This window comes from Bubalus kerabau, chromosome 5 (genome assembly GCF_029407905.1).
Source record: "Bubalus kerabau isolate K-KA32 ecotype Philippines breed swamp buffalo chromosome 5, PCC_UOA_SB_1v2, whole genome shotgun sequence".
In the NCBI taxonomy this organism is placed as follows: Eukaryota; Metazoa; Chordata; class Mammalia; order Artiodactyla; family Bovidae; genus Bubalus; species Bubalus kerabau.
In genome coordinates, this window is record NC_073628.1 from 134,459,638 (window position 1) to 134,519,095 (window position 59,458).

At 59.2% G+C, this 59,458-nt stretch overlaps 2 protein-coding genes and 1 long non-coding RNA gene across 5 annotated transcripts; 2 read left to right on the forward strand and 1 right to left on the reverse strand.

Annotated features, from left to right (window-relative positions):
- Positions 1-218: 218 nt before the first annotated feature.
- On the forward strand, positions 219-1,343 carry GPR25 (G protein-coupled receptor 25). Its single transcript, XM_055583819.1, has one exon. It carries the CDS (start codon positions 219-221, stop codon positions 1,341-1,343), a length of 1,125 nt encoding a protein of 374 aa, XP_055439794.1.
- A 6,507-nt stretch (positions 1,344-7,850) lies between these two features.
- Positions 7,851-12,865, reverse strand: LOC129654109 (uncharacterized). The gene is made up of 3 exons (XR_008715420.1): positions 12,751-12,865; positions 9,429-9,590; positions 7,851-8,519 (listed from the first exon to the last, which is right to left on the reverse strand). It is a non-coding gene; the product is annotated as an uncharacterized LOC129654109 (long non-coding RNA).
- A 5,321-nt stretch (positions 12,866-18,186) lies between these two features.
- On the forward strand, positions 18,187-37,274 carry INAVA (innate immunity activator). Of its 3 annotated transcripts, XM_055583685.1 has the most exons (10): positions 18,187-18,347; positions 24,145-24,293; positions 24,944-25,068; positions 25,369-25,485; positions 25,936-26,146; positions 30,551-30,604; positions 31,456-31,666; positions 31,828-32,001; positions 33,705-34,344; positions 35,654-37,274. In XM_055583685.1, the coding sequence occupies exons 1-10, from the start codon at positions 18,187-18,189 to the stop codon at positions 35,744-35,746; spliced, it is 1,935 nt and encodes a 644-aa protein (XP_055439660.1). In that variant the 3' UTR covers positions 35,747-37,274. The 3 variants fall into 3 exon arrangements, with proteins under 3 accessions (XP_055439660.1, XP_055439661.1, XP_055439663.1); XM_055583686.1 differs by lacking the exon at positions 18,187-18,347 and having other exon boundaries at positions 24,239-24,293; positions 33,705-34,284; XM_055583688.1 differs by lacking the exons at positions 18,187-18,347; positions 24,145-24,293; positions 24,944-25,068; positions 25,369-25,485; positions 25,936-26,146 and having other exon boundaries at positions 30,566-30,604; positions 31,458-31,666.
- Positions 37,275-59,458: the final 22,184 nt, after the last annotated feature.

Here is a 59,458-nt window from a genome sequence, read left to right on the forward strand (position 1 = left end):
AAAGACCCAGCTAGGAAGCCACGTCCCCCGCCCTCCGCCCCACCCCGAATCTCGCCCCCTTCTCGGCCCAGGCGCCTGCCCCTCCCCCGCCCCCACCCCTTCCTGCCCACCCAGTCGCCTCGGCCCGGGCGGCAGGAAGGGAGGTGCTGGGCTGGGCACGGGCCGTGAAGAGCCACCCTCCCTCTTGGCCCCGCGACCGCCACCGGGCGTCTCCGGCCATGCGCCCCACGGAGCCCTGGAGCCCCAGCGCGGGGACGGCGCCCTGGGACTACTACTCGGGGTCGGGGGCGCCGGGCGAGCTGGAGCCGGAGGAGCTGTGCGCAGCACGGGACCTGCCCTACAGCCACGCCTACATCCCCGCGCTCTACCTGGCGGCCTTCGCCGTGGGCCTGCCAGGCAACGCCTTCGTGCTGTGGCTGCTGTCCGGGGCGCGCGGCAGGCGGCGGCTCGTGGACACCTTCGTGCAGCACCTGGCGGCCGCCGACCTGGGCTTCGTGCTCACGCTGCCGCTGTGGGCCGCGGCGGCGGCGCGGGGCGGCCGCTGGCCCTTCGGCGAGGGCCTGTGCAAGCTCAGCAGCTTCGCGCTGGCCGGCACGCGCTGCGCGGGCGCCCTGCTGCTGGCCGGCCTCAGCGTGGACCGCTACCTGGCCGTGGGCCGCCCGCTGGCCGCGCGCTCCCCGCGCTCCCGGCGCTGTGCGCTGGCCGCCTGCGCGGGCGTGTGGGCCACGGCCCTGGCCACAGGCCTGCCGTCGCTGGCCTTCCGCCGCCTGCGGCCGCTGCCCGGCGGGGACCGCGGCAGCCAGTGCGGGGAGGAGCCGTCGGACGCCTTCCAGGGCCTGAGCCTGCTGCTGCTGCTGCTGACCCTGGTGCTGCCCCTGGCCGTCACCGTCGTCTGCTACTGCCGCGTGTCGCGCCGCCTGCGCGGGCCGCCGCACCTGGGCCGCGCCCGGAGCCGCTCTCTGCGCATCATCTTGGCCGTCGAGGGCGCTTTCGTGGGCTCCTGGCTGCCCTTCTGCGCCCTGCGCGCCGTCTTCCACCTGGCGAGCCTGGGCGCGCTGCCGCTGCCCTGCCGCTTGCTGCTGGCGCTGCGCTGGGGCCTCACCGTCGCCACCTGCCTGGCCTTCGTCAACAGCTGCGCCAACCCACTCATCTATCTGCTGCTCGACCGCTCGTTCCGCGCGCAGCTGCGGCAGCGCGGGGCCTGCGGGCGCGCCGACCGCCCGGCGCGCGGGAGCAGCTCGGCGTCATCACTCTCCGGCGACGACGGCTCCCCGTTCCGGAGCCCGGCCCGCGCGGGCGGCCGAGCCCAGACGGCGAGCGCCCCCTCGGCTGTTGGCCCGTAGCTGCTCGGCCCGCGGGCTGCGGGCGGCGGAGGGAAGCGAAGCGGGCCGTCCCCCACCGCCACCCGTCTCCCCGACCTCCCCGAGCGCAGCGGGCTGCTCCGCCGTGTCCGCGGGGCCTCCCAGGGTCTCCCTCACGAGCTTTCCCCAAATCTCAGCTTTTCCAGCGTCTCCCCCAACCCCGGCCCGGCTCCTGAGACCCGCTCTCCTCCCGCTCCGCCCACTGGACACCTGGGCGCTTTGTCTCCAGCGCAGTAAACGTCCTGCGAGATGGACCTGCGACACCGACCCGGGCTCGGAAAGGGAAGTGGCCTCCCCGCTCTGCTCCCTGGGAGAGACCCCCCTAGAGGCCACTGTTGTCTCGGGCGGCTCTGTTACCTTTGGTCCCTACAATCGCGTTGCCTGCTGAGAAATACCTTCTCCAAGCCAAACTCTCTGGCCCCTCTCCAAAGAATCCTGGACCTTTATGCTCTGCCGCCTTGGTGGCTGTGCTGAAGCACGCGTCAGCATCTTCATGTTCGACGCTCACCAAAGCGTGGGAAGCGCGGTGCCCTTGCACTAACCCCTTCCTGCTGCCGGCGACCCCAGGAGGCCCGTCTTTCATCTCCCCCGACTCCCAAGAAGCCACAGGACTCACCCTGGACTTGGGCAGGCGCCTCCCTGAAGACAGAGGGTTCCAGCATCTGTCCCCAGGCACTTGGATGCTCTGACCGGCTGGGACACCGGGCCCCGCGGCGAGTTCCCCTTTCTCAATAAACAGTCTTGCTGCCCTCACCCGACAGCTGTGTCTGCCTTTACTTGAGTGGAAGGGACTGAAATGAGTGTGAGGGGGCGACTCGATCACTGGGTCAGACAAAACTCAATCCAGTAGTTGAGGCTGACCTCAAAGCGCTCGAGATTTGGTGTCAAGTCGGGCCAAGAGCAGCGGCCCTGCCGTGGGCCCCCGGGAGGGCAGCCTGTCTTCTCGTCTTCCTATTTTAAAGGCCGTTTCCCATGTTGGAGGTTTCGGAGAAAGAGGGAGGGAAAGATTTAAGTGCAGCTGGCAGGCAGGTGTCACTTCAAAGTGGAAGTGCGGCATTGTGGCTGTCAAATCCTGGCGGAATTTTATCCTCACTCCCTTTGGGCCCGTCCAGGACAAATGCTGAAGGGCATCTGTGTTCTGAGTCTGTGACATCCTTGGAGGTTTCTGGAGGGGCTGGGAATTCAGTCTTTATATTTTTAAGCAGATTTGGCCTAAAGAAACGTCAGTCAGTGCAGGAAAGAACTCAGAAATTCTCCTGGAGACCCGGTCTCACCAGGCCTGCTCCAGGCATGGAGTGCAGCCTTTAGGGCTGTTGGGTTAGAGCAGACTCACACCATTCATCTGCTGCCCGGGGAGATCACACTGGGAAGAAACACACCCAGGCCTGTCCCCCCACACCCCAAGGGAGGCGGGCCTTGCAGCCCGTGGGGTCACCGGGCTGGCAGGACTGATTCCAGACGCTTCAGTCTTGGAGAGGTCAGTGCACCGTGGCCCTTCGGACCCTCCCCGTAGCTCTCTGAGACAAGAAATGACCGAGTCACATGCCGAGGTCCCAGCTCACAGCAGAGGAGCTCCCCTGGGCTGTTCCAACGAAGCCCCCATCTTAAGGCCTGCCACCTTGCTTCTCCCAATTTGCTGGTACACAAACCTCCCCAAAGACAGGCGGAAAGGAAGCTTCTCCAACTCCAACCCCCTACCTCACCAGAAGTTATCAAAACTCAGCATTTCCTTCCCACTGCTGGGAGACCGGAAAATGCTGGTAAGCGAAACAGAAAAGGGGGTAACAACTGCTCGTGTTAAATACACACCCACACACTTCCAGCCTGGAGGATATAAAATCAATGTTAGCATTGCTGTTGTTGGTGCAGAGCACTAGGAACCGCAGAGTCCTCTGGGTAAAACCCACCTTTTGTTCTTTTCTTTCTCTGGCACGAGTTAGGCGCCATGGTGTCTCTCTTCTCAACTAACGGGAAGCCGTTTGTTTTCTGTCTGTCTCTCCCATCAGAACCTGAGCTCCATAAGTCAAGCGGGGTGTCTGGTCCCCTGCTGTGGCCCCTGTGCCTGGTGGGGAAGGGGACACGCATCAAGCACCTGTGGGGGGAGTGACCGTCGTGATCCCATCATAACATGAAATTGTAAGAAACAGTGGGAAGGGTAAGGGCAGGGGGCGGGGGGGTGTGGCACTGTCTGTATGATCTGTAAAAGGGCAACAGCAAAGGAAGGCCCCTCCACTTCTCTGTCTGGAAATTTTCTATAAGCTTTTTAAACAGTTTTATTGATTATTTATTGGCTAAGCTGGGTCTCTGTTGCTGCATGGGCTGTCTCTAGTTGCGGAGGGCAGGGGCCGTTCTGCAGTTGCGGTGTGGGCTTCTGTGGTGGAGCTCATCCCCCCCCGGCTCAGTCGTCAGGACACATGGGCCCCGCTGCCCCGAGGCACATGGGGTCTTCCGGACCAGGGGTCAATTCCATGTCCCCTGCACCAGCAGGCACACTCTCAGCCACTGGACCCCTGGGAAAGCCCCTCTGGGAACCTTCTTCAAGGGCAGTGAACAAAGCAGTCATGGGGCCCCAAGGCTGAGGCTAAAGGCGGACCCAGGCCTGAGCTGGCATGATCCCAGCAGGGCCTGCCTGGGGCACCCCGGCAAGACGCCCCCAGCCTTCTTCACGTGGAGGACGACGCTTCTGTCCGCTCTGCTCGGGCTCCTCATGGGTTAAGTGAAGCCGTGTCCTTGAACGCGCTTTGTGAGCTGCGGTGTTAGACCACAGGCGCCCTGCCCTCGGGGTGAGCCGGTCCCGGCCACTGCCCTGCCCTTTGCCCACCGGCTGTGGCCTGCAGTGGAGATGGGGTGGAGCATCTCTGGGTTTTTTTAAGGTCAACCTCTGGGCAAAGGCCGGGCACGTTGGCCTGTGTGATTCTGATTTGAGCTGGTGACTAATTCTGGGCTTTCTTGGGCCCTTTCTCAGGGCACCGTGTGGTCGCCGGGCCCCAGGGTGAGTGATCTGGGGAGTTCACGGGAATGGCAGGGCAGGCGAAGCCCGGCTCAGTGATATGACTCAGCCCCGCACCACTTTGGACCTTGTGGGGACATCCCACTTGTCAGAGCCGCGGGGTCTAGATCCAGCCCTTCCTTGGCTGGGGTACCTGAAAGAAGTTACTGACCACCCACCGCCCCCACCAAGACCCCCAGCTCCGTCCAACGGGGCAAAGGATGGAAAAACCCCCAGGAGCCAAAAGCAGAGGTGATGGGCGGGACGAGGAGGAGGTGAGGAGGTGAGACCACTCTTTCTCCTGCCATCACCGGAGGGCTTACTGAAGGCGCCCTCGCATCTCGGGAGAAGAGTGGGTGCTGCGTGAGACCCCTGTGTGCGTCCATCACAGCCCAGCAGGGCAGGAGGCCCATCTTGCTCCTTCCGAGAGGGGGACGGGGAGAGCCAGGCCCAGGAAGGCGACCCTGCATCCTGCAGCACAGCAGATGTTTGTCGAAGGCGCACAGAGGGGGCTTCCTTGGTCCTCCTGACCCGGGGGCAGGCAGGAGTGATCAGTTCCATTTTACCCTCGTTGGGACCGGCTTGGAAGCGGCTCGGTCAGCGTCACAGAGAAGCAGAGGGCAGCTCAAGCCTGTGTGCTCTCTCTCCTCCCGGCTTGCCCGGCCCTGCCACCCCTCCTGTGCGACACCCAGCTCACACCGCTGGTCACCTAGGCCTGGCCTTTCCCTTAAAAAGTGTAAGCTTCCCCCTGATTTTTTGAAGTAATGCAGGTTCTTTGTTTTTTGAAAAAAGAAATCATAAGAAAATATAAAGGAAAAATATAGAAAACACTCATTACTCCACCGTGAAAATGTACCTTCTTTTTGTATGTATTTTAATAATACACACAGACAAAGGAGCCTGGCAGGCTACAGCCCACTGGGCCACAGAGTCAGACACGACTGAGCACCTTACATTATAATTAAAACACATGTAAGTTTTTTCCAAGCTAAATTGTGATCAATCTATGTGGGACCCAAGAGTGCCGGGCACAAAACCAGCATCAGTAATGGTTTGTTGAATACATCTTTTTTAAATATTTATTTTTATTTATTTATATGGCCTTAGTTGTTGCCTGTGGGATTCAGCTCCCTGACCTGGACCTCCTGCATTGGGAGCGCTGGGTCTTAGCCGCCAGGGAAGTCCTGTTGAATGTACGTTGTATATATATTACTTTGTGGCCGGCAGTCAGCAACATGCCATATTTTATCAGCTCATTGAATATTATTCTAAACATCTTTTTTAACATTACATTACATCATTATATGAAATGTAAACCACCTTTATTCAACAAGCCCTTAAAGTTTTTTTCAATTTTTCACTCTTTTAAGTAATTCTGTGATGAACATTCTTGTACAAAAATCTTTATTTTCATTTCTGATTCTTTCTTCAGGACAAACTCCTAGAAGTGAAATTATTCATCAGATGTTATGAACAATTTGAGACTTTGGTGCATTGTGCCAAATTGTGAAAAAAATTACATTCTCTCTGGAGGCTTGTGGGTGCCTGCTCACCACACCCTTAACAAACAACAGGCATTATTATCCTAAAAAAAGTATTTGTCAATTTGGTGTCTTCCCAAGTTTAAAAAAAAATACAATATGACGATCTTATTATATTGTTTCAAAGACCTTTGTTATACAATGTATCATTACAATATTGCTCTGAAGTAGGTGTTAAAATAATGGCTAATATTTCCTGAGAACACACCACAGGAGAGGTGCTGAGGGCTTTAGGTCTCCTAATTACCCTCCCAGCAACTTTATGGCGGGTACAGTAGCATTCTCCCTGTTCACCAGACAAAAAAACAGGCTTGGAAAGCTCGGGGAACTTGCCTTGCGGACTTGTATCATTACCCCCATTTTACAGATGGGAACTCAGAGGCCAAGGTTTGCTGACTTGCCAAAGCAACGCACAGGGTAGGACTTCAAAGCCCCACACCCTGGGCCACAGACCGCGCCCACGTCCACCTCCTCTGACTTGCTAGCTTGGCCTTCCTGCTTCTCACCCGTTAGCGCTGAAGCAGAGTGTGCCCCGGGGGGAAGGCCACCCCGCTGGATCTGCTGCTGTTCTCAGAAGGTCAGTGGGACGGTTAACTTCCCGCGTCAGCTTGACTGGGCCACCAGGCGCCTGGTCACAGGCTGTTGGGGTGTTTCAGGTGACAGTTGAATCGAAGACCGAGGAGCGCGGACGACTGTCCACCAGGTGGGCTCTCAACCGGTGGCAGATCTGGGACACCAGGCCTCTCCTGCTTCCAGCGGGACGGGGGAGGCAGCCTCCAGCCAGATGGGGGAGGCGGCCTCCAGCCGCCTCGTGCAGACCCCGGGGGCCTCGCGGCCTCCGTGACCCCGTGGCCAGTTTCTTATAATAAGCGTTCTGTGTGTATATCCTGTTTCTCTGAGCAACGCAAACCAATACAACCCGCTCCCTGCCCCCTGCCAGGAGATACTGCTTGGGCAGCCGACTGAGGGGGAGTGGGCCTCGTCCCAGGTGTGCTGAGGGCAGGGTCAGGCCTGGGAGAGGCAAGTGCCAAAGCCCACCCCCCCAGCCCCCCACCACGCCCCTGGCTGCCCGGGTCTCTCCCGCTGGGCTTTGGGGGGGGTTGGGGCTGTGCTCGGCTTTGCCTGCAAAGCAGCTGCAGATCTGCGAGGCTGTGGTTTGCCCCAGGAAGAGGTGCCAGACAGTGGGGGGTGGGGGGGTGATTAATCTAGCCACCCTGCTCTGAGAATGACTGTCTTTGGGTGTACACACTGCTGTCTCTCCTCTGATCTCCCAGCACCCAGACACCCTAAAGCACGTTGCTTGCGCCCAGGCTGTGCCCAGGTCCCGTGCTGTGCCCACAGGCTCACAGGGCCGGGATTGTCGCAGCTGGAGGGCAGGCTCAACTGTTTTCAAAGTTTCGGTTTTTACAGGAGCTGTTGCCTCAAACCTTCCCAGGCCTGTGATCCCCTGAAGAGAGACAAGGGCCCATGCAGGGTGAAAGCCGTCCCAGGTCCCTGCAGCCTGATTGCGCTGCATTCACAGTCTCACTGACCCCCGGCCCTCCTCCCTTATGGTCCCGCGTCACGCTGCTGCCATTGCGAGGGGCTCTGCCTTCCCTTCTCCAGGAGGTGTCATGAGCCATGTTCTTAGCTGCCACGTGGACATCCCCGCAGCGTTTGGACCAGGCTGCCCTGTGTAACAAGCAGGCTCCGCAGTCAGACGGCCGCGGCCGTGCCCACTCTGCGGTGTGTGCCACCTGCGGGCATCCCCTCCTCCCACTTCAGGGCTGGTTTGGGTGGGGGTCCCGAGGCCACCCCAGCCGGCCCTCCTCGGGGCTTCCCGCCCTCGGGCTGCGGGTGACCCATCTCACCCTCCTGCTCCTGATGGGAAACCCCCCCACCTCCTCTGGCAGCAGCAGTTTCAACAGCAAAGCGCTTTGAAAAGGACAACAGCCACGTAACTAAGCGCCCGTCAGACTTGTCATCAGTGTTTTATTATTTGTTTTCCAAAATTTAAACTCATTTCAAATTTTATTCATATAAAATGATGAGCAAAATTAAGTATAATTTTGTGTTCTAGGATGTGAATTTGAAAAAGCAGTTTTGTACAACTACAGCTAGATAGCTGTTAACCAAGGAAAGTTCAAGAAAAGATAGTTGAGACTTAATATGTCTTCATCTGCTTCACTTCCTATTTTCAAACAGTTTGTTGTTTCAGGAAACTTATCTGTTGTAGCCAGGAAAAAAAGAAAAACCATAAAAACGCTGTTAACTGGCAGGTCCTCCTCCTCTCTACTATCGCAGGAGTAGAAATAAATCATCCATTAACGGTAGGAGCATAGAGGCTGATGAATCTGCCCTGTCTCATTTATTACACAAGAAAATCAGTTTCCTTTTCTTAAGGCATGTAGGTGGTAGATTGTCAGAAAATCAAATCGACTGCGAATCTGAATGATTATTATTTGAGACTCAAGGTGCTGACTGTGGAACACACCAGCTCCTCCGTGGGTTCAAGGCTCAGTCTCCTCCTCATTGCCTTTGTCATTCATCTCTTTTCACCTCCAGTGCTTTTTATCACAAGGCAGTGTGAGAGCTAGACGTGTTCATCTGTGAAGGGCAGTATGACCCAGCGTGAGCACTGTACGCTTGCTGTAATTATTGGGAGCGAAAAAACCAAGAAAGACATTCATTAGATAGAACTGAGTCATACCACAGTTTGGGATTTCTCTTCTCAAAATCACTGATTCAACGCGTTTTCATTTTGCTTTTACCATGTGCCGACCTGTGTGCAAGACCACGGGACTAGAGAAATTAAAGACTGCCACCCCTCCTCAGGACAAGCTGATCCCTGGAGTCTCCGCCCCACACACAGAAAGATCAGAGCTGTAAACTCACGGCATCACAGAGGGACATGAGCCACGCGGACCTGTAACTTGGCGAAAGCTCTGTTTTTCTTTTTTCTTGAAACTGAAAATCACACGAGGCAGACCGAGTCACTTTTGTACATCACTGATTTCTCAGTCAGTCACAGGGACCCTCCAGGGCAAGCCTGTGAGCAGACCCAGGACATGTGGTCCCTGGGACCTGGAGTGTCCTGCGGAGGCCAGAGCAGCCCCTGCGGTGCGACAGACAGAGGGCCTCCCTGCGGCCACCGCTCTGCCGAGGCGCTGCGGCCACTGCTGGACAGCCGGGCAGCTGTGGGCAGGACCCCAGCCGGGGGGGCTTGGGTGAGGGGACCCCTCTGCTCCCTGTCAGCCCACAGAGCCCACAATCCCATGATGGGAGCCCAGCATGTTCTTCAGAGACTTACCTAGTTTTTGCTCTTAAAAAAGAAATATTTAAATATATATTTATTACATGTATGATATATATTTACTTATAAATATTTTAATATATAAACTTTTATAAAATGCACCCAGCAAAGGGTAGAACCATGTATCCATCCATAAAAAATTAATGTCAAGGCAAAACTATCCAGACACACACAAACTCAACCATACCAGCCACTGCTTCAAACAAGCCCACTTACAGGAGGCCAAAGAAAGACAAACAACTTACGTGGGGTCTGCAAGGAAAGTTCATGCCTCAGCTGCTTCACAAATGCTCTCTGAGATTCAAGAAGCTGCTTCTCTGGGTCCCACACCGGGAGGTCACACTCACCCGTGTTCTCAGACTTGTGCCAGGAAAGACACGTCAGCAGAGCCTGCCGAGGGCGCCCCACTGTGTGGTGCAAACAGGGAGGTTATTGTAAAACGTAACAAGCCAGTGTGGACGTCCTCTGGGGCTTTTCCTGTGTCACAGTCTGCACGGGGAGTGGGTCACTAAGAAGGCAATTGCTCACATCATATGAAGTTCATCACTTTTTAAGAGAAAAAAATTATTTTAAATAGATGTAGAAAATCTCCTTTTGCAGGCGCTAATGAAATGACTCAGACCACAGTGGTGGGTGTTTGTTAGATGGACAGATACTGAAGCCGTGCGGTGGAAGCTGACAGGAGCTGTTGGGTGGCTGGGTGCCCCGAGGCCGCCTCACAGTGAGATTGTCTCCCAGTGACGAGGGGGAAACACAGTGGGCGGTGGAGGACCCTGAACTCCCTGGTCAGCTCCACCGCGCGGCTGTAGCTCAGCTGCCAAGGTGTCCTCACCCCAAACAGAAGCCAGCATCCTAGTCAAGGCTAAACTTGCGCGTTGCAGGAAACGCGGGGTCAGGAGCAAGTTAAATGCGACACGAGGAGGCAGCAGTCGGAGCAGCAGGTGTGGGGCCTGTTTCAAAAGGCCACTGACACGATTAAGCGAAAACTCAGGGTGCGGAGGGGACCCGCACAAGCTTAAAAGAGCAGAATGCGATGCACAGGCCTCACTGGATCTGGACACAAGCTGCCCGACTTTAAAGAACAGTGTTGGGGCAGCTGGAGGACTCCAAGCACGCGGCTGGGCGGCACTGAGGGTCAGCAGTGGTGACTGAGGGTCAACAGTGGTGCCTGTTACAGGCACACGGCCATAGAAGAAGACGGGCCAGGTTTGTGTTTTTTCCTCGGAGATGCACTCTGAAACATTTAGAAGTGATAAGTTACTAAGCCTGGGATTTTGTTTAAAATATTTCACTAAAGAAAAAATAAACTGTGGAACCAGAGGTTAATGTCAATAATTACTAAGTCTAGGTGATGGATAAATGGGAGTTCATTATATTATTAATTGACTCTGCTTTACTAATGTTGGGAAATCTTCACATTAAGTTTTGAACTATTTTAATTACTCGGAAACCGCACAAACACAGGAGGACATTTTCGCAGAACCCAAGCTCACGCGGACCTGGGAGAGCTCAGGCGCTGTATCCCCTCACTCCACCCTGCTGCCCTCTGGACGCATAGGCACTGCTTCTCAGCCAGCTCCTCACAGTGGGTGAGAACGTGGCAATCACCCACTTCCCAGCATCCAAGGCGAGAGTGAAGTATTTGAGGTTTCTTGAACACACTGGGGGGCCTCCCCCTCTGGTTTCAGCCTGGGGGCTTCTGTTCATAACATGTCATCTCACCAGCACCCAGCAGCCTGTCTGGGGCCTCTCCGCCACTCTTCGGAACCCACAAGCCCCCCACAGAGTGATCAGAGCACCCAGAACACTTTGGTGAGCGTGTATATGAACAAATCGATGGAGATGCGTTGACCTGCTCCCCGAGTCATAGAGGGTGGGGGCAGGAGCGCGGGGACCACAGCTCTGGGGCGGGAGGGCAAAGGTCACATGTAGCCTCCTTCAAGGACAATTTACACAGCATCTGACCTCAATTCAAAACACCCTCCCTTCAAAACCCTCCTTCCCCTCCTTCCTCATCGTTGGGTAGTTTGAGAGACACTGAAGGGGTGACGCACCAACCTGTTTTCAGCTAGCCGGCACCACGGCCACAAACCGGTGGCCTGGTCATTGGAGGGGGCTTGCCTTTTGAAGCCTGGAGCTGCTAAACCAGAGGAAGTGAAACCTGGCCACTGGTAAACAGGTTTGGAACATGAAAATGCAATTATTGTGCAGAAATATTATTAGTTTTTTCCTGAGACTCGAGTGTGAGAAAGAAGAAAACCTTTTTTTTTTAAAGATAAGCATGTTGAGAAAACATCTTTTAACAAATCACCACCTTCTATTGAGAGCTTACTGTGAGCAGAGCACGTTTTATCCACATGGTTTCTTCACCCTCACCACCACCACATGAGTGATCCCATCACCCCCCATTTTACAGAGCAAGAAACTGAGGCTGTTTGACTCCACAACACATGTATTTCAACATTTCTCCTAAATTGCGAACCTGGGCCACTCAGTAGGCGGTCGAGTGATGAAAAGGCCCTGGGGGCGGGGGGCGGGGGGGAGGCGTCCAGTCTATTTTAGAGGCACCTCCAGCCCAAACCTTTGAGAAGGGCGGGGGTTTCTGGAGTGCTGGCAACACCCAGCCCTGGGGAGAGCAGCAGCTCCCCCAACCCCTGCCCCCGCCCAGCTGCTCAGTCCTCAGCCTTTTCCTGGGGCAGCACCCGGAGGCCCTGTGGCCGGGGTCTGCCCCCAGGGCCTGGTCCCCACGCCCCCCACCCCCATCCGGGAGGAATCGGGAGAGACAGGGTCCACCAGCTGCCGGCTGACAGGCAGACAGCGCTCCCGTGCAGACCGAGAGGCACGTGGGGAGCTCTGCGCAGAGCGCCCTCTGGGCCCGCCCCAGGGCCCGGCGTCCTCGGGGCTGGAGGCTGGTCTCCAGTGCAAAGACCCCCACGACGCCCGCCTCCCCTGCGCTGCTCCTTAGCTTCATGTCTGCGGTTGTCTTACTTTTAACACAACGCACTCTCTTTTCTTCGAGTTCCCAATTCTCTCGGGTCTCCAGAAAGGAGAGAGGGGGCGGCCAGGGCGGCGGGGCAGGCTGGACACGTGGTCCTAGGGCGGGTGCAGGGGCGGCGGGGGCCGGGGTCCCGGGGGCGCGGAGGGAGGCTGAGCCCGCGCCGGGTCTGGGCGCCGGGACCGGCAGGCGCCCCATCCCGCTCCGCCCGCGGCGCACGGAGGCCGGGAACCATCGGCCCTGGTGGTCGCGGCGGGCGGAGCGGGGCCGAGGCGGTGCTCAGGCCCCGCGGTGCGGACGCAGGGCCGGGAGAGGAAGGGGGAAGGAGGACCGGAGGCGGCGCGGGAGATGAGCCGGGAGAGGGGCCGGCGGGCGGGCGGGCGGGGCCCGGACCCGAAGCGGGGGTGCCGCGCCCCGGGCGGTGGGCTCCCTCCCGGCCCCGCCCCGTCGGCCCCGCACTCCCAGCGGCTCTGCCTCGCGTCCGGCCCCGGGTCGGTTCCCGTCCCTTGAGAATAAGAGGAATGAAGCCCCCGGGCTTGACCCCCAAATGGGTTCTGTGCGGAGTCACTCACCAGCGAGGGTTCCGGCTTCTGGCAGTGCCCCGGCACCTGCCCCGCCGTGAGCCGCAGGACGCGGCCGGGGGGTGACGCGTGGCCTGGGCTCCGAGTCATCCTGGCGTCTCCAAACGGATTAGCTGAGGGCGCCCGCAGGGCACCGTCTGGGCCGCCGTGGCGGGCGGGAGGCGAGCCCCGTCCTCGTCCTACTCAGGGCCTGCGGCCGCAGGGCCGAGTTGGCGGGGCCGGGCCGGCCGCTCCACTGGGCGCGCTGAGAGGGGTCGGGGTGCAGACAGGCCCCGCCCAGCCACCAGACGCCCCCTGATCTGATGGAGGCCCGCCCTGCCTCTTCACCCAAGCCGGCGGGGACGAAGGCCGACGGTCAGGTCTGCGGTCTCTCCCAAGCGGCAGCCCCTCCCTCCACGGGCTGAGTGGGCCAGGCACCGGTGAGACCCATTTTCTGCTCCCAAGCCCAGCGTCTCCGGGTGCTCGGGGCTCCTAGGGCGGCGGGGGGAGCAACACCTCCTGCCCCCAGGTCCAGGCCTCCTCTGGATTTTTAATAAGATAACCGAAGGCTTACCATTTGATTTCACATGGGGAATGTGCGTTTCCAGCTTTGTCTTTTTCTTCTGACTACGTTTGCGGTGCCGGACCCCTTGGGACAGAGCCTGAGTTTTCGACTTTGCCGTAGTCTCCACCGGCGCTTCTGCCCTGCCCCTCCGCTGCCTCGCACACCAGGTGGGTGAGCTGGAGACCACAACTCTTGTTCCTGACCTGCGTCCTGCCTTCTGTCTCGGGTCCCTTTACACGTCTGGAGTTTTACAGCCACAGGTTAGGGCTCTGGCATCAGAAACGTCCACCTTCCAATTCCACATCAATCCCTGGCTGGTGTGTGCCTTTAACTCAACTATTCAGCTTCCCTGGGCCTCAGTTTCCTTATCTGTAAAGGAAGTTGACAGTATTGCTACAAATTCAACCTACAAATCTGGGTTCTTAAGACACACATATTACTTTATTTCTTTTGTGCAATTAAGTCTATATTGAATTTGTTACAATGTTGCTGCTAAGTTTTGGTTTCTTGGTCATGAGGCATGTGGAGTCTTAGCTCCCTGATCCGGGATTGAATCTGCACCCCCTGCATTGGAAGGCGAAGCCTTCACCACCGGAACCCCAGGGGCGTCCCCTTTATTTCTTTTGTTGTTGTTGATCAGTCACTCAGTCGTCTCCGACTCTTGAACTGCACCCACCAGGCTTCCCCATCCTTCACTGTCTCCCTGAGTTTGCTCAAACTCATGTCCCTTGAATCGATGATGCCATCCAACCATCTCATCCTCTGTTGTCCCCTTCTCCTCCCACCTTCAATCTTCCCAGCATCAGAATCTTTTCCAGTGAGTCAGCTCTTCACATCAGGTGGCCAAAGTATTGGAACTTCAACTTCAGCATCAGTCCTTCCAATGAATATTCAGGGTTGATTTTCTTTAGGATTGACTGGTTTGATCTCCTTGCAGTACAAGGGACTCTCTAGAGTCTTCTCCAGCACTGTAATTCAGAAGTATAAAATCTTTGGCGCTCAACCTTCTTTATGGTCCAACTCTCACATCCATACATGACTATTGGAAAAACCATGCTATGCTATGCTAAGTCACTTCAGTCGTTTCCAACTCTGTGCGACCCCATAGACGGCAGCCCACCAGGCTCCCCCGTCCCTGGGATTCTCCAGGCAAGAACACTGGAGTGGGTTGCCATTTCCTTCTCCAATGCATGAAAGTGAAAAGTGAAAGTGAAGTCGCTCAGTTGTGTCCGACTCTTAGCGACCCCATGGATTGCAGCCTAACAGGCTCCTCCGTCCATGGGATTTTCCAAGCAAGAGTACTGGAGTGGGGTGCCATTGCCTTCTCCGGGAAAAACCATAGCTTTGACTAAATGGATCTTTGACCTTTGTCGGCAAAGTAATGTCTTTGCTTTTTAATACACTGTCTAGGTTGGTCATAGGTTGTCTTCCAAGGAGCAAGTGTCTTTCAGTTTCATGGCTGCAGTCACCATCTGCAGTGATTTTGGAGCCCAAGAAAAGAAAGTCAGTCCCTGCTTTCACTTTTCCCCTATTCTGATTAAACCAGTCTGATTCTGTCCTGGGCCTGCAGCGATGGCACAAAATTCTGTTTTCTCATACAGTGTCCTTGAAGGCTTAGGGAAGCCCAGGAAGCAGGGGAGGGCTGCCATCCGATCTGTAGTTGCTCCGGCCCGCAGGAGTCTCTGGTAACTGGGCTCCTGCATCCTGGAGAGGTGCGGTGCAAGAATCTTTTGAGGCCAGCAATCTGGGGCCCACCTCCCAAGCCCCATCCCTGCGGGGGTCTCATCCTCTCCCGGGAACCACGCGGGGAGGTGCGGGGTGCTTGCTGCACAGGGCATCTTCTCTCCTGCTCATGGTCCATCTCCCCTCAAAGCCACATCCTTGCCCTTGCTCCTCAGGACCCCTGGTGTTGTCCCAGTGGGCTCAGAGCTGAAGCCTGACTGCGTCCCACCCAGAGAAACGACAAAGGTGACTGGGTGGGGGCGGGGCTACAAAGCAACATCGCAACAAACCATCCTGTTGTGTGAGTAATAATAGTGCTCACCAACCTAAACATGCATTGATAGAGGAATAGATAAAGATGAGGCACATATACATCATGGAAGATTACTCAGCCATTAAAAAGAATTAAATTCTGCCATTTGCAGCAATATGGATGGACCTAAAGATTGTCATACTGAGTGAAGTAAGTCAGATAGAGGAGAAATACTGTATGACATCCCTTACATGGGGATCTGAAAAGACATGACGCAAGCGAACTTACTTACAAAACAGACTCACAGGCTTAGAGAACAAACTCAGCTGGCTGGGGGGAGGGATAGCCAGGGAGTCTGGAGTGGACATGTACACACTGCTCTATTTAGAATGGATAGCTAACAAGGTCCTGCTATACAGCACAGGGAACTCTGCTCAGTGTTGTGTGGCAGCCTGGATGGAGGGGGGGGAGTTTGGGGGAGAAGGGATACATGTAAATGTTAGGCTGAGTCCCTCTACTGTGCACCTGAAGCTATCTCAACATTGTTAACTCGTTATACTCCAGTACAAAGTAAAAAGTTTAATGAAGAAAAAATAATACAAATATAAAAATAAAAATGATGGGCCCAAACTGGTAACACAAAAAATAATAACAATAATGCTTACCACTGGAGGTACTTTACAACCTGTTCACCCCTTAAGCGTTCCTGGAGTTTACCCGCTAGTCCTTCCTCATCCTGCACACCCTTCCCGGGTGGTCTCACCCGGCACAGCAGCTGCAGCCATGCCGTGGCTCCTAAGCCCTTCCTGCAGCCAGACTGCTGATCACCACGCATGGCCTGAAATGAACACACCTGACCCTGAGCTCAAGCCAGAAACCGGGGAAACCCCAGCTCCTCCCCTTCCTCCTGCCACGTCTTTAATAAGTCACTCACGAGTCAGGCCAGGTCTCACTCCCAGATAGCTCTGGACTCCCAAATCCCCTCCCCACCCAAAGCCACAGGGTGAACTCAGGTTCCGTCACCCCTTGTCTGGATACTGTCTCTTGTGGTTCCCTTGTTTTGCAACCCTCCCCATGCCAATCACTCATACCAGTCTGCCCAGCTTGTCCTAGGAAGAGCAGTCTTCATTAGTGTGATGGTTAATTTTATGTGTCAACTTGGCTAGGCCATGGTACCCAGACATTTGGTCAAATGTTATTCCAGATGTTTCTGTAAAGGTATTTTTTAGATGAGATTAACATTGAAATAAACAATAGATGCTGGCAGGTCAAGCAAATGACCTGCCATGGTGTGGTGGGCCACGTCCAATCATGTGAAGGCCAGAATAGCAAAAAGATTGACTTCTAATAAATAGGGAGTTCTGCAAGCAGCCAGCCTCTGGAGCCGGACTGTGACCCCTTCCTGGGCCTGCAGCCTGCCAGTCCATCCTGCAGGCTGGGGCCCTGTCAGCCTCTGGAGTATCATGGACCAAATTCTCTCTCTGTATGTCTGTACACACATATGCAGATGGGGGGCAGGAAAATCCTATTAATTCTGTTTCCCTGGAGCTTTTCTTCAATGCAGGATAAAAATCTTAAATCCTTAGCCCACATGGCTTTACAGCCAGCTTAGCTCACCGAGTGTGTGGTAGTTGCCCAGTCATGTGCGACTCTTTGTGACCTCATGGACTGTAGCCCATCAGGCTCCACTGTCCATGGATCCTCCAGGCAAGAATACTGGAGTGGGTTGCCATTTCCTTCTCCAGGGAATCTTCCGGACCCAGGGATCACTCCTGCATTGCAGACAGATGCTTTACCGTCTGAGCTACTAGGGAAGCCCAGCTCACCTAGTGCCTCTGTACAAGCTGGAAAAAGCCGCCGCCTCTAGGCAGCTGCGGCTCTGGCCGAGGCCCAGGGCTTGGTGGGTGGAGCCTGGGTGCGCTTTTCCTCCTAGTTGGATGCACAGCACAACCTGGACAACCGTAAGGAGTGGCCCTACGTCCCGGGCCCCCTGCCGGCGGCTCCAGTCTCCTAGACCCTCGCCTCCTCCTCACCCCGCACCCCAAGCTCCCTCAGCGCCCAGACCCTCCCGGGGTCCTTTGCCATTGGGCTTCTGTGCGTCCCGTCGCTGCTGCCCTGGGCTCCTCTCCTGCCCCGACCCTCGGTTCCCGGCACGGGCCCCTCGGGCAGGCAGTGCGGTCCTCGGCCGGGGTCAGCCCCCAGTCCCACCGCTGGGTGCTGTGGGCCTTCCTTCTCTGACCCTGCTGCCGAGTGACCGCGCCTCTAGCTCGGGGATGCCGGGGGTGGTGCGGGGTGGGGGGGCGCTTGAACTTTGACCCGCCCGGCGGGGCACTAGTAGGAGCTCCATCAGCGTGGCCCGAACCGGCGGGTGAGCGAATGAATGACGGGCGGGGCGCCGGCTCCGTCAGCCGCAGGAGGCCCCGCAGCCCCCGAGCGCGCCCCCCGCTCCCGGCCAGTCCGCCACCGGCGGGAAGGGCCGGGCCGCGGCCGCCGGGGGCGGGGGCCCGACGAGGGGGAGAGGGCAGGGCGGAGAGGGCCCGGGGCGGGCGCGGCGCCCCCCTTCGCTCAGCCTGACTCTCCAGGCGCGGAAGCCGCCGGGCCGGCCGGAGCGCGCGGAGGGAAGGCGGCCCCGGGCCCGGGAGGAGCTTCCCCCGCCGGGCCGCGGGAACTGGCGGCGCGGGGGGCTCCCGCGGCGCGCGCGTCCGGAGGCGGGGGGAGGTGGCCGGCCTCCCCGAGCCGGGGTCCCCGCGGGACGCCCCCCCACAGCGGGCGCCTCCCCGCCCCGCCGCGCGGCCCCGCCCCGGCTCCCGGAGCGAAATCTCGGGTCTCTGCGCGCGTCTTCCCCCTCCTTCCTCTGGGCCTTGGTACGCCCCAGGGGACAGATGTCTTGGGATCTTTAACATTTGGGATGCTGCGAATGCCGAAGTTAAATGAAATACCTCCGGGGCGGGGAAGCCGGGAGGAGTCGCGGGGGGAGGAGAGCCGGCCTGGACGAGCAGGTCCCCAGGCGGCGAGGCGCGCGCGGGGGGCGCGGGGGCAGGCGGGCGGCGCGGGACCTCCATGGGACAGGTAAGGGCAGCGCCGGGGCGCGGCGCGGGGGCTGGGGCGGCCGAGCCCCCACCCCCCGGTCCTCCGCGGAGGCGGAGGGGGCCCCGGCGGGCAGTGGGCGAATTCGCCGGGGGGTGGGAATTCCGAATCCCTACCGTAAAGGCGCGTTTCCGTCTCCTCGACCTTTCTCCTCCGACCTTCCCCACGCCTGCGGACCCCCTGGCAGGTTCCGGGAAGCCAGACAAAAGGAGCCGAGCCTCGGGCCGCCGGGACGCGGAGGGCGCGGTGGGGGAGGGGAGCGGGGTGGACCGGACAAAGGGGCTTTTGGAGGCGAGCCTAGAGGTCTGATTCCAGGGCGCATTCCAGGCCGTCGTGGAGTCCGCCGTCCCTGCCCCACTCCTCCATCGCTCGCTGCAGGCAAGCACCTTTCCCAGCGGGAGGGGAGCACAGGAGAAAGGAAACAGTTCAAGGAACCGTCTCCCACCCCCTGGGCCTGGAGGGTCCCGGGATGACTCTCTCCTTTCTCTTTTCACTGCTGAAAAGGGAAGACAGCCTCTGACCACCAGTTGGTGACTGTTGAAATTTTCAGAGTCCCTGAGACTGGTGTTTGCTGGGTGCTGGTGGGGATGGGGGGTGGTCACACCCCCTTGCTTTAACTTCCAACTTCGTGTGTCACACGGAACTTGCAGGAGGAACTTTAAAAACATAATGGAGAGTGGATGGATGCAGGAGGTGGGAGAGTCCTCTGATTGAGGACTTCTCCTTAGGAAAAGCCAACAGAGATGCAGCTTCTCCTTTCAAAGATCAGATTCCAAGTATTTTAGGAAACCCCACTTCCTCACCGACTGGTGGTCCTGGTGATGATGCTCAGGCATGTAGGTCTTAGGGTGCTGGCTGGAAGCAGAGCGCTGCCGTCCAGCAGGCCTCTGGAATGCCCACCTCCCCCTGGGTACCATGAATCTAAGGGCATGGAGTCCAGGGAGATCCACACCTCAGGGTTCTTGGGAGAGCTGGGTTGCCAATCCCACTCCGAGCCTCACAGCCTGCTGGGCTGGGAAATGCTGCGGGTGAGTTTGAGGGAGCACAGGATCTTTGAGGCTTCCTGAGGGTCAGCACATGGACTGATCCTCGTCCTTCTCTTCCTAAACTCAGATGGGGTTTCTTAACTGGGTCCATGGGCATGGAAAAGAAAGACCCTGATGTTGGGAAAGATTGAGGGCAGGAGAAGGGGACGACAGAGGATGAGAGGGTTGGATAGCATCACCGACTCAATGGACATGAGTTTGAGCAAGCTCTGGGAGATGGTGAAGGACAGGGAGGCCTGGTGTGCTGCAGTCCATGGGGTTGCAAAGAGTCAGACACGACTGACCCACTGAACAGCGACAAATGGGCACCGGAGCATCGGTGGATAGAATGAATTCTGAGGGTCTCGTACTCAGATGGGAAAAGGTTTATTTTTCATCAGCCTTTACTGAAAGTTGACATTGCCTTCAGTTATGAAGACAAGACGCCATTGTCAGTAGCTGTGATTTGCCATTAAAAGATGCCAGAGGCCGTCAGGTCACAGAGCTGTTGTGGTAGCTGTCTAGGAACCTGGGGTGCTGTCGGTCGCACGGAATTGCCAGACTACGGGATCCTGTTTAATATTAACAGAGAGACATATATAGTTTACTATGTTGTCTCGTTTTTAGAACTGCATTTCATTATAATTGATTCTCTTAGTGATTCTCTTCATCTTAATGTATTAAAAATATGCTACAAGCTGATTCTAGAAGCTTCCATCACCTCCCCTTGCTGGGGGATGGGCAAGGTGGAGGCTGAGTGTGCCTCAGGGTCTCCTCTGTTTGTTGTGGGAAGACTGACAAAGCTGGAGGGGATGGGAAGGGACAGGGCTGGGGGGCTGCTGGCGCTTTTGGGGACCCAGGGCGGGCCCCCCCAGCACAGGGGGCTGCCCCCTGCTGGAACCCCTCAGCCTCAGCCTGGGAAAGACAGGAGGGTGCTAGCTCACACTTTGGAAACAGGGTGTGTGCAGGAACATGAGGGGCGTTGGGGGTGTGTAGGGCGGTAGGGGCTGCCTGTGTCCGTGACACGGCTCCGTAGGAGATGCTTGGGGTGACGTCCTCTGTTGTCCCTTCCCAGAGGGCTGGGGGAGGGAGGTGGCCTTTGGGTTCAGGGGCTGGGGAGGTGGTCTTGGGGCTGGGGTGGGGGAGGTAGGCTGGGGGCTGGGTGTTGGGGAGCCATCTGGAAATGTGTGTAGTGCTGGCAACCCGGGGCGAGGGCCATGGTAGGGAGGGAGGTGGTGGGGGCAGCCTTGGGGGGTCTCTGTGTGGGCAGCACTTGTCCGGTTTCTTCCTCCTGTGCTGTGCTTGTGTGCTTAGCCACTCAGTCGTTCTGGCTCTTTGCGACCCCGTGGACTGTAAGCTGCTAGGCTGTTTCAGTCCGTGGGATTCTCCACGCCAGAACACTGGAGTGGGCAGCCATTCATCTCTCCAGGGAACCTTCCCGACCTAGGAATGGAACCAGGGTCTCCTGCCTTGCAGGCGGATTCTTTACCAGCTGAGCCACCAGGGAAGGCCTTCTTCCTGCTGGGGATGGACCACTGGCTGCCTTGGCCCTGCTTCCCTGATGAAACAGGCTGAATTCCAACAGTGCTGGGTTTGCCTGAGGGTCGGTGGGGTGGGGACCCGGGGGCTCATGAAGTTCCACTTTGGGCTCTGGCCCCCGGTGTTTGGGGAGTGGGCTTACAGCCCAGGATCCCAGTGGCCCTCCTGTGGACTAGGGGCAGGACGGTGGGTCAGGGCAGGCCCTGTGGGGTGGGACGTCAGTGACAAGAGAGTGGGTGTGGCCTTGATGATCCTGGCCGGAGATGTCTGGGGTCAGAGGAGGGAACAGCCTAGCCTCCTTTGGGACCCCGGAGCCACCCCGCTTGGAGTTCCAGGGCCACAGCCCGGCCTGGGGTTTCTAACCTGGCTTGGCCTGGGCCCCACTTCAGTGAGGCGAGCAGGGACCCGTCTTGTCAGCGTGCAGGCTTCTCGCTGGTGCTTCCCACGTGCGGCCTTCCCACGTGCGGCCGCGGTGCGCGTTCAGAACCTGGGGGGCGGGCGGGGCCCTGGAGGCCCTGAAGGCCTGAGCCCGCTGCCTTCTCCTGGGGTTCCTGCGGGGAGTCCTTGGTCCCATCCCCCGCTGCCCCCGGAAGTGCAGAGGCCCGAGCTGCCTGGGCGGCAGGATTTGTGCAGGGAAGGGCTTGCTCACTGCTCCTCCCTCTGACTCAAGTCGGAACAAGTAACCTGGCTCCCCTGGCCCGGCAGCCTGGGAGGGACGCAGGCGGGCCCCAGGGAGGGCCCGCAGTCGGCCGTCAGCGCACGGAGCCACCCCGGGTCGGAGCGCGGGGCGGCCTGGCACACCCTGAGGCCACACGCCGGGCCCCTCAGCCCCCTGACCAGGACCAGGGGGCGTTTCCCTGACGCCTGGACAGAAACCTGGACGCAGGTGAGGCGAGGTAGCTGGCATGGGTCTTTGGGGCAAGGAGCCAGTCGGCCCAGGAGCCCGGCCTTGGACCCTGCTCGTGTCTGGGGCGCAGGGGGCAGGGGTGCTCATGGGCTGAGACGAGGCCCCGACACAGGGTCCCTGCAGCCGGGGGGCCCCTCCAGAGGGGCTGCTGCACGGCTGAGGCTTCCGTCTCAGCTTGGTGCTGGCCCAGAGGTTCACATTCAGAGCGGGGAGTGACCAGCAGCTGGGGTGCCGTCCAGTGTTCACTGGTGAGGACGGGGGCCCCGGCGGGTGAGGTGAGGTGAGTTCCCTAGATCCCAGCGGCAGCGGCAGGACCCAGGCTTGAATCCTGGGCTCCGAGGTGCCCCAGAGTGCCTGCCCCTGACCTGGGATGGAGAGATGGGGCCCTGAGGGGAGTATCCGGCCAGCCCAGGCCCTCGGTCCCCACCATCCCCGCTCGCTCCCCGCAACAGCACAGGGGCCTGAGAAGCCGGCCGAGTTGTCATTGCTTCCGAGGGCGACTCCTGAGTGGTTAATAATTAATTAGTAAGTGTGACTAATTGATGGCTTCCCTCCTCTGACCAGGCAGGCGTGCTCACCCAGATGGCCTTGCTTCATCGCTCAGGCCGGGCCGAGCCCAGCCTCTGGGGAGGCTCAGGCTGGACGTGGGGGATAGGGGGTCAGGGGAGCTGCCTGCCCTCTGTCCGACTCCAGCTCCAGGAGGAAGGAGCATCTGGGAAGGACGGGCCAGGCAGAGGTAGCTCACCCTGCGTGCCCTGGTCTCGGTTCCTCTCCGCAGCATCTCTGCAGAGGGCCCACATGATCCTGCTGTGCATTCTCTAGGCCTCCATAGAGGACCGGAACTCCGACCTGCAGGCACAAATTGTTTTAGGGCTAGGCTTAGCTGATGCCCAAGGTACTCTGCCAGCCATGCTCTGATGTGGGTCTGCACGGCTGTGCACGGGCAGCGGTGTGCTCCCCGGTCTGCCAGGCAGGGTCCCTCCCCACACCTGCCCTGCTTGGGCGCAGCCTCCGAGGCCACCTTCTCCCCGCAGCTGACCAGCCCACCTCCCCCGCGCGGCAGCGTGCCCCGAGGAGAGGCAGGATAAGCTCCAGACAGAAACTCGGAAGGACTTTTGGACTGTTGCTCAACGGCTGACTCAGTGAGGAGGTGGCTGGCTCTCCTTCCAGGCCGCCTGCCGGGGCCCCGCCCGGCCTCCCCACCCCCTCTCCAGCCAGCAGCCGAGGGCTCTGCGGGGACAGTGGCGGGGACAGGGGCCGCCCGCAGGGGTGGCGTGGTCGCTGGTGCCGGCGGACGCTCACCTGGGAGCACTCCTGAGCTGCACGTGCGCTCCCAGGCCAGGGAGGCAGGGTGGCTACCACCTTCCTGTGCCTGCGCTTCGGTAGCTTCTGCTCTGGTCACCCTCTGCTCACACACACACACAGATACATATACACACACACTCACATACCCAGACACAGACATACACACACACAGATACACACACTCACATACCCAGACACATAGACACACACAGACATCCACATACCCACACACACATATTCACACACAGAACATATACATACACAGACATACACACACACAGATACACATACACACACAGACACACACACATATACACACACACTCACATACCCAGACACATAGACACACACAGACATCCACATACTCACACACAGAACATATACATACACAGACATACACACACACAGATACACATACACCCACAGACACACACATGCGCGCACTATGCCTCTCCTGGCTGGGGGCATGATGCCCTGGTCTCCTCCCCTCCTAGGGGTCTCCCAGGCGTCGTGGGTAGCCTGGAGCTGGCGGGAGGCTTTGGGCACCTGCCGTCGGATGGACTGCCTGGTGCAGACAGAGCAGGGGGCCTGGGCTGTGGGCGCACACACAGGCCTGGCCGCATGCCAGCACCCTCCCCACGGGGCAGTGGGCATGGGGCGCCTCCTGGCACAGACACTCCCCTCCCAGATTTGCCCTCCCCGTTTCATCCTCTCCCTTTGCTCTCCTACGGTTTTCCTCCCTGGTGTCGTGGTCCCTGGGGTCAGCCCTGCTGTTGCCCCCCGGGCTTCGAGGCTTCTCTGGGGGGCAGCGGTGGCTGTCTAGGCTGGGCTGAGAGTCCACCCAGGGCCGGGTGACCCAGCACCGAGGCTGCCCCACCCCCAGCCTCCCTCCCCCAGAGGCCAGATCGCCACTCCGCAGCCCCACCCTCATGCATCGGACTAATCCGCTCTGTCTGGAAGCTTGGAGCTTTACCTCTGTCATTTTTTGTTGTTCTTTTAAAAGCTGGGGAAACTCCAGGCCACCTCCGTGTCCTGGCCTGGGCTGGGAAGGGTGTCGGCCCCTCCTCCTCCTCGCCCCCTCCTCCCAGAAGCCCACCATGGACAGCAAGGACGAGGTCAGCGACACAGACAGCGGCATCATCCTGCAGTCAGGCGAGTGGTTCAGGCCCCCCAGTCCCCGAGTCCCTGAGCCCCCGACTCCTCCATTCCCTGAATCCATGAGTCCCGGGCTCTGGGCCCCGAGGGTTGCAGGGCAGACACCGGGAGGGCTGGAGGGCTTTCCTTGCTGGGGGTCTGGCCAGGAGCGTGGGTCCTGTCTGGGCAAGTATCTACAGCGCTCTCCCTTGGCTCCACCATCCCTCAGAAGCTGGAAAATCTTATCTGGTTGGGGTGAGGGGCTGAGGCTCTGGTCCTTGCAAGCTGGTGGGCCCAGTGGGGACTGGTTTGGAAGGAGGACCAGAGAGAAGAGGTGTGGGTGGTGTGTGAGTGCGTGTGAGAGAGAGAGGAGAAGAAGCAGAGAAAGCAGTCAGTGGCCGTGGGTGGAGGGTGGGATGGGAAGGGGTGAACCCTGACCGCGGCCGCCCGCACAAGGCTGGTGGGGCGGCCCGTCCTCCGAGCGGTCCTGGGCCGTCGGGCGGCGGGAGACGAGCCGGTTTGCGGCTGTAACACGGCACGTGGTAGCCGGCCCACAGTCTGGACAGGTGTGAGACTGTGAGCCCGCCTGTGCATCACCAGCCGGGCTGGGGCTGGCGAGGAGGCAGCCGGGACCGGCCGTCCTGAGCACACGGCCCTGTCCCCAGCAGGCCCCGACAGCCCGGTGTCCCCCGCGAAGGAGCTGACCCACGCCATGCGGAAGCAGCAGCGGGCCCTGGAGGAGCGGCTGGAAGCTTGCCTGGAGGAGCTGAGGAGGCTCTGCCTGCGGGAGGCGGTGAGGGCTGCGCGGTGGGGCTGAGAGCCAGGGGGCGGATGCCACCCGCACACCCACCCCCCAACCCCCACCACCCCCCCACCCTACTGCAGCTCTCCCTGGGGGGGCCATGCGGACGGAGGCGCCCGGGGGAGGCCCAGCCCCGGGGAGCAGGAGGGACAGCCCTGGACGCGGGGTGGGCGGAGGTAGCGGGGGCCGCTGGGGCCGGGAGGACACGGGCCCCGCAGGCTTGCTAGACAGTGCTCCGCCCAGGGCCGGGCCTGTGAGAGCCGCCCGGCAAGACCTCGTTCCCCCCTGCAGGAGCTGACGGGCATCCTGCCTGCGGAGTTCCCCCTCAAACCCGGGGAGAAGGCCCCCAAGGTCCGCCGCAGGATTGGAGCCGCTTATAAGCTGGACGAGTGGGCCCTGCACAGGGAGGTGAGTCTGCCGGGCGCCGTCCTGGGTCCCCGAGGTGGACGGCTCTGTCCCCAGGCCACCGCTCCACCGCTTGGGGCGCTTGGCTCCAGGTGGACGAGGGGCCCCGCCCATGCGTCACCCACAGGGGCCTCGGGGAAGCCCTGCCTGGGCAGAAACTGGAAAGGCCGGGGCCTCAAGGGAGGACGCTGGGCCAGTCCCCTCAAGGGCCGAAGGGCAGCCGCCTGGACGGGTGGGTTGCTCAGCTCTCGGCCTGTCTTCCTCTTTCTCAGCTTGGGTGGAGGGCCGGTGCTGTGAGGGGTTGCAGAGCCCCTGGGCTCGTCTGCCCTTCGGTTGGATGGGAACGTGTCCACCCCGGCCCCCGCCCCCGCGGGGCTCAGCCCGAGGCTGCCAGTTGGGTCCCAGGGCGGGTGTTGGGGGCTGCCCGGGGTCGCTGATCGCGTCCTCCCTCAGGACCCACTGAGCGGCCTGGAGCGCCAGCTGGCCCTGCAGCTGCAGATCGCGGAGGCTGCGCGGCGCCTGTGCCGCGAGGGGAACCTGGGCCGCCAGGTGCGCCGGCAGCGCCAGCACGCGGTGCGCCTGGAGGAGGAGAAGCTGCGGCGGCTGCAGCGCTGTCTAGGGGAGCGGCAGGGGCGCCCCCCACCCGGCCCGGCGCCTGGCCCAGGTGAGCCCCCGTCCCCGGGGGGACCGCCCTCCCGGGGCCGCCCCGCCCCTCCGCCGCCCCCATGGACCTCAGCCGGCCCCACCCCCTTCCCCAGGACCACTCCCGTCCCGAGACCCCTCCCCACTTAGAAAACAGCACGCTCCTCCCTTCTGCTTCCTGCTTGAAATACACCGCCTGGACAGGGGCCTCGCAGGCTGTCCGCTTATCTCCAGGGCTTGTTCAGCCCTGCTGCCCCCAGCCCACAGGGTGGGTGGCGTGAGGCTCTGCTGTCCTCTGTGGGCGCTCCTGAGGTCCCGTTCTGAGCGTGTCTGCCCAGGGGACCGCTTCAGGGCCCGCGGCTCTGCTGGAAGTCCAGCCCCACCTGCGCACCCGCCATCCCCAAAGCCCTGCAGAATCCAGACCCGCTGGGTCGAGAGCGGCCCCCTGCTCTCTAGTTACTGAGCCTCAGGCCGGTCCCTGGACGGCAACTGGTCCAGCCCAGCGCCTCTCCTGGCGGGAGGTTCTGGGCCCTCAGCGCGGCTCTCTCTCCTGACCCGAGCCGCGCTTGTCGGGTTGGTCCTTGGAGGCCTCCCTCCCGTTCCGTCCCCTGCGCCGCTCCCCCAGGCCTCTCCTGGGCCCCTGGCCTGCTGAGAGCCGGTGGCTATGCATGGAACTGGACTCCAGGCCTCACCGGGCTCCCCAGCCCCCACCCCCGCCCCTCAGGGTGGGCTTCCTGCCGGGGCGCCCACGGAGGCCAAAGTCTTGGTCCCTGTGTGGGCCCTGCGGTGGTGCGGCAGGCAGACAGTCGTCTCCATACCGTCTCAGGAGTCCCTGCCACCGCACATCGCCTCTAATTCAGAGGGGAAAGGGTGGGCCAGACAGCTCGCTGGTCCCCCGCAGCCAGGAGTAGGGGGTGAGCGAGGAGGGGGGCCTCCACGAGCCGGCTGACCCGTTAGAGCCAGGAGACAGGGAGCCGGCAGGGCTGGACAGTGAACCCTTGGCAGACCGGCGCTGAGGGGAGAGGCCCCCGGCCCCTTCCCTTCCCGACCGCACCCGGGACGTGGCCTCCCCTTGGAAGGCAGCAGCTGACCAGCACCTGAGCCCCGCGGGTCCACTGGGCTGGTGGGGAGTGGCCGCGTCCCGTCCATGTGTCTCGGCACCTCCTGTATCCCTTCCGAGCTTGCTCCATCCCGGGGGCCCTGACCACAGGCCTGCGGCGTGGGCAGGGGGCGGTGCGGGGTGTTGCTCCGCTGCCACCTTTGTGACAATGACGCTTCTTGTCGGGAGCGCAGAGCGGGCCAGGGCGCGCCTCGGGTTTTGGCCAGCCGGCCCCGGGAGACGGAGGCAGGCATGCAGTGCAGGGGAGACAGAGCCACAGGCAAGGGACCAGTGCAGCAGTGCGTTCACCCTCCTGATCAGAGAAACAGGCCTGCTCTCCGCACGCAGTCCTGTCCCGACAAGGCCGAGGTCCTGGGTTCCAGCGTCCTCTCTTGAGAGCCCAGGAGTGGGTGGTTGAGACAAGTAGTTCCTGCCCTGTGGCTTCTCTGCCCAGCAGGGCTCGCCCTGAAACAAGGAAGTAGAGAGGAGTTGATAATTAGTAGCTGAAAGGTGTTTTGAGTTAAAGAGAAAAAAAAAAGCAAACAGACTAACCAAAAAACTAACAGAAATCCACCCACCCTGTTGATTATTCAATTTGCAACTGTACCTGTGCCAGGTGAGAGGAACTGGCTGGCCTTCCACAGGTGGTGGGGAGCGGTCCCATGCGGGACTCATTGCCCACAGGGAGCCTGGGAGAAATGCCCCCGGTGCTGATCTAACGCAGCAGGTGCTCGGGACGCCTCTGGATGGACAGCGCCCGCTTTTAGCAACACTAGTAGAATTTCTCGGATGACGGAAACGTTCCAGACCCATGTGGGGCTGTAGGGCGCTTGGGTGGCTGAGGGACTAAATTTTCACTTTATTTAAAATAGCCACGAGCAGCTGTTGGCTGTGGGTTGGATGGTGGTGCTTGGAGGGTGCTCAGTGGGGTGAGTGCCCTCCGCCTGGGGTGTCCTGCTGCCTCTGTGGGGCCCGGGGCTCAGTGTGGCCACGGCAGCGAGCAGCCCTCGTGAGCAGGGCCTCCAGGTCCCCACCCGTGTAATCCGGTGGCAGGCAGCACCCGTGTAATCCGGCGGCGGGCAGGGGCCTCTGGGTCCCCACCCGTGCACTGCTCCTCTCAGTCCACGGGGTTCTGATGACAAGGATTTGGGCTGATGGCGGGGGGATGGCTTTCTTCCCAGACCATGTAGTCAAACCCAAAACACACGACTGTCACCCCTGTGACAGGAGCAGTCCCGCAGTGTCCTCAGCTGACACTGGTGAAACAGAAGTGTCTCGATTCCTCGGGTTTCTGTAAAAGATCAGAGGCTGGGAAGCAGGATTCAGGAAGAGGATGTCTCCCCAGGTGAACCCGAAAGCACAGAATGGTGTCCGCTGAGCTGGTCCAGCGGCACGGTTTACAAACTGCTCTGTGTGAAGGTTCTCGTTCATTTTTTTTAAAGCATTTTTAAAAATAATGATATATTGATGACATAATGCCCACAACAGTTTTTTCTTTAAAAAAAATAGTTATTATTTATTTGGGCTTCCCTTGTGGTTCAGATGGTAAAGAATCCACCTGCAATGCCGGAGACCTGGGTTCCATCCCTGGGGGTCGGGAAGATCCCCTGGAGAAGGGAATGGCTACCCACTCCAGTATTCTTGCCTGGAGAATCCCATGGACAGAGGGGCCTGGTGGGCTACAGTCCATTTTTTAAATGGATATTAGTGGAATAATGTCCGTAACCGTTTTTCTTTTTTAAAAAAAACACTATATATTTGGCTGCCTTGGGTCTTCATTGCAGCACGTGGACTTCTCCCTAGTCACAGCCTGGAATCGTACTTTCCCAAACAGGGCTCAAACCTGCGTCCCTGCACTGGAAAGTGGATTCTTAACCACTGGACCACCAGTCCCTCTACTTCATTTAAACTGAGGAGCAAAGACTGACAAACTTCTCTAGTGGTCCAGAGGGTAGATCTTTTAGGCTCGTGGGCTGTACTGTCTTGGTCACCACTACTCAATTCTGCCCTCGTATCATGAAAGCAGCCAGACGTTATGTAAAGAAACTCATAGCTGAGTTTCAATGAAACTTTATAAAAATAGCCAATTACCTGAGTTTGTCCCACCGGCCTGCCATCAGCCAATCCTTGTTAGAATTTTCAGATGGCTGGAAACTAAATCCTGAAGTTTTCTGAGTTAGGACCTCTGCACGAGAAGCTAGCTAACAGCTAAGTGGTGGTGAGCCAGACTGGTCAGACTGTCTGGGTGTGAATCTGACTCAGCCACCTAATGCCAGACTGACCTGAGCTATTTTATCAGCTCATCCATGCCTCTGTGGCCTCAGCTGTTACATGGAGATGGAGATGTAACCTCACAGGGTACAAAGCACTAAGTAGAGCCCAAGAGAAATATTAGCCGTTGCGAATTTGCCCTCATCCTTGTTCTCGAACATGGTTGAAAATGCTTTGTGAGTTACGTCCGAGTCGTGTTAGGTACAAACCCAGTGTCTGAAGTTTCAGTTTGCTCAAACTGAAAGTGTTAGTCTCTCAGTCGTGTCTGACTCTTTGCGGTCCCATGCACTGTAGCCCACAAGGCTCCTCTGTCCATGGGATTCTGCAGGCAAGAATCCTGGAGTGGGTTGCCATACCCTTCTCCAGGGGATCTTCCTGACTCAGGGTTGAACCCAGGTTTCCTGTTTGGCAGGTGGGTTCTTACCATCGGAGCCACCAGGGAAGTTTGTTCAGGGGCAGCGGCAAATTCACGTCCTCTGGCTCCCGGGTCCCTGGGCTGTGCCCATAGAGGAGTGCTCCCCCTGTGAGTTCCGGAGGCTGCCCTGTCATCAGTGACGGACCTCCCCAGTTCAGCCAGCCAGACCGCCCTTGAATTGTCCCAGGACCCCGCAGTCCCAATTCCCACTCACACTGCTCTTCTGTGGGTCTCAGGTTTGGGGTCCTTGAGTTGCATTGTATTTGTGGTAGCAGAAGACTATAGCAAATTAGTGAAATCTCTACAGCAGAGTCTAGAATGACCCTCTCTGCTTTTGCCCTCCCCAGCCTGGAAAGCCTGCCAGCACGGGGCCTGGGGAAGTGGAGGCCCAGAGCGTTGACAGGATTCTTTGAGGCTGCACAGCCAGTGACAGGGCCTGCATTAAAAGCAGATTTCCCGTCTCCTCACACCAACCTTCTGACTTTTTTCTCCTTCCCAGTAATAAAGTCGCACCCAGCCTGGTGCTGAGCGCCGGCCGGTGCTTCCTGATAAGGAGTGCCCTCAGGAGGGGAGGGGCAGGCGGGTCGCCAGCAGCACAGGGGGTGTTCCTCACCCGCTCCTCTCCCCTTTGGCTTCCCCAGAGCTCAGCACCTCGGATGACAGCTCCCTGTCGGATGGGCTGCCCCGGGAGGAAGGTGAGAGGGGCTTCGGGACTCTTGTCAGCTGGGCTCCTGCATGAGTTTACTGGAGAGTTCCCTTAGTGAGCTGGGGGGTGAGGGGCGCGGGGCGGGCCCAGAGTCTGCTCCATGGGGTCGCTGAATCCCACGTGCACCTGCTGGCCGCGAGGACAGCTGGCCCATCACCGGTGCAGGTGCTCAGTCACCCCGGCAGGAAGGTAAGTCCCGCAGAGCCTTGGGTGCCGGGCCCCTGCTGTGGCCTGAGACTCAACCTTGACTTCAATGCGCACCATTCACAGCCTCAGCTGTCCGCCACAGCCGCTGCCCTTTGTGAAAACAGGGCAGAACCGAGGGAATAAGCACAAGTTCATATGCTGAGCACCCTGCCTACAAACCCTAACGATGGGGGGAGGGAGTCCAGGTGGACCAAGAGGATGGTACGGTCCTGCCCAGGGGAGGGCACAGGCCGGTCAAGAAGACACACACACGGGCACAGTGTGGCAATAAAAATAGGGAAACGGGAGGTCAGCTGTAGACATGACACCAGGAGCAAAGGATAGAAGGTGGAGTCCTGTGAGCCAGGAGAGTCAGTCTGGGGGGTGCTTCCTGGAGGAGGCAGGTGTAACGTGGAGCCGTGAGGGAGTGAGTCCCAAAGGAGAAGAAAGTGTTTTGGAGCATCTGGGCCCAGAGCCATGGCCTGGCACAATTGGACAAAGGAGAAGAAAGTGTTTTGGAGCATCTGGGCCCAGAGCCATGGCCTGGCATAGCCGGACAAACAGCCACGGGAGGGGGAGCAGGGAGCAGGCTGTGGACGTTCTAGTCGGGCCGGTTCCCCCGCCGCTCCTCTCACTGGTTTCTTTTACCTGCAGAGACACCTCAAGTGCCAAAACCGCCCCCGGAGGCCTCAGATCCACCCGCCAGGCCTCTCCCGCCCCAGAGCCTCGAGGGGCTGCAGCCAGCAGGCCCCGAGATGGGGGGCCTGGAGCGGGCCCCCATCCAGAACAGCCCCTGGAAGGAGACAAGTCTGGACCACCCCTATGAGAAGCCCAGGAAGTCTTCCGAGGCTGGAAGCGAGTCCAGGTCAGGCGAGAGGAAGGGAAGGCTGGAGGCGGGTGGGAACTAGGGGAGGGGGCCTGGCTGGGCACTGGTGTGGGGGGCTTCCCCCCGTGTGATGCTGCAGGCTGGACCCCTGGGTGGAGGCATTCCCGCTGCTGACCCATCTCCAATCCCTCCATCTCCAGCAGCCCGGCCAGCACCCCGCAGGACGGGCCGAGCACCTCCAGCCTGTGGCTGCTGGAGCCTGCCTCCTACTGTGTGGTCCCCATCCGCAGTGTTCCTGGGCAGCGGCAGGGCCGTACCAGTGCCCCGGCCACCCCTGACATGCAGGGCAGGAGGGGCCATTCGCAGCCCCTGAGGTAAGAGCCAGGCCCCCCAGACATCCAGGGAGAATCTAGAGGGTTGCGGCTCCCAGGGCTGTGGGACACCTGTGGGCGACACGGGGCTTGTGCAGTGGCTTCTCCTGGAGACTCTCTCAAGCACCTCTCAGCAGAGGCTGCGCCCCAGCAGGCAAAGCTAAGGGCGAGTCACTTATGAAGCAACTTGTTTTCTTCCAGAGGCTCCGGTGTTCTCTCTTTGCATGACCTTTCTCCCCATCCAGAAGACTGTCTTGTTGGGGGAGGACAGTGTCTTGGTAGGGACGCTTGCGGTGGGCTGTGATTGTTTTGGTATTGTCCCTGGCGACGGACGGTTCACGTTTTCAGTTGATGTCCATTGATTCTCACTACTTGGGTAGTTATGTCCTGTGACGTCAGCACAAACCACTGCTCCCTGGGACACACAGGGTCACAGCTGCTGGCCTGTCAACAGATCGACACGTAAACTTGTTTTATGGAGTTTCTGTTGAAAGACACCTTATCTAATATTTACCACTGACTCACTGAACTCTCAGGGCCAGCAGCCCGATAATGCACACCCGCACAGAGCTCATCTAACCCGTGTTTTCTCCGTAAATCACGCCCCAGCTTCCTTGTGCTCCGGACACCAGGCAGCCCTGCAGCACCAGCTTCAGGGCCGTCTTAATCAGTGAAATCACCTACAGAGGCATAAAAACACAAAAGCATGACCCTAAGTAGACTGTGGAAAGGGCCTCTGTGTGCAGGGTGAGAGCTGAGGTCTCAGCCTGGAGAGCCTGTTGGGCAGCTCAGAATCTTCACCACCCTGTGTGTGTCCACATGTGACCAGAGAGTCTGGGAGTGTTGATTTGGAAGTTGCAAATCCATTTGAGCAGCAGGTGAATCCACAGATACAGAACCCATGAACGATGAGCACCCACTGCGCCCTCCTTTCTGAGTCCTCTGCCCTCTGGGGCTGGTTTCAGTGACCACCGCTTGATCAGTGAGCCAGGGATGACGGGCAGTGTTGGCCACGCCCTCACAGGGGTCCAGGGCAGCCTCAGGACCTGGCTGGGTTCTCATGTCAGGCTAGCTGCCCGTGGGCAGCACTGAAGTCCAGCAGTGCGTCTACCAGTGTAACTACCGGGCCTTTAACGCACAGCCTGTGTGCAGATCAGCGAAAGGCACCCCCTCTGGATGGGCAGGCCTGCCCGCTCCTGAGAGGCTGGCAGGCGGAGAGTGGATTCCTGACCGGCTGGCTCTCCTGGGCTAGTGTCCCGGAGAGGGCGGCTGTCCCAGCTGTCTGGGGCCACCATATAGAGCCCCTCGCCGGGACAGAAGCCACTGTCTCCCAGTCTGGAGGCTGAAGTCCAGGCCCCAGGTGTCCCGCAGTGGTTTCTCCCTTGGCCTCAGCCCTGGGCTCTCCGCCCTTGACGAGCTTGTCCCTCGGTGCCACGGGCCAGTTTCAGGCCTTCATCTCGGATGTTTGCCAGTGTCCGCCCGGACAGATCGTGTGGACGAAATGCCACTGCACCGCTTGCCCCTGATGGCAGAGACCAGGGGGCAGCTGTGGCCTACCTCACCCCCAACCCGGGCTGGCCCTGCAATGTAGCAGGAGCGGGTGGGGTGCAGGAGGGGCGTGCAGGACGCTAGGTGGGCCGGGCGATGCCTCGGTCCCTAGATCCCCGGAGGCACGGCTGGCTCAGTGCCCCCCTTTCTCCCCGCAGGAGCGACCCCTTCCGCGCGGGCCCCGACGGCCGGGGTCGCAGCGCCCTCCCTCGGCGCCGCCCCACTTACTACACGGTGACGGCGCCGGAGCCCTGCTGCTCCCGACCCGCGCCCGCGTCGGGCGCCGCCTGCCGCTCATGCTCCGAGGACAGCGGCTCCGAAGCGTCCAGCCTGTCGCACCCCACGCCGCCCGGCAGCAGCAGCCCCGACATCTCCTTCCTGCGGCCCCTCTCCCCGCCCGCGCCGTCCCGCCCGCCCCGCGGCCCCGCCGCGCCCCGGTCCCGGCAGCTCCCCGCCTGCCTGCGGGCCACGCGCTACGTGGTGCTGGCCGAGGGCCACCCGCCGCCTGCCCAGTGGGCCGAGTGGGGCCCGGGCCGCGGCGAGGATGCGGCCCCTGCGCTCTGGCAGCGCCCGCCGCCCGCCCACGGCCGCGTGGCCCGGACGCCCTCGCTGCGCGACCACCCCGCGGGCCGCGGGCTCAGCAAGGCTGCAGTGTCCGAGGAGCTCAAGTCGTGGCACGAGCGGGCCCGGCTCCGGAGCGCGCGCCCCCACTCGCTGGACCGCCAGGGGGCGTTCCGCGTGCGCAGCCTGCCGCCCGGCGCCGACGGCTTTGTGCGGGCGCCCGCCCTGCGCGGACAGGTACGCGCCCAGGTACGCGCGCCGTCCCGGCTCTCCGCGTCCTGGGTCCCTGCTGGCGCAGCGCAAAGCCCAGAGCCGGCAGTCCGGGGGCCTGGCAGCCCTCGGCTGGGAAGAACAGCCCCCCGACGTTTCTTTGCGGCTCTGGGAAGCCCTTGGGAAGACTCCTATGGGGGCCTCCAAAATTTGCCTGCTCAAGAGCGCGTGCCCACGTCCGCCGGTGGAGGTTACCCTCCCGGACACCTAAACATCTCCCCCTAATGGCTCCACCGAGGATCTACCAGACAGGCCTCTGTTCGTAATCTGAAATCCAATCCCATCACCCTCAGATTTCCTGACTTGAGGTCCCAGGACAAAGAGTATGGAAAGGGTTTGCAGGAGGCGAACCTGTGGCCACCGGTCAGCTCCTCCCCACCCCGACTCCCCTTCCATTACCCAGCTGAGAAGCAAGCTGACCTGCAGTTAAGTGCCCAGGCCCTGGTACAGGTCAGCCTCGCCCCTTAGCAGTCGGGTTGGGGCTGGTTAGTCAACACTCCCATCATGTCACCCCTTCCGTGAGGCAGGAGCAGTAAAGGACCCGTCCACTAGGGGCAGTGCTGTGTGTGAAATGACCAGAGCCCTGTGTGGTAAGCCCGGGATGAGAGGTCTTACTGTCACCCGGGACCAGGGACCGGGTTGGTGGGCAGCTTGTAGGTGGAGCACCCCAACATGAGATAGGGTGGCCGCCCTGGTTTCTGTGCCCAATTTCTTCCTACAGAACAAGGGCACCAGGCCGGAGCCTGCCTTTGCTCTTGCCCCCTGGTACAGAGGGCTCTGCAAGGGCCATGCTCCTGAAGTCCCAACAGGCCGCTTCCTGAGACCCGAGGTTCTGGCAGGCCCTGCCGCTCCTCCCTCCCCGCCCCCAGTTCTCTGGGCCACAGCTGGCCTCCGGGGCCTGGCAGCATTCTGGCTCCGGTCCCAGCCGCACCCTCCAGCTGAAGTGCCTTCCCCTTCCCGCGAGCTGGGACCTGTCCTTGGCTCAGGCCCAGCCCAGCCCGATGTGCCAGATGGGAGGGTGATGAGAACTGAGCCCAGGAGAGGCGGGCAGAACAAAGGTCAAGGTGCCCATCACACCCCGAAAAGAACTGGGGCAGAAATGCATAGGGCCATCTCTGGGCCCAGACAGCCTCTGGGGAGGCAGGGGCTGGGTGGCTGGGCCGGTGCTGCCGTCGGTCAGCAGCCTTCAGGGACAAGGGTGGGGTGGCTGGGCGTGCTGTCCCGACACCTCTACCTGGTTAGCTCACACCCCTCTCCTTTCCTCCTGGCCTGGCAGGTGCCCACGGTGTGCGTGCTCCGGAGATCGCCTGAGGGGGCCCCCGTGCAAGTTTTTGTACCTGAGAATGGCGAGATCATGAGCCAGGTGTAACCCCGGGCTGCAGACGCCCCGGCCGGCTGGTGGAAGGAACTGGTTCCCAGCGGGGCTGGGGCTGCGGCCGCCCCCTCTCGACGCCCTCTTCAGCTCCCTTCCCCCATCGCAGGTCGATGACCTGGAGCTGAGACTTTTTTTTTATCAGTTTTTGTTCAAAAGCCCTGGCCTAAGGATTTATGTTTGTGGTTTGTCCGCACGATCCCTGTGATACGAGGATGCTTTATTTCCCAGAGACTGGCCTACTGGATGCGAGGCCTTGCCTCTGACTGGTGGCATCTCTCCATGTGCCAGATGGGTGGCAGGGGATGCCTGGAGCAGAGAGGGCCACGGCAAGTTCCCCCAGCGCTCTGGAGAATGACCCCGGGGCCTCCTCCCCCACTACTGCTGGGGGTGGTCTCCCTGTCCCTGTTCCCAGCGCCCTGGCGTAATGGTGCCGGGCTGGGCGCGTCCTCGTAATGGTGCCAGGCTGGGTGCGTCCTGCCCTCCCTATTGTGCTCTGTGATGCACGCACCAAGGGCTGGGTTAAAGGTCAGTGTGTCCTGGTGGAGTCTTGTCTTCCTGGGCCCTGCTCTTTTCCTGACCCTGCGGGGCCCTGGTCACTGTACACCTGTGTCCTGCAGCCCCCAGCACCGAACCAGGCCCAGGAGCCTTGGGTCCGAGGAGGCCTCTCTGGTTTGGAGCGTCAGGAGGCCCAGGTAGGGGCTGACCACCTCCTCTGGGCCCCATGAGGAGTGGTAGGCCCCCACCTGCTGACGTCTTTTTGTCGTTGTCCTAAGAACCAACATTGCACACGTGCTTTTAGAAAAATGCCCCTTGTGGCGTTACCCCGGGGGCGGGAGTGTCCCTGCTTCTCCCCACCCGTGTACCTCTGTCCTGAGACCAGATGTCCTTGAAGGAGGGCAAGTCCTTGCTTTACAGACATGGGACACTCGCCCTGCAGGTATTACTGAATTGTCCTAACACTGAGACTTGAGGGCTGGCCGTGCCAAGCTGATCTGTGGTCCCGGGCTCTTGTCCTAGTAGGGCTTCTTCTGCCTGGTCAGACCCCCAAATGGGGCACCCTGCTCGCAGGAGAGACACTGAGTCAAGGCTGGGAGGGGCGGGGCACACTAGGCTGACTTTGCCCACGCTGCGTCCTCCGTCTGCAGGGTGGAAGCTGGGGAGACTGCTTGAGGACCTGGGAACATCCTGACCCGGATGAGACCCACTTCTCCCACTGCCTGGGCCACCTGGCAGAGGGGTCAGGAGGAGTTAGGGGGCCTGCGGGGAAGCCCGCATCCCTGCCCTTCCTGGCCTGCAGCTTCCCAGTCTGGGGCCACCTGGGCACAGCCACCCATCTCCCGGTCCTCGTGGAGCACAGCGCTCCTTGGGTTAGCACCCCACATACGTGTGCACCCCACATGTTAACTTATTGCTCCCATGTGACGCCCGGTGCACCTGAGAAGCGGCTGTGTTCTCGGCTGTGTGGCTGGAGATGTGGGGTTTCCGTGCCAAATACTCCAATAAACTGTGCTTTGTGAGGCCGAGCTGGTGAGGAAGGTTCTTATGCGCCGAGTTTCCAGCTGATGGTCTGCCCAGGGTGGTCTGGCCAGGGCCCTAGGGAGCAGGTTGGTGGGAAGTGTCCTGGGCAGGATGGGAGGAGGAGTCAAAGCTCCTGGGTCGTCCCCAACCCCGCCGCCCCACCAGGGCCCAAGGAAGTGGGCTCTGAGGGTTCTTCATGGGAAGGATGGGGCCGCAGCAGCCCCTGGGAGTCCCAAGGCGGTGATGGGCGTGGTCCGGCCGTGGGCGTGGTTCAGTGATGGGCGCTGCTCAGTGGTGGCTGTGCTCAACGATGGGCGTGGCTCGGCGGTGGGCGGTGCTCAGTAGTAGGCGTGGCTCGGTAATGGCTGGGATTCAGTGATGGGCGGTGCTCGCTGATGGGCGTGGCCCCGCAATGGGCGTGGCTCAGCGATGGGCTCCTCCACTGCCCCAAGTTGAGGCTCTTGTGCGTAACAGCCCCAGCGCCTCGTCTCCAAAGCCGGAAGTGGCGGTCCCGGGTCCTCCGCCGGGAGGTCTGACTGCCACGAGACCCGCGGGGCGAGGGGAGCCAGGTCCACACCCGCCCTGCAGGGGCCGCTCTGGAGCCGGCGCGGCGCCCCCTGGAGGTACGATCCCAGGACCGGGTGGGCCCAGAGCTGAGGCGCCGCGTTAGGTGAGGGCTCCCTCCGCTGCCCTCACAGCACCCCCGGGGCAGGCCAGGCAGGTGCCCCGGGCCCGAGGGGCTGGGCTTCAGGGCCTGAGGCGCCCCACGCAGGGGCAGGCTCCGAGGGGACGCGGCCGGCTCTCTGGACCCCCGGCCTCAGACCTGGCCCCCTTCCGCCGGGCTGAGTCACATGCTGTGGGTGCTGTGAAGAGGGAGGCCCGGGGAAACCGTGACCGGTGTCCGGAACCCCAGCATGCGGGCCGAGGTCGGTGCGCCCCGGCAGAGGGAGCGCCGGAGTCCAGCGGGCAGGACAGGAGGCGGGAGGACATGGGCCCCCGGGTCTCCCCTGGGACGGAGGCAGGGGGCGCCCCGGCTGGGGGACCCAGCCTCAAGGGCAGGCAGCAGTTTCCTCCTGATCCACGGGCAGGACCTGGGCAGACCTCTGGGGGCACTCAGCCCCCCAGCCTCAGGGCAGACACGGACTGTGATTTGGGCCAGGGGTCGGGGGCTTCGAGGATTTCAGCAGCGCGGCCTCCCGGAGGCAGAGGGCTCGGAGGCCGCCTCCAAATGAAACGTCCCCACTCAGGGAGAGCCCTGAATGAAGACTTGTATGCAGCTCTGGGGCAGGGGGTGGTAGGCAGGGCCCTTCAGACGGTCCCCATCTTCCCAGGGCCGGGTGAAGGAGGCCGGGGTGGACTCAAGCTGGCACCGCTCAGCCAGTTGCCTGTCCTTTCTGGAAGCCTGACTTGGCTGCTGCCTAGGCGTGCCAATGGACTCCCCTCCTGACCATCATCCCGACCGTCGTCAAAAATTAAACAAAATCACTTTTTCGGGACTGCCTGACCACGTCTCTGGGAGCCCTCACTTGGCGGGTGAGTTACCCTGGGACCCGGCCGAGTCTTGGCTCCCGATGCCTCAGATGGGATGGTACTGGATGGCCCAGGCCTCGCTGGGCACTCGTGGATGGACTTGACTCTGCCCACTCCTGGCTGCCTGGTCGGTCAGAGCTCTGGTCTCTGCATGCCGGTCCCTTTTCAGACCTGCCTCCCCGAGGGGCCTGGAGCTGGATGGGGACCAGGATGTCGCCTGGGGCTCTCCACTGTTCGGGAGAGCCAAGGCAGACCCCTAGACCACCTGTGTGTCAGCAAGTCGCCGACCCCAGCCCTGACCTCCAGACTCTTCAATCCAGCCACAGCAACATCCCCTGTTTGGTGCCTAGTCAGCGTCTCAAGGGTTTCCCTGGTGGCTCAGACAGTAAAGAATCTGCCTGCAATGCAGGAGACTGGGGTTTGATCCCTGGGTTGGGAAGATCCTCTTGAGAATGGAATGGCAACCCAGTTCACTATTCCTGCCTGGAGAATACCGTGGATGGAGGAGCCTGGTGAGCTACAGTCCATGGGGTCACAAAGAGTCAGACACAATTAAGCAACTAACACACACACACACACACACTCATCTCAGATCCAGCACATCCCAGCTGCGCTGCCAGCCCCAGACCTGCCTCGCCTCGCTTGCACAGGTCCTCAGGCCCCAAGTCTGTCTGCACTTGCCTTTCTCTCACTCACACCCAGCGTACCACTCTCCCTCTGGGGCCTGCCTTCAACACAGATACAGAATCTGACCACTCACTCCTACCATCCCGGGTCCAGCCCCCGTCTCCTCTCCCCTGGATTATTACCATGTGACCCGGCCACCTCTACCCACCCCTACCACCACCCTGCATCTCTCTAGTCTCAACCCAACAACCAGAGTAATTCTGTCTTACCCGAAACCTACCTAGGGCTGTCCTACGCAGAACAAAAGCCAGAATCCGTACAACTGTCCTTGCAGCAGCTTCAGAAGGCCCTCCTGACCTGGCTCCTGACCGCTCTGCCTTCCTACTGGCCACTCCCCCTGCAGTCCCAATCCAGACTCTGGGCCTCTGGGCTGTTCCACCTGCCAGCCAGGAGTGGTCCTGCCCCAGGGCCTTTGCATCGACTGCTCTTTTGGCCTAGAAAGTTCTTTCTCCAGATATCTGTCGGGCTAGTTCACCATGGCCTTGAAGGCCATTCAGGTTTTCTCTGACCTCCTGAGAATGTATATATATACGTGTGTGTGTATATATATATATATATGTATGTATATACATACACACATCTGTACAAGCAGGCACAGAGATGATTCCATTAGAACGACATATGGCAGTGTCCCATGCAGGGACCTGTTTGTTTGTGTGCTGTGTCTGTAAGCTCTGCCTACAATGCACCTTTCCCATAGAAAGTGCTCAGTATACGTGGGCAGAAGAAGGGACTTATTAATTTCCTGCCGTGGGCCAGGGGTCATTCCACATTTTTTACATGAATGAATTAATTTAAACCTCATAACAGTGATAGACCCTGTGATTACAAGTCCCATGTTGAAGGAGAATTTAATTTGCTCAAGATTGTGCCTTCTTGTATCGTTGTTGTTGTTCAGTTGCTCAGTCCTATCTACCTCTTTGCGGCCCCATGGACTGCAGCACGCCAGGCCTCCCTGTCCCTCACCATCTCCCAGAACTTGTTCAAACTCATGTCCATTGAGTCGGTGATGCCATCCAACCAGCTCATCCTCCATCGTCCCCTTCTCCTCTTGCCTTCAATTTTTCTCAGCATCAGGGTCTTTTCCAGTGAATCAGCTCTTTGCATCAGGTGGCCAAAGGACTGGAGCTTTCACTTCAGCATCAGTCCTTCCAATGAACACTCAGTGTTGATTTCCTTTAGGATTGACTGGTTTGCTCTCCTTGCTGTCCAAAGGACTCTCAAGAGTCTTCTTCCTGTATTATTATCAAGCATTAATTATTTATTACTATCATCATTTGTTATTTATCATTATCATGCATTCATTCATTTAATTCTCACAATAATGATAAGGACAGTCATCCTCCCTATTGTATAGACAAGGAAACCAGAGCTGAGAGACTTTAACTTGGAAAGGTCGTGGGGCTCATTAAGCGGAAGAGCTGGCCTGGAACTCAGGCATTTGAACTTCAGCTGCAGTGCTCCGGCTCTGACCCCGCCCCGCCCCCAGGGCAATCCACGTAGGGCAGTGAGGAAGGGCCAGACCTTAGGCCTGGTGACCAGGGATGCCACCCCTTCATCCTCTTGTTTCACCTGCTCCCGACACCCTGGGTGGACAGGCGCTATTCTTAGCCTCACCCCCAGCCTCTGTCCACGCCTGGGCGCCAGCTCCACAGGGCTGCCCTGGCTCAGTCGTCCAGGGAGACGCATAGGCCCGTTTGGGGCTTCAAGTTCACTCCCATTCGAGGGTTTCAGAGCCCACCCAGAACAGCGCCAGCGCCTGAGGCTCCCGGGGCGACTTAGAGGACTCTCCATCTCCCGTCTCTCCTGGCCGTGCTTGATGCAGAAAGTCTCTTGACAGTCCCCCACGCAGTTCCCTTTCCACAGAGGCTTCTGTGGCCTACCTTTGGCTCCAGGTCTGGAGAAGCTGCTTCCTGGAGCTGGGGCAGTCACCTGGGACCCCTACAGCTTCTGAGCCCTCTTGAAAGAGGGTGGAGGGTGGGGAGTTCTGCTTTCCTGTTCCGCACAGAGAATCAGCCAGACTCCTCCCAATTACATCCCGTGCAGGACTGCGCCAGTCAGAAAGAGAAGCCTATGAGTGCATCCAGGAATTTCTAGAACAAGGGCAGCTGGTAAGGCAGTTCCCTGGAGCTTTCTGAGAACTGAGGAGAAAAGTAGGTACAAACGAGGGCTCGGGCTCCCAGGTGGCACCAGTGGTAAAGAACCCGCCTGCCAGTGCAGGAGACCCAGGAGACTGGGCTTCAGTTCCTGGGCCGGGAAGATCCCCTGGAGAAGGAAGTGGCTACCTGCTCCAGTATTCTTGCCTGGGGAATCCCCATGGACAGAGGCACCTGGCGGGCTGCATACAGTCCACGGGGTCGTAAAGAGTCAGACATGACTGAGCACGCACATGCAGGCTTCCTTCAGTCTGAATGCCAGCCCTGGCTTAGAAGCTGCCTAACCTGGCCTGTTAGGTGGCCAGGCCAGCCACAGAAGTGAAAAAAACCCTGACTTTGGGGCCCCCAAGCACCCCCCCCCCAGCTTGGTCCCTGGAGAGCTACAGAGGGGTCAGGACACTGGTGGCCAGTGCTGGGCTCAGGGTGTGTGTAGGAAACGCTTCTGTGGTCAGGGTTCTGGGCCCTGCGAGGGGCAGGGTCTGGGCAGGGGACGCGGGGGCTCTGCAGAGGGAGGCGAGTGGGCTGCAGGCAGAGGCCAGGCTGTGGGCAGGGCTTGTGTGTCCCTCCGTCCTAGCTCGAGATGGACAAGCTGAAGTTCCTGAGTGCAGTGGACACCTTGAGTGGCGCTGTCCACGCCCAGGCAAATGGCAACATGGACGATTTCTTTCCGAAAACTGTCTTGGCCGAGAAAATCATGGTGAGCAAGGCCCTCTCTTTCTGGGCATCAGTCCTCCATGGACAAGAATGACAAACCCAGCCGCGGGGCGGGGGTCCCTCTCTGAGGGGAATTCTCCTTTCCTCCTCCCTTCTAGAAATTAATTCTCGAAGAGCCCGCGGAGGCGCTGGTCAGCACTGTGCGGCAGCAAGCCATGCTCTGCGTCGTGGTCCTGAGGTGCCTGGGCCCCCGAGGCCGGGCCGTTGGGCTTGGGGGGCATGGCAAGGCTTGGGGACGTGAGTTCTGGGCTGAGGGGGCAGGGCCCATGACTGCCACCTCGCCTCCCAGCCTCCTGTGGTAGGGTACCCCCAACTCTCACTGTTAGAAAGCTGTTGGGGCATCAGTGTGGGGAAGGCTCCCGGAGATGCCAGGACCCCCTTCCCTGCAGGGAAGTGTGTGAAGGCCAGCAAGAGGTCAGAGCAGAGTGCCCCCCTGCTGGCCCTGGACACTAACCTGTGCTCCAGAGCCCCCTGTGGCCCCTCCCTCCCCTCCCCCACAGCCAGGTGAACCCGCCGCTCCACCTGTCCCAGAAGCTGGACCTGGCCACTGCCGGCATCTCCAGCATCATCTCTCTGCCGCTCATCATGCCCAGCCTGGACCGCAAGGAAAGCGCCAGCCTCTACCTCCAGGTGCCGCCACTGCCCATCCGCAGGCCCCTCGCACCTCCTCGGGCTGGCTCCTGCTCCCACACCACCCACATCCTTCTCTCCCAAGCGCTCTGTTTCTCTAGTGTCACGAGAGCCCCAGTTTCAGGAGGAGACAGTCTGAGGATAAGACTTACTAATAAGAATTACTGGCCAATAGACTTGGTCAAATCTTCCTGGGAATTTTCAGCTTGAAAGATAGAGGTTTCCTTTATCGAAGATGTCAGAGAATGAGCCTCTGGTGGCGAGGGGCCCTCGGGGGCTGCATTTGTTGGAGAGAGCAGCCCGGTGCCCACTCTTACTGTCTGGCCTACAGTTGGAGCTGGTCCGGGGCTCAGTGAGGTCAAGCGGGGCTGGCGGTCGAAGATGGGAGGGCAGCTGGCCCATGGGAGTGGGGGCGCCCCGGGGAGCAGTCCATCATCTGACACCCCACGCCCCCCGCCTGCCAGACAATCCAGGCCTTGGACGACATGTTACAGGCTCTCGTGATGGAGGATCTGGAGCCGAGCATGGTCTTCCTGCAGAGCTTCCTGGAGGTGAGGAAGGGAGATTGAAGCCCTGGGTGTCGGGGGAGGAAAGGAAACTAAGATGCCTGGGGCTCGGCTGCGGCTGAAGGCCATCCTTCGGCCCTCAGACCTCAGCAGGCGTGTCTGCTCCCTGGAGACAGAGGCCTGCATCTGCCCCTCTTCACGTCCCCAGACATTCTCCGTCACGGTGATTGTCACCCTGAGGGCTGAGTTTGAATTCGAGAAATAGCCAGGAGTCACTTGAAATGAACTTTCGTGACAAGATGGTAATTAACAAAGTTGATTTAATTTTGGATAAAATACTAGATGTGACTAAAGATAAGGAGACAAGATTGCCCAGCTATCTTATTTTAAGCTTTCACTGAAGCTCCAGTACTTTAGTTACCTGATGCAAAGAGCTAACTCACTGGAAAAGACCCTGTTGCTGCAAGGACTGAGGGCAGGAGGAGAAGGGGGTGACAGAGGTGAGATGGCTGGATGGCGTCACCGACTCAAGGACATGAGTTTGAGCAGCTCCGGGAGACGGTGAAGGACAGGGAGGCCTGGCGTGCTGCGGTCCAGGGAGTTGCAAAGGGTTGGACACGACTTAGTGACCGAACAACAACGACAATAAGGGCTGTATGTAGAAAGGAAATGCATTCGTGTTAGGACATTATTTTGGGGGATGTATCATTTCTTTTTTTTTTTTTCATTTTGAATGATATTCATTGTTTTCTTGGTAATTTTACAAGCAACGCGTGTTCATCACAGAAAACTAGATAACTATAAAAACTAGATAAACTCGGGCCAGCCGCGGCCACCCTCCTATTGTCTTTGTGGCCGGGATGCTGCGTGTGTCAGGGGTGTCCGCTTGTCTCCGAGGCGATGTCGGGGATGGACTGAGCAGGGAGGGTGGGCCCCCACGGAAGGTGTGGCGGGGTGTCCCTGCTCCCTCTGCAGGTCGTCCTGCCTTGCTTGGTGCAGTCGGATAAAGTGCACGAGCAGACCCGGATCTTGGGCGCCATTTCCCGGATCCTGAGGTTTATCTGCAATTTCACCGAGCTGGCGGTGAGTGCCTGGGACACGCGAGGCTCTGCAGGGGTCCCTGGGGGGCGGCCACAGCACCTTGCTCCCGCTGCTCCTGTGAGCTCTAAGCAGGCAGATATATCCCAGCCTGGGTGGAGGGCCTGCCCGGGGAGCCGGGGGTGGGCGCCCGCAGCTCCCACTGGCCAGCGTCCCTGGGGGTCTGGCCGCCCCAGTCCCCTGGGTGCTGACTTGGAAGGTCCCTTTGCCAGCACTGTGTGGAGCTGGTGAGGTGGGGGCACCCACGGCAGATACCAGGCTGTGTGGAGGGGAGGGAAAGTCGGAGGGAATGGGGGCCCCCTGGCAGGCGGGGCTGGGGGAGCGCCCATGTGGCCCGCGGGGTGCAGCCGGGCCCCCTCCCGCAGCACACGGCGGAGTTCTCCGTGACTGGGAAGCTGATGGGCACGCTGGGCCTCCTCTGCATGAGCCCCAACCTGGAGGTCGGCATGGCAGCCTCGGAAGCGCTGCACTACCTGTTCAAAGTCCTCGCGCTGCAGAGAAGTGAGCCTCCCGGCCTAATGGACTAGGGGCTGTGGGAGGCAGGGGCGCTGGCTCCCAGAGCGACAGGCCCCACTGGGAGCCCTGCGTGCTGTCGGGGGCACCGGAGGGCTGGCCTCCCTCCTCAGGGCAAGGCCCTAAATACGCCTTATCTGGATGAGCCCCAGCCCAGCGCTGACACCACGCCGTCCTAGGAGACATTCCTGGGGACTCTCGGGAGGACGGGGAGCCGGGCTGCAGCCACCTGTGAGGCCCGCTTGGCCCCTCAGTGCTCCCAGCTGTCCCACCACTGCCGCGGGGGCCCAGGCTGGGAAACGAGGCTCCCTCCTCACGGGACAACCTGGGGACTCCTGATCTGGGCTTCCCCTGCCCCAAGAAAGTCAGAGATGCGGATGTACACACACACAGAGGTGCCAGAGGAATTTGCACATCTCTCCCAAAGGGAGCTTCAGAGACTTGGCTTCTGTGATTAAACTGGGTCCGTTTCCCAGTTACTTAGCGGGGGCCTCACTGACCTCCACCTGCCGGCCTGGCACCAGGGCCCGGGAACCCTCGCACGCTGTGATGGGCCAGCAGCACTTCACCCTTGAACCCTCTTGGTCCGCTCTGAGGTTTGCTGGGGAAGAGCGCAGGGCGTGTTCCTTTCTCCCCTGCCGTTGGTTTTGGATCGCAGGTGTGAAACAGAAGACAGAGAACATCTTGAAGGAGCTGCAGAAGCACTTCCGGGGGGAGTGGCTGGCCAGCATACAGGACCTCACGATGGTAGCACACGCCCCACCCAACGCGGGACGCCTGGATGGGAAGCGCGGGCGGGAAGAGGGCCAGGCCCAAGGGCGACCCCCACTGCGAGGAAGGGTCCCTGAAGTCCCAGGTCTCGTGAACAGCGTGCTGGAGGGGAAGGCCCATTGCCCTAGCTGCCCTGGGGTGGACTGAAGTTTAAGTCACTGAGCGGGACTGTGCAGTGAGGTGTGGTCCGCTCTCCTCCCCACGCACCTGTCTTTGGCCTGGCTTCCCTTCTGGTCTCTCAGCAGAGGCGGACTTCTGGCCCTGGGCACTGTGCCCCAGGCTCCGCCAGCTCCCGCCACTCCCTCCAGAAACCCAGATACCACCCTTCACTCTCCCTTCCTCTCCACGCCCAGCTCAACCCCACGCCCATCCACTCTGCCTCCTGAATCCCTTGCTCGTCCACCTGCTCCGCTCTGGTCCTGCCATGGCCGTCACCCACCTCCTGCCTCTCGCTGCGGCTGCCCCCGGCTCCTTCCCCATTTGCAGGCGGCCCCTCCGAGGCACCATTTTCTGCCCCGCAGTCCAAGAAGCCTTGCTCAGGCACAGACAGTGTCACCTCACTCTCCTTCAGACTCTGCACAAGTCTGTTCTCACACCAACGTCCAGTGTCTCACAGCCGGAGAGGCCCCTGGCATCGGCTAGGCCTCACCTCCGCCTCATCCTGCGTCCAGTCCTTCCCGCTGGCTCTGGGCTCCCTTGCAGCAGAGGCCCAGGAGCCGCTCCACGCCTTTGCGGAATCTGTTGCCTCGTCCTGGAAGCCTTCCGGCATTTTCAGCAGGCATATCCTCCAGAAGCGTCCCCTAGTCTCCCAGATATGATTGGACACCCCTCTCGGTCCCTGGCTGCCATCTCCATGCCGCCCGCCTCCCTGCCTTGAGGGAGTCCCCAGCTCCCAGCCGCAGAGGCAGGCCCCGCCTCGGGGCTCAGTGCTGTGTGAGACTGGCCATGTCTGCTTCAGACCTGGAAGCCGGCGCCTGCTTTGTGGTGCAGTCACCCCGCTAGACATCAGAGCTCACCCCAGATGCAGTCCCCTGCTTGTGTTCCAAATGCAAACCCAGACGCCTTTACCATCTCCCTCTGGGAAGATCCGCTGGAGAAGGGAACGGCTCCCCACTCCAGTATTCTGGCCTGGAGGTCCATGGGGTCACAGAGAGTCGGACGCGACTGAGTGGCTCTCACTTCACTCACTTTCACTTCTCTGTGTGCTGCTGTGGGGACCGCTGGCCACGCCTCGCCTCGGCCTCACCCCGCAGGGAGCCGGGTGCTGGCCGGGGCCGCCTGCGCTGGACCCAGGCTGGCCGGCCTCTCCAGGGCGCGGAGGCCACGGGCAGAGTCAGAGGGGCTCAGCCCGGCTCCCTCTTCCCAGTTCTTCAGGAAGTACCTGACTCCCGAGGAGCGAGCAGACGTGATGCTGGTGTCGCTGGAGGCCCTGACCAAGCCCAGCAGGCACGACGCCCGGGCGGCCTCCAGGGTGCTGCGGACGATCCTGAAGTCCTCCGTCCCCGACATCGGGAAGGTAGCCGCTCCAGGGACTACAGGGCCCGAGGGCGCTTTGGGCCTTCTTCCTTTCCATTCCATGTCGGATCTTGCTGTTTCACTTCCTACTGGTTGGGGTTAAAGAGTCGTGATCCTTGAATCCAGAGGATAAAAATTTAAACGAGGCGTAGCGTGGTTTGCAATTGTGTGGAAGGCCCTTCCGTGGGGAGGGGTGACCACCTGGCCTCTGTCTCCACTGGGAAGGGAAGGCTAGCATCAGAGCGACAGCAGGAGCCCCGCGTGGGCTCCCAGGGCCAGGAGACACCTCAGACCTCCCTCCCGCGTCCAGACAGGGGATGAGGCCTCTGAGCACTTTGTCAGGCTGGCGGGAGAATTCCCGGCAAGATTAGGAGATGCCTGTCTCCATATTGTTGTGTATGTCTATCTTCTACCCATGTATCTGTATCTACGTGTATATCCGTGTCCTCGACACCCACGTCTATACCCGTGTATCTGTATATCTGTATCTACGTGTAAACCTAAGGCACACTGACACGAGCTAGAGCTGGAGCACGGCCCTCTGTCGGAGGTGGGACTTGTTCACAGAGAAATTAAGCCAGCACAGGGTCTCTTTATCAGTCCTTTTCCTTAGATCATCTTCAAAGCTCCTGTGGACAGACAGTCGCTCTCCTTTAATGGCCTCCCGTGCCCCCACCTCCCCCCGACGCCAGTGCCGGCTCCACGAGCTGTTCCTGGGCTCTCCTCTTCTCTCTGGCCCAGGGCGCCGTCTGAACGCTCCTGAGCCAAAGGGCACCCTGGAGGGCAGCCCCCTAGCGCCCACGTGGAGTCCCTGCCCAGGTCCTGGGCAGCCGGACTCTGCTCCCCACCCCACGCAGAGCTCGGGTCTCCTCCGGCACCACTTTCGCCATTGGAACCTTCTCCCGTGGTGAACTGGAGCTTGCACCCCCGTGGCTCCCAGGCCCAGGTCAGCTTCCCACAGGTTTACCAATGCCGGGCACCTCGCCCTGGGCTGGCCGCAGTCACGTGCTGTGTTATTTCTTACAACAAGTCTGCAGGGAAGTAACTGGAGTTGGGGAGAAGCTCACGGGGGGTATGGCCCGGATAACTGGACTTTATCGAGCACACGTGTGACATGCACTAGACGTGTTAACTCAGGCCCATGAGGAGGCTGAACTGGTTATTGTTGTCCGATGAGGAACTAGAACACGGAGGGGGCTGAACCGGTGCCAAGGTCACACAGCTGGTCAGCAGGGAGGCGGGTTCGAATCCAGGCAGAGTGACTCCAGGCCCATACAGCCTCCCGTCCACACAGCCAGCGATGGGCCTGCCCTCCCCCCGCAACAGTCTCTGTGTCCCAGTTCCCTGCTCTGATCTTTGTGACCTGGTTTCCGGACCCAACTCCACAGCCTCTTCCCTGCTGCTGTCTACCCTGTGCTTCTTAAGCCATGGCAGGGGGACAGCCCCCAGCCCCGCGTGGGCACCTGGGTCCGAGGCTCCTGCCGAACGGGTGTCGAGCACCCAGGAAGCAGGCACTCCGCTCCCCCCAAACCCCTGCAGGTGCCTGAGATCATCAAGCACATTTACCACCACATGCACAGCGCCACGGACGCCATGGCCCAGGAGACCATCCGGAAGGTCCTCCACGTGCTGGCCCAGACCTACACGGATGAGGTGGTCCTGACGCTCTTCGAGATGGATGAGCAGTCCCAGAGGTGGGTGGGGTCCCCGGGGGGCAGACAAGCCCCAGGCTCTGCCGATCTGCTTATTCTTAAAATATGTCCAACTTTTAGTACAAGTAAGTTCCTTACTTGGGGCAAGGTGATTGTACCATTAATATTAGCTTATTGCAGAAAATTTTGAAAGCGTGTACATTTTTGAAAAAGAAAAAAGAAATTAAATCTCACCCCAAGGCAACCTCTGCTGTTACTTAGGTATAATTTATAGTGTGTCTACCTCTTAAGAATGATTTTGTTCAATTTTTACAAACACAACAAATGAACACACACAAAAAGGGTTTTAAAAAACGTACAGTCCCTCATATATACCGATCTCCACATTTTTTATAGCATTTTCTCAAAATTAAAACTACTTTGTAAATGATTTTAATAGCCATCTAATATTATATAGTATGGATGTACTAAGCTATAAAACATTAAAATTCTTCCATGTAGTAAAGCCCACCCTTCGACCACACAGTTGCACAAGTTTTCTCAAACATATAGTCAGTCGTCACCACAATTAGGACACAAGGCCTTCCACTGCCCCCCAAATCCCGTGCTGCTGGAATCAGCCCCCCACCACGAGCCTTGCCCCCGATCTGTTCTCCACCCTGGCGTTGGGCCTTTTGCAGGACGTCCTAGAAGTAGGACCACGCAGGACAGTCACACCGCACAGAGTGGAGTCGTGCGTCTGGTCCTGGCTTCTCTCGCTTACATGTGTGTTTGGGATTCATCCAGGGCATTGTGTGTGTCAGAAATTCACCCTTTTCCTTGCTGAACAGCACCCCATTGTGTGCGCAGACCGCAGTGTATTCATCAGCCACCTGGTTTTTCCCAGTTCTGGGCCATTACAAGTAATGCCGCTATAAATATTTGTGCATAGGCTTTTGTGTAAATATTAGCTTTCATCTCTCTTGGCTAAGTTCCTAGGGGTTACATTTCTGGGTAATACGGGAGCTGTCCATTTAACAGCTTTAAAGAAGCCGCCAAACTTTTCCAGCCGTGGTTGTGGTGTTTGCCTTTCTGCCAGCGGCTTACCAAAGTGCTTTCGGGTTGCTTCCACTCTTGTCCACACTTGGTATCATCATTAAGAAAGACCTAGTCATTCTAATAAGTGTGCAGGGGCATCTTGTTTCTATTTGTGTTTGACTCTTAATTGCAACTGATGTTGACCATGATTTCTTGTGTTCATTTACCTCCACATACCTGCTTTGGCCAAATCTCCAAATCTTCTACCCATTTCTTCCCTTTTTTATAAGCATTTTTCACTGTTTTAAAGTATTTTTTAATATTTATGTCTTTGTTTTCATTTATTTGGCTGTGTTGGGTCTTAGTTGTGGCATGCGGGACCTAGTTCCTCACCCAGGGATGGAACCCGTGTCCCGTGTCTGGGCAGAAGGATGCTTAACCTCTGGACCACCAGGCGAGGTTCTCAGTCTATCATTTTGCCTCCTCCAGTTTTTGCTCCTACCTTTCCACTTTCCTGAATTATTTTGGATAGTTTGTGCTTTTTTTTTTAAGGTATTCCTTCTTAATGTATCCATTGTATTTTGACTCCATCAATTTTTAGTGGAGTCTTAGGCATTTACAAACCTCAATTGTCAGAGTGTACTGACATCCCTAAACTTTCATAGTCCATTTAGAATTAATATTTTACAGCCTCAAGAAAACATGGAAGCTTTCAACATGTAGCTTCCTTGGCTTCCCTACTTATGGAAGTAAGTAAGGAACTTCCTTACTTATGGGTATGGTTGCCATACGTATTATATCTATACACATGAATAAACACCACCAAAAAAAGGTTTAATTTTTGCTTTAATAGTCATACATATTTTTAAACATCATGGGAAGCTATAAAGCATTTGGCAAAAGAATTCGAAGTCTATTACTAACTGAAAAAAAAAAAATTCCCCTATTATGGGAAAAAACTTCCCTACCATGATGAAGAGCATTTATCAGAAATTAATAAGCAATCTTAATTTCCCAATTGAGAAATTACGCACTTCCCTAGCCAGGGCTCTGCTGGCCTGTCTCTTCCACTGATTAACCCTTGAAGCACTGCTCAAGCGCCCATGTTTTCTGCTTGGAGTCTTCCTTCGTCTTTGTCCCGAGAGCCCCGCGATGCCACACCACCAGCAGGGAGACTGTCTTCATCCTCGTCTTCAGTCTCTCCTTGATTTTTCACGACCCTCTCCTGTCTCGCAAAGGTCGTGGCTTCTTGGGTACAGCGAGCGGACTTTCCTGAAATTGTGCCCTGTTATTTGGAGAAATAATTTTCAGATCTCTCCTCTTCCTCTGTGTGTGAATTTGTCAGGTTGGGAGGAGCAGGGAAGGTATCCCAGGCAAAGGAAAAACATAAGTGAAATGCATTCAGGCAAGGCTGGAAGGGCCTGCGCGGGGAGGTGACCTCCGGGGCCTGGAGGGTAGCCTGCTGGGCCCGGGCCAACGGCTGGAGCACCAGCTGGGACATGGCCACAGGGGAGGCTTCTGACCCGTGGGACTCAGCTGTTTCCTCCCGTCAGGTTCACAGGCCGTGTGAGCATTTTCAGAGTCACCTGCGTGTGAGGTGGCAGAGAACAGGAGGTGTGGAAGTGATGGAAAGATGGAAGGAGTTGGAGGAAAGGAGAGGGGAGAAGGGAGAGGGAAGGGTAGGAAGAAGGAGCTGGGCCCTGAGCAGAGCGGCAGAGCCCCTCCCGGGAGGCTGACCTTACAGATGGGCTTTCGCCCTGCAGGGGGGCTCGCAAGCCCTGGGAGATCCTGGCGTCCTTCCCCAAAGGCTACGAAGTGATCATGGAGCACCTCCTGCAGAGGCTGACCCCCCAGCAGAGGTCCCGGCTCCAGGAGCCCGGCTGCAGAGCGCAGATCTCTCCGTTGATGGTACGCGGGCCCGCAGTGGGTAGGGTGCCCCGGGGTCCGTCCAGGCTGTCCGGAGCTCTCAAGCGGCTGCTGTGGACAGAGGAGGTTGAACACCCTCCTGGCCTCCTCTCGTGTGGGGCCCCGGGGAGTCTGCCGTGCCTGAGAACTGGCTCCTCGTTCGCCTGGGCGGGACAGAGTGAGACCAGCACCCCAATCCCCTGACCCCTCAAGGACGGTGAGAGAAGCGAGCCACCAGCAGAGCCCCCAGAGGGCTTTAAACGGACAGCAGCCCAGACACGGCCCTACGCTTCCCGGGCTCGGCAGCGGGGGGCCCTGGGGGCTGGCTGTGGGTCGTGTCGGCCCGGGGCTGCGGCTGACAACGCCCCCTGCCCCGCAGGCCACCAGGGCCCTCCATGAGCTGCTGCTGGAGCCCAGCCGGAGGATGGAGGTGCAGGCCTTCTTCCCGCACCTGTTCCTGGTCCTGCTGTTCCGCATCTCCTCCCTCCTGGGGGTGGGGGCCGCCCAGCCCCCTGTGAGCCAGGGGATGGACCCTGTCAGGTACCCCCTCTCCGGCTGTCGCTCAGGGGCCTTGCCTGCTGTTTTTCACCTCCGCCGGGCCTGGGCTCCCCACGTGCCCTCCAACAGCTCTTGCCTAGGCTTTTTATTGATGATTTTTTTCTTACTTATTTTTGGCCACGTTGTGCGGTATGCGGAATCTTAGTTCCCCAACCAGGGATGGAACCTGGGCCTCCTGCCCTGGGAGCTCAGAGTCTTAACCACTGGACCGCCAGGGGAGTCCCTTGCCGGGCTTCTTAGAAAGACTCTCTGTATGTCTGGCTTCCTGGGCGGATGCAGGGATGCTGTCCCTCTGTGACATCGGTGCAGAAGCTGACACCACGCACCTGAGTCTGCAGACCCCCGCCCCCACCCTGGTGCTCCAGCTGTCTTGGCTTTGGGTGCCTCCTTCGTGGAACGTTGCCAGGGTCCCTGAGGGCTGTCCCACCCCCAGCAGGTGGCGGCCGTGCGGGAGGCTGGGTGGACAGAAGGTTCCCAGGTGAGGAGAGGACGACCTTTCCTCTGCTCTCTGCCCCGCCTCCCCCCTCCCCGCGCCCCCGCAGCTGCTCCGTGGAGGCGCTTAAGACCTTGATGAGGAGCGCAGGGTACAGCGACCACGTGTCCTACGTTCAGAAGCTGCAGGGCTGGGAGCTGCTCACCAGTCCGGAGAGACACCGCGAGGGGGTGGCCCTGCTGGGCAGGTGAGCCTGGGCCACGCCTGCCGGGGGAACCCCCCCCCCCCCCGTGGAGCCCTGTCCCGCCCTGCCCCGCCCCGCCCCCTGCACAAAGGCCTGACCCTGGGCGCCCGCCCCGCCGTCCACAGGGCCATGGTCGTCCGCAGCTGCTGGCACACCCGCCCGGTGTTCCGCCTCACCGTCCGCGTCCTCCAGGACCCGGACCTCGAGAACCACATGACGGCTCTTGTGTTCTTCACCGAGGCGAGTGGCCGGGCTGGGGAGCGGGTACTCCAGGGGGCTGTGGCCTGACTCACATCGGGCTGGGAGACATTGCTCAGGACACCTGGTTGGTCACCTGGAGTCTCAGGCCTTGAGTTTACCTGGTGCGACTGAATCTCGGCTCTGATTTCATAGAAGAACACGGCGCCCCCGCAGCCACCCTGCCTTAGAGTCACTCTGCTCAGCTCTCTGGTTGGCTCAATGTATTCTGGTCACCTGGCAGAAGAAAGGTATAGAAATTTGGCAGTTAAGGAAAAGAATCTTAAAAGCAACAAAATCATGAATAATGGTGATGCTCGGAAGAAACCACTTCTAGATTTTGGTCTGAATGTGTGTGTGGGGGTGTTTTCCTGGAGGAGGAAATGGCAACCCACTCCAGTATGCTTTCTCGGACATTCCCATGGACAGAGGAGCCTGGCGGACTGCAGTCCATAGAGTTGCACAGAGTCGGACACGACTGAGCGTCTGAGCCGCCACCGTGGGTGTGTTGGTCATGTTTGAGATCCCTGTCCGTTCATGTTCTGTATTCTGCTGTCTTAGAGCATCTTCTGCGTCATTATGTGGTTTTTTTGGGGGGAGCTATACATAAATTCTCGGAGAAGGTGATGGCACCCCACTCCAGTACTTTTGCCTGGAAAATCCCATGGACGGAGGAGCCTGGTAGGCTGCAGTCCATGGGGTCGCTAAGAGTCGGACACGACTGAGCGACTTCACTTTCACTTTTCACTTTCATGCATTGGAGAAGGAAATGGCAACCCACTTCAGTGTTCTTGCCTGGAGAATCCCAGGGATGGGGGGAGCCTGGTGGGCTGCCGTCTATGGGGTCGCACAGAGTCAGACACAACTGAGGCGACTTAGCAGCAGCAGCATACATAAATTGTAATGCGGCTGTAATATTTCATCACAAAGATATTTTATGATTGATCTAACATTCAGTTTCTAATTTTACACCATTATAATAACACTATAGTGAACATCTCTTTGTGAAAGCTTTGTCCATATTCCAGATTATTTGCTTAACTATGAAACATAATAAGTGGAAGACTTGGTTCAAAAAATATGAATGTCTTCTATGATTCTTGAGACTGATGCCAAGTTAGTCTGATTTGTCTAATTAGACTAATGTCCCCCAGTAAAGTTGTACCGATTTATACTCCCACCAGCGGTGTTTAAAGGGAGTTCAGGAGTTCTGACTCACCACAGCTTTAAATACGCTCCTTTTGTAATTTGAAGCCACTGAGTTTTTTCAATAGGAGTGGATTTCTTCTGAAATAACAGAGGGAGAAGATTACAAGTGCTAGTCCTAGAACCTAGACGGGTAGGACCTGCTGGGTCGTGCTGGCTTTTGTGCAGGTTGCAGGCATCAGTGTCTTGTCTGTGGAGCCCCCTCCCCACACCCGTGAACCTGTGTTGATTTGTGCACGGGGGTGGGGCGCTGACCAGGCAGACAGGGACACGTGTCGGGTTGTCAGAACCCCTGCTGAGGATGGCAGGTGTGGACAGGCACGCCCGGGCCCCTGACCAGAAAGGGAATCTGTGCGCAGTGACTGGCCAGCATGAGTGCCCCTGATCTCTCGGGAGCTTGCCCACGCCAGACTGCTGGGCCCCGTCGGCAGAGGCCTGGACTCCGAGGGCCCGGGGCAGGGCTTCATTTTCTGGATCTACTTCAGTGGTGATTGTCCTCCGGGTGGTCCTGGGACCTGGCTTCGGGAAGCAGCAGAAGGCACACGCCAGGGCGGCAGGGGGGCCCCCGCATGGAGGGGTCCTGGACTCAGGCTGCGCCTGGGAACCCTCCGGGCAGCTTCTAAACACAACAAGGGCTGACCACTATGCCATCCCTCTGCCGTCCTGCCTATGCGTCCTCTCTGCTAGTGGTCTGGGGTGGGGTCCCGGTGGGCGTTTACTTGAGAAGACCCGAAGCTTAGAGCTGTCTTCTAGAAATACAGCTAGGACAGAGAACCTCTCTAGAAGTTACCCCAAATGCATCATGTCCGCTGAAAACAGTGGAGATGGGCCTTCGTATCTCCCACCCTTCTTGGACTTCTGGGCTGGGAAGCGGGGAGGGAGGAGTCAGCAGCTGGGGACAAGACAGGACCCCCACAGGGTGGGGGGCTGGGTGAACTTCGCTACCAGCCATTGAAGGGTGGTCCAGTCAGTTTTAAGGTGGAAAACCAGTGGGGCTTTATGTACCAGCTGAAGAAGTGGATCGAGGTCTGTTAAGGGGAGAGAACAGCTATGAAAACTCCTAATAATCCACGTGTTTTTCACCTGCCCTGTTTATTGTTTGACTTCCCTGGTGGCTCAGACAGTAAAGCATCTGTCTGCAGTGTGGGAGACCTGGGTTTGATCCCTGGGTTGGGAAGATCCCCTGGAGAAGGAAATGGCAACCCACTCCAGTACTCTTGCCTGGAAAATCCCATGGACGGAGGAGCCTAGGAGGCTCCAGCCCATGGGGTCCCAAAGAGTCGGACACGACTGAGCGCCTTGACTTTTGTTTGGTTATCCTCATCTGTTTCCTGGGCAGGATCATAGTAGAAACATGCAAAACCATCAGGGCCGTCAGCTTTTGTCCAGGGTTCTCAAGGAGCTCAGTAATTTTAACTCTAGCTGTAACTCTGTGAAAAAAAGCTGTTATTACCTCTGTTTTGCAGAGGACGAAACTGAGGTTCAAAGAATCTAAGAAAATTGCTCAGCTAGAGAGTCCAAGGGGTGGGTCTGCCTGCCTGCCAGTCAGAGACAGTAGCTGTCCACAAGAACACCCCCACCATCAGGACCACACGTGGGGAGACAGACACATACACATCACACGTGCATGCACACAAAACAAGCTCCTGTTGGTTAAATGTATCGGATTAGCTTTTGTCTAGTTCGCTTTTATTTTAAATGATATAAATACACGTATAATTTACATAAATATACAAATAAAATCATGTTTGCTATTTTCTTTTCATTGTATTTTGTTTTCTAAATTGAATGTACATTCTATTGAAACTAGAATCTATTTTCTAAATTTAATTGTATTCTATTTTCCAAATTCTAAATTTCTGTTTCTTTTAATTATATTCTCTTTTCTAAATCATTTGCTATTTTCTTTTAACTGTCGCCTTTTTTTCTTTCCCATTTTCCCATCTCCCTCCAACCTCACAGTCCTGCACCCATACTTCTCATATGCGAGCAACCAAACATACCTCCTTCTGTGTGTACTCACCAGTGTTTCTTACCTTGATCCCCTGGGGTTCCCCTTGTCAAAGGCCCCCCAGGGAGACCTGCAGGCTGGAGGGACAAATTCCGGAACGACAGCCTGTGAACATGACCCTCCAGCTGACCGTTGGCCCCTGTAGCAGTTCTTCCAAATCCTGAAGAGCGTTTCCTCATTCTCGAGCAGGAGCCTGGACTCTGGGTCGTCGAGGACGCCTCCTCCGGGCCCGCCTCCTCCAACTCTGTCCGTGTCCTCACGCAGCTGCTGCAGTGCCCGGACGTGGCGGCCGCTGCCGACGACGAGATGGTCAGGACCCTGGCCAACTGGTTCCAGCGCGAGGAGCCGGCCGTTGTGAAGCTGCTGCTGCGGGCAGTGGGGATCCTCTCGAGGCACGAGAACACGGTGAGGTGGCCGCACCGTGGGCTCCCGGACCTGCAGGCCTAGAGGGCCCAGGGGCGGATGGGGTGGACCCCTCTCGCAGGGTCAGACCGAGGGAGTCCCCACGAAGCCAGCCCACTGAGGACAGGGCTAGGGAAAGAGCCTCTGCTGCTCTCACCATCCTGGGAAAGCAGGGCAGGTTTCCCACAAGGCCCCGGGTCGCCAACCTGCCGGGTCTCCTGGAGCCGGGCGTCCTCACCAGGGATGAGGAGGCGGAGGGGAGGGTGCTGTGGGTTGGGCAGTGAGTGGTGTCTCCTCCCTCCCCCGTGTGCAACACCCCCCGGGGAGGCTTCTCCTCTGCCGGCACGTCCCCACTGGCACCCCCTTTGCTGGCACCCCTGCCACCACCCCGTTTGCCAGCACCTCTCTTTTCCTGAACCCCTCTTTGCCAGCACCCCTCTCTGCTGACACAGCCCCTGCTGGCACCCAGGTCCAGGGACATGAGGGGTGTGCCCCCCCAACCTATGTGTGGTGGGGGTGGGGGCAGCTCCCCAGCGGGTGGGACTGTCCCGGCGCCCATCCACAGGGGAAGCAGCTCCGTGCCCTGCAGCCCTACGTGCTCAGCTGCTGCTACTCTGCGGACGGCAGCGTCGTGGCGGAGACCTTCCAGGTGCTCAGGGACCTGGTGGACCAGCTGCCCTGGCAGCACTCGGCTGCCTTCCTCATCCAGCTTGCGTTCACCCTCGCACCCTTCCTGGAGGAGGTGCGTCCCCCAAGGCCTGTCTCCCTCCTGGGGCATCGTCTGTCCAGTAACGGGGTGGCCAGAACTGTCTCCGAGGCCCTCCGGCTAGACGGCGACGCCTGCGAAGGGGCTGACAGCCATGGCCCCCGGTCTGGGGATGGTCCAGAGGGCAGAGGGCAGTCGCAGTGGGGTCGTGATGATGGGGGCCCTGCGGACGGTGGGGGGCTCAGGGCCACCGTCTGGAAGGCGGGGCTCCACTGCCTGCCCCTCACGTGGGTGCACGTGTGTGTTCTCCCCCAGGAGTCCGAACATCTGCGCCTGACAGCCTTTGAGATCTACGGGGCTCTCCTGGCCAAGGTTAGCAGGAGGGTCTTTGTCTTCCCCTTGAGGCACCAGGTCCTCAACCTGCTCATCCTGCTCGTACTCCACCTGGAGGATGCTAATGGCAGAATAGCTCAGGTGAGAGCCCACGGGGCGGAGGGGCAGGTGGCGCTAGCAGGATGTCAGTGAGCACTTGGCGAGGGGCTGAAGAGGCCGACCGGAAACGGGGTCCTGGGACGGGGAGGCACCCACTGGGGACAGAGAGGGCTGGCCCAGGTTCTGGAGTGGGCAGGCTGGGCTCTGAGCCTAGCTGCTGAGAAGTGCGGTGGCCAGCCTGCTCACACCAGGCTCCTTCGCCCAGTGAGGCTCTCACGGGCACAGATCAGGACACCCTGGACCAGCTGGGGAGCTGGGACGTCCCCTTTGTGGGTGAGTCTGTCCCAGTCAGCTGGGCGGCCACCTTTCTGGAGGAGCCAACCTTGATGAGAGGAGTGACGCCCAGCCGGAGGATCCAGACCTCTGGGAAATCTCTGAGAGGCTGTTTTGGGGGCTTGGGGGCTGTGGGCTGGTGGGGTAGGTGAGGAGGTGGATCTTGCTGCGGTAACATAGCAACTGGGAAAATCACCATCACGATTTTTCAGCTTCCCATCAGTGGGAGGAAGGGTACAGGAACAGCCAAAGAACGGTCCGGCCTTTCTCCTGTCAGGAGGGTCCCCTGGGTTCACTGAGTCCTGTCCCCGTAGGGCTGATCTCACTGTCGCCTGTCTCCGCCCCCATGCCCTCGGGGTCTTGGCCCGGCCTGCACCCTGACTCCTCTGGCTGGGCTTCCCTGTCTCTCCAGATCGCCCGGCCCACACTCTGCCACCTGGCCACCTTGCTGGGCTGGTCAAAGCTCAGGGCGACTTTCGCTGAGAAAGACGTATGGACCATCCTCAGTGCCCTGGTGGGTCGCGGCTCGCCGCCTGCTTTTGTGGGGGTGGCTGGGGCACCCAGATGTCGGGTTCCTCTCCCTGCGGCCACAGCGGTACAATAGCGAGCCCAGGGAAAGTGGGCCCCAGAGCCCGGGCAGTCTGGGGGGCCTTTGTGGAGCAGGAGCTGCGGGCGGGGTGCGGATGTGCGGACTTCCCTGGGGGCTGACTTTGCGGGCCGGGGCGGGGCGTGGGCCGAGGGCGGGGCCGGGCGAGGCCAGGTGGGGTGTGAGGCGGGGCTGGGGCGTGGCGTGGGCCGGGTTGGGCGGGGCTAGGCTGGGCGAGGCGTGGACGGGGGTGGTGGTGCCGGGGCATGCCATGGGCGGGGCCAAGGCGTGGGCGGGGCTGGGCTGGTCCGTGGGGCGTGGCGGGGCCGGGTCGGGGGCCTAGCGT

Excerpts from the sequence above, each read along its gene's own strand:
- GPR25 (XM_055583819.1), top strand. The coding sequence starts at position 219 with ATGCGCCCCACGGAGCCCTGGAGCCCCAGCGCGGGGACGGCGCCCTGG.
- INAVA (XM_055583685.1), top strand. The coding sequence starts at position 18,187 with ATGCTGCGAATGCCGAAGTTAAATGAAATACCTCCGGGGCGGGGAAGC. Across the intron at positions 18,348-24,144 it reads GCGGGACCTCCATGGGACAG|CTGGGGAAACTCCAGGCCAC; the intron begins GTAAGGGCAGCG and ends TTCTTTTAAAAG. Across the intron at positions 32,002-33,704 it reads GGCCATTCGCAGCCCCTGAG|GAGCGACCCCTTCCGCGCGG; the intron begins GTAAGAGCCAGG and ends TTCTCCCCGCAG.